At 55.2% G+C, this 60,948-nt stretch overlaps 2 protein-coding genes across 4 annotated transcripts in view; both read right to left on the bottom strand.

Annotated features, from left to right (window-relative positions):
• The window catches only part of ARFIP2 (ARF interacting protein 2), a 9,354-nt gene extending 121 nt beyond the window's left edge, over positions 1 to 9,233 (bottom strand). Inside the window, exons 1-8 of one of the 3 annotated variants that reach the window (XM_032956354.2) lie at positions 8,958 to 9,233; positions 8,296 to 8,420; positions 6,956 to 7,070; positions 4,007 to 4,131; positions 3,191 to 3,412; positions 2,233 to 2,390; positions 1,579 to 1,753; positions 1 to 1,102 (exon numbers count right to left, since the gene is read on the bottom strand). The exon at positions 1 to 1,102 is cut by the window's left edge and continues 121 nt beyond it. In XM_032956354.2, the coding sequence (XP_032812245.1) occupies positions 941 to 1,102; positions 1,579 to 1,753; positions 2,233 to 2,390; positions 3,191 to 3,412; positions 4,007 to 4,131; positions 6,956 to 7,070; positions 8,296 to 8,420; positions 8,958 to 9,012 (1,137 nt within the window). In that variant the 5' untranslated portion in view covers positions 9,013 to 9,233 and the 3' untranslated portion in view covers positions 1 to 940. Of the gene's footprint in view, positions 1,103 to 1,578; positions 1,754 to 2,232; positions 2,391 to 3,190; positions 3,413 to 4,006; positions 4,132 to 6,955; positions 7,071 to 8,295; positions 8,421 to 8,846; positions 8,866 to 8,957 lie in introns of those variants that run through there. The other 2 variants (XM_032956355.2, XM_032956356.1) reach the window with 2 other exon arrangements.
• A 4,021-nt stretch (positions 9,234 to 13,254) lies between these two features.
• On the bottom strand, positions 13,255 to 60,666 carry DCHS1 (dachsous cadherin-related 1). Its single transcript, XM_032956287.2, has 23 exons — positions 58,055 to 60,666; positions 41,016 to 41,198; positions 39,288 to 39,510; positions 38,480 to 38,713; positions 37,308 to 38,324; positions 36,753 to 36,928; positions 35,959 to 36,055; positions 35,063 to 35,217; positions 33,486 to 33,728; positions 33,260 to 33,381; positions 30,635 to 31,131; positions 29,949 to 30,188; positions 29,644 to 29,778; positions 29,168 to 29,383; positions 28,531 to 29,045; positions 27,972 to 28,314; positions 27,754 to 27,867; positions 27,184 to 27,410; positions 26,919 to 27,067; positions 26,126 to 26,256; positions 25,178 to 25,506; positions 24,933 to 25,074; positions 13,255 to 23,943 (listed from the first exon to the last, which is right to left on the bottom strand). The coding sequence occupies exons 1-23, from the start codon at positions 59,822 to 59,824 to the stop codon at positions 21,281 to 21,283; spliced, it is 9,921 nt and encodes a 3,306-aa protein (XP_032812178.1). The 5' UTR covers positions 59,825 to 60,666; the 3' UTR covers positions 13,255 to 21,280.
• Between the last annotated feature and the right edge of the window lie 282 nt (positions 60,667 to 60,948).

Consider the following 60,948-nt stretch of genomic DNA (forward strand, 5'->3'; position numbering starts at 1 on the left):
TTTGTCTAAAAAAAACCGTTGCAATATCTGGGCAAAGGCTCCCCCCAAAAAGACTAAGTGATGGCTACATGTGATGTACACTACCCACACCAACCCTTTTCACACCAATGTGTGGAATAAAATTGTAATTCTAAACAAGGCATTGACAAACACAACTCGGTTGTTCACCCAGCCCATGATTGGGTGGTGGAATACACGACCTGCTGACTATCCCAGAAAGAAGTTTGCGCGTCACCGCCTGCACAGTGGGCACCGTGTGTGATCCAGGTCGAGGTGCGTTTTGTTAATGTATCTACATATGCACGAGCTCACGGTCAGAAGCTTTGGAACATGGGAGATTGGGGTGTTGTGTGTGAACATGTCTTTGGGGTTGAAAACGAGTGTTTATGAGTGGGGTGTGCGGTGAGTGTAGGGAAGTTGGCAAAGGTGGTGCCAGGACACCCTTGTCTTGTCTCGTAACCTTCTGCCAGCGAGTCCCCCGCTCCTCCGATGAGCAGATGGCTACGTATGGTGCGAAAGAAGTTCAACAACATACATACTAGCGCTAGCCTGGCACAAGGGCTGTAGTAATGTCGCTTGGTGGTGAAAGGCAGTTTGGAAGTGTAAGTGGACATGCAAGTCGGGGTATATGTGTGGTGGGTTGTGTGACAGTGCAGAGGTTAGCGCATTGCACTACGAATCCAGTGGGCAGAATTCAGTTCATGTTCACACCTAACATTGGCAAATATCTGAACCGGTCCCAGTCCTTCCCTAGACCGTGTAAACATCACCAATGGGGAGGCAAAGGTGGTTGGGTGTGTTTCTGGCCATATCCCCCTCTCGTAAGCAATGCCAACTTTCATATCTGCTCACCATCTGCCCCAACAGCCTGTGTAGGCTTCATAGGATCTTTGTATGAGAGTAGTGGTGTTTACGTGTGTAAGGTTACGTGCGAGTTGGATCACTGCCCCTCGACCCACGTGGCAATGCCGGCTGTTGGGGCGGCAATGCTGCTGTTCACATTGAATTGCTTCAGGGTGAGCTCCAGCTGCTGCTGGTTTCCAGCGAAGTAGGCAGAGGTGGCATTGTGGAACAGAAGAAGCTGCTTCTGCATCACCTTCACCTGACGGCAGGGAAGACCGCACTTCAATGGTTAGTATGCGACAGGGTTGTTAAACAGCCGAATCGGTTACCGGGTCCAAAAGTCGGGGACTGGTAACCCATTCCAGTGAAATTTTACGAATCGACCAATTGGCACGCACGAACATACAAACGGCTCGGCGGCCTAAATCACAGCATGATTCATTTGCCCTCATTTCTCAGTTGAAAGTTGCTCAGTGCTGCTGGAGGAAGGACCTCCACTGGGGGGCGGGGGGGGTGGGCTCTAAAGGGTATTTGGTGTATTTATCCATGCTGAGCAGATACCTTTGTAAGAGGTTGGTGCGACCACAATTGACCCCACCACGTGCAACCCGCCAATCGACTGGTGAACCACATTGATACCGCTGAAAAAACTTTGCAGGACCCTCCTGAAAAAGCCCTGACACTCGGTGAGGCTTTCCCGGCTATATAAGCAGAATGATAAAAAAATTACTTCACCTTATTTTCATCCAGAAATTTGAGTTTGATGGCAACGTCTTCGCGGAGACGTTCGAATTTGTCCTTGTGCGAGAGGAAGTGTTTCTGGGCGACGTCGAGGCGTTGGGCAGAGGCCGGGTCTGTGGCCGAGTTCCTCAGAAGCTCCACGTCTGCCCGGTAAGCGTCAAACTGCAGCCTGCGGCCAGTGCCAGGCGGGACGCAGCAGCAACATCACTATCAACATTACACGGCAACATCGCAAACATCACAGGAGACAATCATTGAACACATGGGACACTAATTCCACAGGAGACGCAGCATCAGCAACACCATACACGACTGCCAATCGGCACAATCGCGACTATCGCCATCGGACGGCCACAATCGCAACCACAAATCAACATTACGACCACCAACGCCGCACTGACAACCACCTCATCAGCACAGGCCGGTACAAAGTGAGTTTAGCCGGAAGATGCAGACCAGTGGTGCCATTGTTTCTGTATGGATTCCTGGTGTCTTGCTGTCCCATTGCGCGCGCCTGTGTTGTCTATCAGGTGCTGCTCTCTTGTCGTGTGCTGCTCTATGTCGCCCCGCTGTTCTGCTATCTGTGTGACAATACTGTCTCTGTGGCGTCGCTGCTGCTGTGTCTGCGCTGCCACTTGTGGTTATCACCTGGCAGCCTCATAGTGGCGCACAGTCATCAGGGTGTCGGCCATGGTCTTGTTGGTGAGCGTGTTGATGCTGTTGACGAAGAAGGTGAGGGCCCGTAGCAGCGTCTCCCCGTTCTTGCACAGCAGCCGCTGCGTCTCTGCGTTGTAGCTGAACTCCTCCTGTTGCGGGACCACGCTAACCTCGTCACAATGATCCCGTCACCTCACACCGAGCCCCTCGCCTCGCCACAATGACAACCTCAAAGCACCTCAAGTTGGCCGTACACCTATTTACTGTGGCAAAAGCGGCGATTACATGGCCACCAGTATTTTTCCACGTAGTCAAAGAGAAACAAACTCGCCAGCATTTTAGGTTTTAAGTTCAGGGCTTATTCAAAATTAGTGCAACAGGTTGGTGCACGGTTACGAACACTGATTTACAACAGCAGGCTGTGGCCTTGACAGCGAGTGCTCCCCCCCCCCCCCATGCTGTGTCGCTCACAGCCAGATCCTCGCACTTCACACCCTCCATCCCCCCCCCCTCCCTCACGAGCACCCATGCCGATACACAGAGGAAGTGTGAGTTTCGCTTGCATGGACAAGAGGAAGATGGGCGAGTGGGTGGGGGAGGTGGGACAATAAGTTGGGAGCCCGGGGATGAGCGATCGAGTTACGTGCCAGTAAGTGAGTAAATGTGTGTGTGAGTGGGTGAACGTGTCACTGGGCAGGTGAGCGGATGGATGTGCCAGTGGGTGGGTTTGGAGTGTGTGAGGTGATGGATGCGTGATTGGATGAGTGAGTGAGTGCGAGTGGGTGGATGAGTGATTGTATGAGTGTACAGATGAATACGTGCACGCCTGTGTGGGTGGTATGTGAGTGTGTGAGTGATTGGGGAGGATTGTTTGGCACGTGCTGGTGGGGGGGGGGGGCGCCATGTGAGCCAGCATGGCTGGACCACTCGTAAGGAGCCAGGGAGGGACCTGCAGATCAGGAGACTTGTGGCCGAGCTCAGAGAAGCAGTCGGCCAGATTTCGCTGTGCCGTGACGACCAACTGGAAGTGCGCCAGCATAGAGCGCGCCACCCGCAGCAGCGCACGGTAGCGCCGCCTCGTCTCTGTGAGCGCCACCACGCGGGCAGACAGCTCTGGGTCCAAGGTGCGGGAGCCTCGGCCCAGCTGCTCCGTCACCATCTGTCGTGTGCACTAAACACAAATACAACGATCCCACATATAGGCAGGCCTAGCAGGCTCTTGGGGCGAGTGCTGCTTGTGAGAACCTATGAAGGCCGCTATGGTGCAAAAGGGGTTGAAGTCGGCACCGTGCCCAGCCGCCTTTCTCTCCCAGTGCCTGATATTTACACGCCACACCAGGTATTCATTTGAGACTGAGTCGACCTAGGGGAGGCCCAGGACCAGTTAAAATATTCATCACCGTTGGCCGTGAGTGGGAATCGAACTTGGGTCGCCAGGTTCTTCGTGCCGTACCGTGCCCTAACTGTTGCTCTACTGCACGCACACGCAGTGTGGCTGTACAACGGGCCGTCACGGAGGATGCATTTAACGCTTTTTTAATTTGTTTTGTAACCGTTATTTTTGGTCTCATTTTCCATTTGCTTCATTCAAGTATTTTTTTGGCGTCTGTCATTGTTTTGACCTTGGTCACTCTTGCAACTGAGACTCATCCTGGTCTCTTCAGTTCCCACCTGGTTCAATAAAATATCCTTGGAACTTGAAATACAGTGCAGAATAACGGCACGGACTATCGTAAAACACACGATTCACGCATGCCACCCTTACCTTGTAGGTGTTAAGGCTCCAGTTGCGTACCATCTCCAGGGTGCTAAAAGCGAGGCCCATGAAGCCTGCATCTCCAGCAACAGCCGGGCTGTTTAAAGACGCTTGCGTCTCCTCTCCTTGCGTTCCTGACGCACACACGCCACGTGTGGCCACAGAGAACGCAGCCAGGCATCGCGCAGCTACAACAATGACAGGGCTTCACGGCCTTGTGACTGAGCAAACGCCTACACCAAGCCGACTTGGGACTGACAGCACAAACGACACAGCATCTGCACTAGCAAATACCACAAACCAGGTCAGGTGCTCGTGCGTCTTGCTCTCTCGAGCTGCTGCCGTGCGCACGGGTGAAGTCTCCCATCACCCAGATATGGCCATTGCACCACCAGGTAGGAATGTGAGCTGGGGCTGACTGGGTAGAGCAACATGGGCCCCGCTGTGTCAACTCCGGTGGCATTTAGCGCCAGTGTTGGCCTCTGCCGCTTGTACTCGCTGAAGTTGAGGCAATCTTACAAAAGTGGGTTTATAGCTGACGCTGGCAGACAATGGCATGCTCCACTTTGATGCAGCACCAACTGCTGAGGCAGCAATAATTGAGACGTTGGTTCATAGCGGTTTACATAGAGTACATGCATACACTCATTGTTCACGAACAATGAATGCATACAAGCATGGGGCGGCATAGTGCTACTGCACACATGAACGCAACACTCGTGAAAATGTACAGAACACATGAACACAACCCACTTATCGCAAAGATGAATACCTACACCTCAACTGCGGTCTTAGGAAATTTGCTTACGAAATGGGATTGCATTGGTCCATATTATTTATCCAGCAACACTGATTCCAATAAATCTTTTTAAAGAGGGTACCTACATTTGGTTTGAATTTTAAGATATTTACAGCAAATTATTGAGTGTGTAAACATGTGGGAGGAAACCCATTCACTCGAGGGGGAAAAACTATCCCTGTACAGGTGTCGATTAGTCCACTTGCTAGACTGTCTTCTTCGGCCGAGCCATGGTACTGGTACCTCGACGCCCACGGGAAGGGAGTTTCACACCATTTGTGTGATCCACCAACCCCTGCCTCCACAGTACTGGATTACAGGCGTGTGCCACCACCATCTGAATAATGATGCCCAATGTATGTTATGCTCTGCACAGCATGAATGTATTAATTATTATTATTATTCCGCTTGGTTTCCCAGGAAAGCCCCACTGACTGTCAAAAATCATTTTCTGAGAAGTTCCGGTCAAGGTTTTGCAGTCGGGGGCAATCCTCGCTGCGTCTAATCCCAATTGAGTAATATGAATGGCGTGTTTCCGCATTGGAATGCTTGGCCAATACCAGTCACAATGTATGTAATTTTTTTTCAATCTGTGTTAGAAACCGAAAAATGCAGAGAAAATCCATGCAGAACAAGGGGAGACCATACTAACTCCACACAGAAAGGTGCCCGAGTCTGGAATCGAACCCAGGAGCTTCTTGCTGTGAGGTGTGAGTGCAGTATGGAAAGCACTACACTCGAGCCAATGCTGCATTGTGGATACTGAAATAGACCTGCAATGCCTAAAGAAATAAAGGCTATTAACGAAGCATACTCCGCCGTGTGCCTCACAAGCAAGAAGACACCCCCAAGCATCGACAGGCCACCGTGCCTGTCTCAGAAACATTTTACAGCATGAATGAACAGGAAAATCAGGAGGAAAACAATTTGATCCAAATAGCGAATGTTTGAAACGCGCCGAGGCACATCAGCACTTTCTTAATAAAAAAAAGAGCCTCACAACAAAGGGTTGCACATGCACAGAACTGGTCTACGACAGGGCAGCAAGGAAGCTTCTGCATTGATGCAGGGGACAAGCCGAGCAGCCTGCCGAAGGCCTGACGGCGATTCCGTGTTGCCTGGCATGGGCCACATCGCCCCACATAGGAGGGTCGCCACCAGTCTTGCGTTGAACTTTTATTACAGTAAAATGCACAGTTTATATGGACCTGAGCCGAGAAATACTTTGGGGGTTTGGTCTGTGGAAAATGTGGCGACCCTACCTCACGCTGGACGCCAATAGCGTAGGCTCTCAACACGAGGCACATGCGTTGCCGCCTCTGTTGCCTAGAAGGCATGAGGGCCCTTGAAAGACGTTTGCTATTTAAGCTTTGGATGCAAGTCATCACAGTTGGCAGGAATTGTGCTTCCCGTTGTTCTGAGGACTAAATGTCACAAGCAGGTGTGGTTGCCAGCGAGAGGCTGGGAAGCGGTAGAGGCCCTCACTACACAAGTCCCACCACCAGTGAGTAAACTAGAAGTAAGCATAGGAGGGCAAACCCTGGCCCAGAATCCTACTCGTTCCTCGCCCGCCTCCCACAAAGTAAGGGTTGTATTTGGCCGAAGGTCCTGTGTACACCACCCACATGCGCAAACAAAAGGAAAAATAATTAACTCGAACTGAGTGATTGCCTGGGGAGTACGCGATGGGAGGATAGCTGTGATTGTATAATGAGTTTGTGTGACATCAACAGCATGCGTGCACCACACTGGTACTGTAAGGATATTTTATAACAAAAAAATGAGCAAACAACATGCCTCCCCGTGTCTCTCAGAGTAAAACATTTTTTTTGCACATCTCACTGACCACACAGCCTTCTGTGAGTACATTATTTCAGCATCAACAGGTTCACTGGAAGCAAACACAGGACCGGTGTTGACACTGAGTGTCTCAACAGCAGGCAGGCATGCTTAAACCAATTCTGGAAAAATTGCCAGGTGTCACCCTGTTACATATGGGTCGTAAACATTTTTTCGCATTTGATAATAGGTTCCTTCTCCTGCAATCGATTGTGTCCTCAAATGTGACGAAGCAAGAGCCTTGAACCTGCAATCATGCTGCCAGCGCTGGCGATATGTCGTGGTGCACAGGCATGCCATGAAATGTGTGGTGTACGCACCTTGCATGTTCCCCGTGCGTATCGAGGGAGCAGGTGGCTCCATCCCATGGTACTCGGCAGCAGGCAACCCGTGGGGTCCCAGCTCTGCATTTGATGTCATCACATCCTCGAAATCCTGTGAGTGTATACGCACGGCGCATGGGTGGTATTCGCGCCATTCTTAAAGCGCAGGGCTGTTTTTCATAGACACAGTTTGCAGCAGTTCCACGGACGGGGGGCAATGCTGTCTTTAATAATCCCAATGTGGAGTATATGGAAAATGTTGACAATTACACCAGCACGCAATGGCCTTCTGTTTTTGAATATCGCAAGAGCTTTCGCGTCCAATGTGATGCAGACAACAATGATATTTTATGGTTAGTACACCCGCAGTATTAACCAGGGCGGTCTGCCGGACTCCGAACCTCGAACCTCTGCAATAAGTGGTGAGCGCGCTAACGGTGGGCCCGTGTCTGGGGGCCTTGCCCGCTGCTCCTCAGGATTTGATGCCACGTAAACCGTGCACGATGCGTCCCATATTCACATATTCGCATATGCCAACAAAAAGCACCTTGCTGAACAAAATGTCTTCGCAAATCGTCAAGGAAGGCGGGGCTAAACCACACCTCACTGTGCAAACCGTTTCTCGGTAAACACAAGCACCCACACGGACCCAGGACTTACTATGCACGGCTTACACGAACAGGACACACATTTCAACACACGTTTATCTAACTCAAGATAAAGGCACGCACTCCGTTTGAGTGCAAGTGAAGTGCTTGCTCAAGCACTGCAAATACATTCTGCACTGCCGTACACAAAAACCCCGTTGTCTGATACACATTACTTTACCCACAGGACCGTACCACCCACAAACGTTTGTCTTTTGCGAAAACATTACACAGGAGGCCCGAATAGGGCCCAACGTGTTATAATATCACCTTCACCAGCCCAGGTGGAGCACACGACCCTACACCCTCACCTGTACCAGACATTATTGGGCGCTTTCGCCGCTTTTTGAACGAGATTCACAGTTCGAATGCGGCGGCCGCCCTGGTTAATCCTCCTGGTGTATTAACCGTAATGACAATACGCGGCGCCTGCTTTAACAGCGGACGTTAAAAGATCCCCCTGGCATCATACGCAAGAGTTAGGCCACTGTGTGCCGGCCGTCAGAGTCCAAATTACAGCAGCAAATCGTCGACCACCAAACTATCAGACCAATGCCCCAGGTCACACCTGCAAAAGACGCTCGCGCTATCCACGGTCCCCCACCCTCCACCCCGAGGTGTCACCTGGATAAACCAAATCATCTTGGGCCCTTCGACCTCTCCACATCCGTCAGACAAGACGCGTCTCACCTGGCCGCAATGCGCTCCCGTCCCACCGTCTGAGAATCCGCCCGCCGGAGTCGCCTGCGCCATTGCGCTATCGGTCACCCACCCACCGACCCTCTCCCCTTCACCACTCGATTCCCTGGCAACTCCTGCAGGGAGAGAGCGAGAGCACAGAGGGAGGAGAGACGCTGTGAGCGGACATTGAGAGAGGCAGGTGGGGGAGGGAGTGGGGTACGGCTACGAGGAGATGGGACGCGGGGAGAGGCGACAACGGTGACTGACACGGGTTAGGTGAGTGGCGGAGGACGCACGGGGAGAGAGGCAGGGAGAGGGGGAGGCAGGGGGGGGAGGGAGAGGGGGAGGCAGGGGGGGAGGCAGGGAGGGGGAGGCAGAGGGAGAGAGGCAGGGGGAGGGGGAGGCAGGGAGAGAGGCAGGGGGAGGGAGAGGGGGGAGGCAGGGAGAGGCAGGGGGAGGGAGAGGCAGTGAGGGGGAGGCAGGGAGACAAGCAAGGGCAGATGTAGAGACACGGGTAGGGGTGGCGTGGCTCTGGCCACAGGTTATCGGGGGCGGGTTACAGGAGCCAGGTAGATGGCGCGCAGGCCGAGGGTGACATCGCCAAGTCGGCATCTCGGCTCGTGATGAATGCCTCCTCGCTCCGTGTGCCCCACCCCCGCCCTGGCGGTCACCGCTGATGACGACGGCAAACAGCAACGACCTCACGGGCAGACGCAGCGGCGGCATCAGCGGCACTCACGGCCTCGCTCCTCGTCTCCTGCTCCTCGTCTCCTGCTCCTCGTCGGCCTCGTCCGTCCCCTCCCTCTCTCTCTCTGTCTCGCCGCTCAGCGCGTATTCGACGCGGCCTCTCCCCCCCCCTGCCGTTGCCTCTCTCCCGAACCCTGGGTCCCCTCTCTCTCTCAGGCCTCGTCCTCACCACCACCCCCACCGTCTCCTCCTCTGCCCGTCGCGTCCAGCAGAGGGCGGCAGGGAGCGCGGTCCGCAGAGAGGAGGCGAGGGACCTCCCCCATCTGGGCCCTCTCACGGTCTTGACCGTGAGATTCGTCAAATGTACGCTTCCTTGGCCAACCCATTATGAATGTTGATTTGAAGCTTTCGTGACTGCAGGAATCCATAGGCTTTGGTTCTTTCGGTAAAGTCACGTGGGTAGTAAAAAAAAAATAGATCACGACGTTTCGATCGCGTCGCATGCGACCGTCTTCAGGTAAGAGAGAGAGAAATCTACTGAAAACAAGGTCTTATGTAGGTCTGAGATGTGTGCAGCCTCAGGGTAAGACGTCGGGGCTAGAGATGGGCTCCCTGAGGCTGTGCAAGTGGCTATTGTATTGTGAGAGATTAGTCCTTTGGATTTCACTCTCATACTAGGCAAGTCACCGATGCTGCGACATACTAAGCTCGTGCATTGACACGCTAATCTCTCACAATACAATAGCCACTTCCACAGCCTCAGGGAGACCGTCTCTAGCCCCGACCTCTTACCCTGAGGCTGCATCCATCTCAGACCTACATAAGACCTTTTTTCAGTAGCTTTCTGTCTTTTTTTACGATCAGAGGAAACAAGAAGATGCTCGGTGTAGTCGGCACTTTGCTCCGTTCATCATTTCGTTTTTTAGTTTTTTTATGCTTTGCTTTATGTAACCCCGCCCCCCCTTCCCTTTTAAATGAAAGACCCAACACATTTTTTTTCTTCTCTCCTTACCCCTTCCCTCTCTCTCTGCCCCCCTCTCTGCCTCTCCTCTCTCTCTACCCCCCTCTCCGCCCCCTCTCTTCCTACTCCATTTGGCTCTCTCCTTTCTCTCTCTCTCTCACCTGAAGACGGTCGCTTGTGTTGCCATCGAAACGTCGTGATCTATTATTTTTACAACCCATTATCAGTGCCTTACACTTATTACAGGCCAGTTCTTGACCTTATTGGTCACCCCGTGCCCCTTATAAATCTCAACGTTCATCCTACAAAGTCCCATCACAAGGGAGAAACACAAACAAATAGACACAATATTTATTTGCCCGTACTGAAACGACTGTACGCCGTATGGACCTGAAAACTCAATTTCCCTGTACAAGAATACGGGGTAAACCGAATGGGTTAACATGTGTGTCCGTGGTCGAGGAAATGAAATCAAAAGGCGTCCAACAACCCGCGTTGGCCAGAGTGGTGAAGTATGGTCAAGCGATCACCATCTGTCCAGGAATGATTGTCTTCTCTGGAATCCACCTCGCCGAGTCGTGAGCCATGTGTGTGTTTTTAATTTCTTTTGACGAAGAGGTCCGCTTGAGATTCCTGCCCAGTTACTTTGTCGCGTATTTTGCGAGGAAACCCGAGTGCCTGGAGAAAACCTCAGACACAACGAGGGGGAAAGAGCACTGGCGGAGCCAGTGGGTGGGGTAGCACGTGCCCCCCCCCCCCCAATGATCCGATCGAAATTCCTAATTTCGATCGGATCATTGGGGTTTATTGGTAATAAATCGGCATTTTGCGACCCCTACTGCCACTGTGTAGCATGTTATTACGTGCCAGGGACTCTATGAGATGATGAGTAACGGCAAAGCGGTTATAAGCGACTCACAGAATTGTGCGCAGTTGCGTATACAGAGTCCACGACTTCCCTGAAGGCATCAACACCTTCAGCGAGCGCGATGCCGATCACAACGCGGTTCGAATTCGACCCTCGATCGATGGCTGCTCCATCGCCCCACACGCGTTGAATAAAAATGAAGGGACAATTCCTTACTTACTAACAACTCCTTACTTACTAACAACTCCTCCATCATTTTTCACTGCTGGAGGGGTTGCTCCCCCTCCCCCCCTTACCTAAAAAATCCTGGCTCCGCCATTGGGAAAGAATCGTTTTTCCAAACCCGCTGATAACTCCACTCCACCATCAATCACCGTGCATGCAACAGCACGCCTGTTGTGTTTGACCTGCGCTGCCCCAACCACACTATCGTCCTTCGGCGATGTCGATGCCGCACCACTCTCGTGCTTGGCTTGCATTGAACTTGAGGCCCACCCCGGTGCCTTCTCTTCAATCGTTTCCCACGCTTCATTGCCATTTGCCCGTTATCACCGTGGCATCTGCAACTCGCGTGAGACGGTAGATATTTGATCACTTTATCTTGATGCCTGTATTTCGCCATGACAATTTATGGATTGTAGCATGCAATGTCGCTGCGAATTGCCTTGGTCACCCTCTGCTGATTGTATCGTGCTATGTTCTACATCCAATCTCAGTGTAGCTGTCCCATCTTTAAAAAATGGGTTTGGGGCCGTCCATAAATGACGTCACGCGATTTTGGACGATTTTTGACCCCCCCCCCCCTCGTCACACGGCGTCACAAAAAGTCAGACCCCCCCTCAAATATGACGTCACAAAGCTCTGCCCCCCCCCAAAACCATATTTCCATTTTGAAAATAAAAATGCTTCAAATCGCTTTAAACTATTGTCATTGTATTGCGTATTTAATGTGGCGCTGCACTCTGATGTTATAGGAGAAAACATTTATTAAAAAGTCTATTTAATTAAGTAGAACGTGTTGTCTATATTTATTTAAAGTTGTATATTTTGACGTGACGTCACATTTCTCACCACCCCCCCCTCCTCCTCGTCACACATCGTCACAAATGTCTGACGCCCTTTAGACTTGCTCTACCAATAGAATGGGGAATTTCTGCCCCTGTAAAAAAGACGAGCATGAATATCATGCAAGTCCTGGCATTGTTAGAGCCTAGATTACAGCATAAGTCTCCACAACACTTTTACAAAACCAATTTGATTGTGTTTGATGTTTGTCTTTTCTAGAATCTGATTGGAAGTATTTATATTGGCAATTGTATAAAGTCGGTGGGCCAACAAATTGTCCATGGGTTCTCTGCAGTCTTTGTGAACAAATTATATTTGTGAGAAAAGTCTGTAATAAAAACAATTAAATCAGTTTTCTCTGTCTTTTTACTGAGCAGAATGATTGATGAAATCGTCCATAATGTAGCACAGGGAATAGGCTAACTACATCTTCTTTGGTTTTTTCGGTAAAGTCACGCTGTCCTCCAGACAGTCTCGTCCCCTTCACCTGATGAAGGCCGCTTGTGTTCTGGCCGAAACGTCGTGATAATATTATTGTGTTATTTTATTTTATCAATGTATTATTTTATTCTCTTTCTACGTGACTTTACCGAAAGAACCAAAGAAGATGAATCCTTGCAGTCACGAAAGCTTTAAATCGAAGGCTAACTACAGTCAAGTAATTATGTTGGAACAGCTGGTCCTACTGTATTGATTGTCATAGTGAAGGTCAGTGGTCAACTCCTAAGTGTGACACCTGGACGACCCCCATCATCTTAAAAAAACAAATGTTTACTGAAGTTCATTATTTTTTTGCAGATATCTGCACAGAATTCCCCCAGATGTATGATTGTTTCTTTCACACGTTTGGTTCTATCTTTCTCTCAAGATCAGGATGCCATCATGCCCAAAACCGTTGATTTGCGCATGATCGCAGCAGATGCTCCACAGTAGACAATGTCCAAGATATGCCATGACAGTACCCTACCCATCTGGCCTCAGATGGTTTCTTCCCCTTGGTCGCCGAATTAATGGAGACCACTCCAATATGTCTCGGCAATCGGTCCTCCCCCATCCTGGACGCACGTCCCACTCACCGGTCAAGTTCTCTTCTGAGCATCTGCATTGCTTCAGTCTTGTCACGAAATTCCCCGCACTCCGTCTCACACACCTGTGCTGAAATTCCAGAAATATTTTTTCGAGCTGCTTATTGAGCTCTCTGATCCATGCGATAATATGGACAGCACTCCTGCTACCTCAAGCAGACCAATGGCAATCACACACGATGGGAGTGGCTGCAGATGGTGCATCTCTCCAGCCAACAATCACACTATGACATCTCATTCTCAAAGTGATAAAGTGTGTGATTTACAAATCATCAACTGCTTCTGTGCTGAAGACACTTCCGTGCTGTTCTGCTATTTATTTGATCATTTTATAAATAAGTTTAACATAATTGTATGCATTGTATCTTTTGTTTGGCATTTTAATGTCAAAGATCCCAGAGTCCTTTCATTTGCTTCAACGTGCACTGTGTTGACTTAAAAGCTTTCGTGACTGCAGGAATTCATATTCTTTGGGTCTTTCGGTAAAGCCACGAAGATAGAACAAATAATAAAAATAATAATATCACGACGTTTCGATCGCAACACAAGCTATCCCGCTATATTTTTCACCTGATGATTGCTTTTGTTGCGATCGAAACGTTATATTGTTATTGTTTTATTATTTGTTCTATCTACGTGGCTTTACCGAAAGACCCAAAGAATACACTGTGTCCATTACAATGCGAGTCGTGACGTCAGTCCATTCCAATGCGTGTCGTGAGAACGTCAGTCCATTACAATGCGTGTCGTGACAACGTCAGTCCATTACAATGCATGTCGTGACGTCAGTCCATTACAATGCGAGTTGTGACAACGTCAGTCCATTACAATGCGTGTCGTGACAATGTCAGTCCATTACAATGCGAGTCGTGACGTCAGTCCGTTACAATGCGAGTCGTGACGTCAGTCCATTACAATGCGAGTCATGACGTCAGTCCATTACAATGCGAGTAGTGACAACGTCAGTCCATTACAATGCGAGTTGTGACAATGTCAGTCCATTACAATGCGAGTAGTGACGTCAGTCCATTACAATGCGTGTCGTGACAATGTCAGTCCATTACAATGCGTGTCGTGACGTCAGTCCATTACAATGCGTGTCGTGACAACGTCAGTCCATTACAATGCGAGTCGTGACAATGTCAGTCCATTACAATGCGTGTCGTGACGTCAGTCCATTACAATGCATGTCGTGACAACGTCAGTCCATTACAATGCGAGTTGTGACAATGTCAGTCCATTACAATGCGTGTCGTGACGTCAGTCCATTACAATGCATGTCGTGACAACGTCAGTCCATTACAATGCGTGTCGTGACAATGTCAGTCCATTACAATGCGTGTCGTGACAATGTCAGTCCATTACAATGCGAGTCGTGACGTCAGTCCATTACAATGCGTGTTGTGACGTCAGTCCATTACAATGCGTGTCGTGAAAACGTCAGTCCATTACAATGTGAGTCGTGACAATGTCAGTCCATTACAATGTGAGTCGTGACAATGTCAGTCCATTACAATGCGAGTTGTGACGTCAGTCCATTACAATGTGAGTCGTGACAATGTCAGTCCATTACAATGCGAGTTGTGACGTCAGTCCATTACAATTGAGTCGTGACAATGTCAGTCCATTACAATGCGAGTTGTGACGTCAGTCCATTACAATGCGAGTTGTGACAATGTCAGTCCATTACAATGTGAGTCGTGACGTCAGTCCATTACAATGCGTGTCATGACAATGTCAGTCCATTACAATGCGTGTCGTGACGTCAGTCCATTACAATGCATGTCGTGACAACGTCAGTCCATTACAATGCGTGTCGTGACAATGTCAGTCCATTACAATGCGTGTCGTGACAATGTCAGTCCATTACAATGCGTGTCGTGACGTCAGTCCATTACAATGCGTGTCGTGACAACGTCAGTCCATTACAATGCGAGTCGTGACAATGTCAGTCCATTACAATGCGTGTCGTGACGTCAGTCCATTACAATGCATGTCGTGACAACGTCAGTCCATTACAATGCGAGTTGTGACAATGTCAGTCCATTACAATGCGTGTTGTGACGTCAGTCCATTACAATGCATGTCGTGACAACGTCAGTCCATTACAATGCGTGTCGTGACAATGTCAGTCCATTACAATGCGTGTCGTGACAATGTCAGTCCATTACAATGCGAGTCGTGACGTCAGTCCATTACAATGCGTGTTGTGACGTCAGTCCATTACAATGCGTGTCGTGAAAACGTCAGTCCATTACAATGTGAGTCGTGACAATGTCAGTCCATTACAATGTGAGTCGTGACAATGTCAGTCCATTACAATGCGTGTTGTGACAATGTCAGTCCATTACAATGTGAGTCGTGACAATGTCAGTCCATTACAATGCGAGTTGTGACGTCAGTCCATTACAATGCGAGTTGTGACAACGTCAGTCCATTACAATGTGAGTCGTGACGTCAGTCCATTACAATGCGTGTCGTGACGTCAGTCCATTACAATGCGTGTCGTGACAACGTCAGTCCATTACAATGCGAGTTGTGACAATGTCAGTCCATTACAATGTGAGTCGTGACGTCAGTCCATTACAATGCATGTCGTGACAACGTCAGTCCATTACAATGCGAGTTGTGACAATGTCAGTCCATTACAATGCGAGTCGTGACAACGTCAGTCCATTACAATGCGTGTCGTGACGTCAGTCCATTACAGTGCGAGTCGTGACGTCAGTCCATTACAATGCGTGTCGTGACAACGTCAGTCCATTACAATGCGAGTTGTGACGTCAGTCCATTACAATGCGTGTCGTGACGTCAGTCCATTACAATGCGAGTCGTGACAATGTCAGTCCATTACAATGCGAGTTGTGACAATGTCAGTCCATTACAATGCATGTCGTGACAATGTCAGTCCATTACAATGCGTGTCGTGACGTCAGTCCATTACAATGTGAGTTGTGACAATGTCAGTCGATTACAATGTGAGTCGTGACGTCAGTCCATTACAATGCGTGTCATGACAATGTCAGTCCATTACAATGCGTGTCGTGACGTCAGTCCATTACAATGCATGTCGTGACAACGTCAGTCCATTACAATGCGTGTCGTGACAATGTCAGTCCATTACAATGCGTGTCGTGACAATATCAGTCCATTACAATGCGTGTCGTGACGTCAGTCCATTACAATGCGTGTCGTGACAACGTCAGTCCATTACAATGCGAGTCGTGACAATGTCAGTCCATTACAATGCGTGTCGTGACGTCAGTCCATTACAATGCATGTCGTGACAACGTCAGTCCATTACAATGCGAGTTGTGACAATGTCAGTCCATTACAATGCGTGTCGTGACGTCAGTCCATTACAATGCATGTCGTGACAACGTCAGTCCATTACAATGCGTGTCGTGACAATGTCAGTCCATTACAATGCGTGTCGTGACAATGTCAGTCCATTACAATGCGAGTCGTGACGTCAGTCCATTACAATGCGTGTTGTGACGTCAGTCCATTACAATGCGTGTCGTGAAAACGTCAGTCCATTACAATGTGAGTCGTGACAATGTCAGTCCATTACAATGTGAGTCGTGACAATGTCAGTCCATTACAATGCGTGTTGTGACAATGTCAGTCCATTACAATGTGAGTCGTGACAATGTCAGTCCATTACAATGCGAGTTGTGACGTCAGTCCATTACAATGCGAGTTGTGACAACGTCAGTCCATTACAATGTGAGTCGTGACGTCAGTCCATTACAATGCGTGTCGTGACGTCAGTCCATTACAATGCGTGTCGTGACAACGTCAGTCCATTACAATGCGAGTTGTGACAATGTCAGTCCATTACAATGTGAGTCGTGACGTCAGTCCATTACAATGCATGTCGTGACAACGTCAGTCCATTACAATGCGAGTTGTGACAATGTCAGTCCATTACAATGCGAGTCGTGACAACGTCAGTCCATTACAATGCGTGTCGTGACGTCAGTCCATTACAGTGCGAGTCGTGACGTCAGTCCATTACAATGCGTGTCGTGACAACGTCAGTCCATTACAATGCGAGTTGTGACGTCAGTCCATTACAATGCGTGTCGTGACGTCAGTCCATTACAATGCGAGTCGTGACAATGTCAGTCCATTACAATGCGAGTTGTGACAATGTCAGTCCATTACAATGCATGTCGTGACAATGTCAGTCCATTACAATGCGTGTCGTGACGTCAGTCCATTACAATGCGAGTTGTGTCAACGTCAGTCTATTACAATGTGAGTTGTGACGTCAGTCCATTACAATGCGAGTTGAGACAATGTCAGTCCATTGAAATGCGAGTCGTTACAATGTCAGTCCATTACAATGCGAGTCGTGACGTCAGTCCATTACAATGTGAGTTGTGACAATGTCAGTCCATTACAATGCGAGTTGAGACAATGTCAGTCCATTACAATGCGAGTTGTGACAATGTCAGTCCATTACAATGCGAGTTGAGACAATGTCAGTCCATTACAATGCGAGTCGTGACAATGTCAGTCCATTACAATGCGTGTCGTGACAATGTCAGTCCATTTAAATGCGAGTCGTGACAATGTCAGTCCATTACAATGCGAGTCGTGACGTCAGTCCATTACAATGTGAGTTGTGATAATGTCAGTCCATTACAATGCGAGTTGTGACAACGTCAGTCCATTACAATGCGAGTTGTGACAACGTCAGTCCATTACAATGCGAGTCGTGACGTCAGACCATTACAATGTGAGTCGTGACGTCAGTCCATTACAATGCGAGTCGTGACGTCAGTCCATTACAATGCGTGTCGTGACAATGTCAGTCCATTACAATGCGTGTCGTGACAATGTCAGTCCATTACAATGCGTGTCGTGACAACGTCAGCCATTACAATGCGAGTCGTGACGTCAGTCCATTACAATGCGAGTCGTGACGTCAGTCCATTACAATGCGTGTCGTGACGTCAGTCCATTACAATGCGTGTCGTGACAATGTCAGTCCATTACAATGCGAGTCGTGACAATGTCAGTCCATTACAATGCGAGTCGTGACGTCAGTCCATTACAATACGAGTTGTGACAATGTCAGTCCATTACAATGCGAGTTGAGACAATGTCAGTCCATTACAATGCGAGTCGTGACAATGTCAGTCCATTACAATGCGTGTCGTGACAATGTCAGTCCATTACAATGCGAGTCGTGACAATGTCAGTCCATTACAATGCGAGTCGTGACGTCAGTCCATTACAATGTGAGTTGTGACAATGTCAGTCCATTACAATGCGAGTTGAGACAATGTCAGTCCATTACAATGCGAGTTGTGACGTCAGTCCATTACAATGCGAGTCGTGACGTCAGTCCATTACAATGCGAGTTGTGACAATGTCAGTCCATTACAATGCGAGTTGAGACAATGTCAGTCCATTACAATGCGAGTCGTGACAATGTCAGTCCATTACAATGCGTGTCGTGACAATGTCAGTCCATTGAAATGCGAGTCGTGACAATTTCAGTCCATTACAATGCGAGTCGTGACGTCAGTCCATTACAATGTGAGTTGTGACAATGTCAGTCCATTACAATGCGAGTTGAGACAATGTCAGTCCATTACAATGCGAGTTGTGACAATGTCAGTCCATTACAATGCGAGTTGAGACAATGTCAGTCCATTACAATGCGAGTCGTGACAATGTCAGTCCATTACAATGCGTGTCGTGACAATGTCAGTCCATTGAAATGCGAGTCGTGACAATGTCAGTCCATTACAATACGAGTCGTGACGTCAGTCCATTACAATGTGAGTTGTGACAATGTCAGTCCATTACAATGCGAGTTGTGACAACGTCAGTCCATTACAATGCGAGTCGTGACGTCAGTCCATTACAATGCGTGTCGTGACGTCAGTCGATTACAATGCGTGTCGTGACAATGTCAGTCCATTACAATGCGTGTCGTGACGTCAGTCCATTACAATGCGAGTTGTGACAATGTCAGTCCATTACAATGCGAGTCGTGACAATGTCAGTCCATTACAATGCGAGTTGTGACAATGTCAGTCCATTACAATGCGTGTCGTGACAATGTCAGTCCATTACAATGTGAGTCGTGACAATGTCAGTCCATTACAATGCGTGTCGTGACAATGTCAGTCCATTACAATGCGTGTCGTGACAATGTCAGTCCATTACAATGCGAGTTGTGACGTCAGTCCATTACAATGCGTGTCGTGACGTCAGTCCATTACAATGCGAGTCGTGACGTCAGTCCATTACAATGCGAGTTGTGACGTCAGTCCATTACAATGCGAGTTGTGTCAATGTCAGTCCATTACAATGTGAGTTGTGACAATGTCAGTCCATTACAATGCGTGTCGTGACAACGTCAGTCCATTACAATGCGAGTCGTGACAATGTCAGTCCATTACAATGCGAGTCGTGACAACGTCAGTCCATTACAATGTGAGTTGTGACGTCAGTCCATTACAATGTGAGTCGTGACAATGTCAGTCCATTACAATGCGAGTCGTGACAATGTCAGTCCATTACAATGTGAGTTGTGACAATGTCAGTCCATTACAATGTGAGTTGTGACAATGTCAGTCCATTACAATGCGTGTCGTGACAACGTCAGTCCATTACAATGCGAGTCGTGACAATGTCAGTCCATTACAATGCGAGTCGTGACAACGTCAGTCCATTACAATGTGAGTTGGGACGTCAGTCCATTACAATGTGAGTCGTGACAATGTCAGTCCATTACAATGCGAGTCGTGACAATGTCAGTCCATTACAATGTGAGTTGTGACGTCAGTCCATTACAATGCGAGTTGTGACGTCAGTCCATTACAATGCGAGTTGTGTCAACGTCAGTCCATTACAATGTGAGTTGTGACGTCAGTCCATTACAATGCGAGTCGTGACAATGTCAGTCCATTACAATGTGAGTTGTGACGTCAGTCCATTACAATGCGAGTCGTGACAACGTCAGTCCATTACAATGTGAGTTGTGACGTCAGTCCATTACAATGCGAGTCGTGACAATATCAGTCCATTACAATGTGAGTTGTGACGTCAGTCCATTACAATGCGAGTTGTGTCAACGTCAGTCTATTACAATGCAAGTCGTGACAATGTCAGTCCATTACAATGTGAGTCATGACAATGGAATTCCATCACAATGTGAGTCATTGACATGATTTAGAGTGGAGCCACGTGTGGAATTGTGTTTCTTGTTTTTGGATTTGAATACGCAGTATGACTTTTTAAACACTTTAAAACTAAACTTCAGGGCAACTTCCAAAAGTAAGAAAAAACAACTCTTGCATTTATAGAAAAAAAAACCCACATTTAATGGGTTTAGTTACAAATTACTAAACATGCAATATTCAAGCAAGCGTCAGTGGCGCATGATGTTGGGTCATCTGGGTAGTAGCTCAACACGTGCCATCTGCGGAGGAAGCAATGTCATAATACGTCAGGCTTGTCAAATGAGGCAAATACTGAATGTACCGTACACAACACAATGACTACGCTACTCACCGCTAAACAGCGACATGCCGTGTGCACAAGGCCGCACTGAACTAATCTGACACCGTTAATACACAGCAGCGCACAAAAAAATAGACACAATACTGTACACGATTACCAATACTCCTCGTGGACATCCCGACGTGACAAACTCTGCCCCGTGGCTCCGACACACACACACACCTGGACATATGTGTATATACACAGTAACCATGTACGGGCACGTCCTGTAGCTGTGTGCACAAAGTGCATTCATGCAGTGCACGTGTGTGTGTGTGTGTGCAAAAGTGATGCCGTCTGGTGCTGGACGCGTGCAGCCCGCAGTGAGCTCCACAGAGGCAGCCAGCCAGTGGTGGTGGTGCTGCTGCTGCTGCGTGCAAGGACTCCTTGTGTGGAGATGGTGGATTGAGGAGGTTGGGCAGGAGCTCTTGGGTTGGCACCGTGTCCGCCGTTACTTGTTCCTTGATGCTTTCGGGGACTCGGGCCCACGGTGGGACCGCCTCGGTGCATTATACGTTCGACTTCGTAATTCCAAGAAGTCGACTTCTCCATCATACTGCAAAAATGGAAGGCTCTGATACTGTGTTGTAATACTGTACTGTGGTTAAAACGGTGATCGCTGGGTCAGTGTTGGACTGAGAATCTTAAGAGCGGACGCTAGTTTATGGAAACCACCGACTCACGAATCAACCCTTTAGCGAGAGTTAATTCACTTAAGCAAAACCGTGTTCACAGCATGTCCAACAGCGTGGGTGGATCGCGTTGATCCGAATAGAAACAGACTTTTTAATCGCACGGTTGTCATATGTGCATCTCCGGGTCTTCGCCCGCCCCATCGGGAGACTGCCCGTTACCAAATATGACGGCAGTGGGGCCGTGGGTCTGGGACGTGACGAAAGGCGACACGACGGGCGAGCGAGTGGCGAGCGGCGACAGCGAGGGCGTGAGGCTGGGGGACATGGCGTGCGACGTGGAGAGGGGCTCATGCGTGATGGGCGAGCGCGGGATGGTAGTCCACGACATGACGGGACGCGGCGCCACGGCGCGGGTGCCCGGCGGCACCACGCTGGTGATGAGCGGCGGCGGAAGGACGTGCGGCTTGTGCTGGACGCGAGCTCGCAGCGCAGAAGACTTTTGCTGGCTGTGCAGCGACTCGTCCTTCAGGCGCCCGATTTCCGCAAACACCCCGGCCAGCGGCTGAAAGCGAGGGCTCCAATTCAACAGGTAGTCCCAGTCGTAGCTCCCTCGCAGCTCCTCCTCGGAGGCCACGATGGAAGTGAGCGCCCCCTCCACCGGAGGCCGGCCGTCTTCGCTGGAGCCTCTCGACACTCGGCTAGCCGCGCCGGCCTCTCGGTTGCCCCCGTGATTCGCAGCCCGCTCGGCCTGCTGCAGCGTCTGCAGAATGAAGTTGCGGATCGAGTCCGATCTGCGGCCCGAGTCGCACTCGTCCGCCACGCTGGCCAGCGGGGAGCGCAAACCGGACACCTCGTTCGCTCCCAGACCGCCGCCGCCGCGCATCTCGGAAGAGAGATGCGTGACGTGCGAAACGTCGGACAGGTGGTCGGTGTCGTGCTGGATACCGGAATCCGGGCCTCGTAGAGTCGAATGGGCCCCCGCCGGGCCGTGGTAGCCGTGCGGCCCACGAGCCGGGTTCTCCGTGATCATGCGGATCTCGTCGTCAGCCGCGGCGTCTCCCTCCGCGGAGCCGCGTCCGCTGGAGTGGGAGTGGGCCGAGTGGTCGGGGAAGTCGGGCCCCATGAGAGCGGGCCCCACGGCCGAGTAATGGGGCAGCACCGTGCGGTACATGTCTGCGGGCTCCACCAGCTGCATGTCCATCTGCGACGGGCGGCCGCTGCCACCGGCCTTGCCGCCGCCGCCTTTTCCAGACTGCCTCTTGCGTCGGATCAGAACGACGAGCAGCACAATGAGAACCACGGCAAAGGCTCCGAATCCCACGGCCAGGCCGACAGCCAGAACGATGCTTGAGCCTTCTCTTTCAATCCCGATGGCAGTGTGCGTCACGTCCATCACTGCGACAGCAATCGATATTCGCGACTCGGGTAGTGGGCTCTTTGCTAGAATTTTCAGAAAAACTTCCCTGGCATCACGTCTAAATCGACGTTGGTGCAGGCCAGTGCGACTGTTAACTTTCAAATAAATGTGTCCAGTTGTTTCATTTATCCCGAAATACACAGAGGGGTATTTTAGATAATAGAGTACGATTCCATCCAAGCCTCCATCTTTATCCGTAGCGCTGACCACGCCCACGCTCTCGCCTGCCTGCGCGTTCTCGAGGACGGTGAATTGGTACGTGGCCTCCGTGAACGTGGGGTCGAACTCATCGACGCCGGTTACGTGCACGATCACACCGACGGTGGCGGACAGCCCGCCCAGGTCCTGTGCTCGTACCCCGAGCGCGTAGCGTGAAACGCTCTCCCTGTCGAGAGCCACGCGCGTTCGCAGCTCGCCCGTGACGGGGTCCAGCGTGAACACTCCCGCCCCCTCGCTTGCCACGCTCTCCGCGGAGTGGTTGAGCGTGGAGTAGGAGAGCGTTCCGTAAGGGCCCGTGTCCCGGTCCACGGCCCGCAACACGGCCACCAGGCTGCCAGCGGGCTCGTTCTCCAGCACGCTGGCGTACAGCCGCTCCGCGGGGAAGAAGGGGGCGTTATCGTTGACATCCTCGACGTTGATCGAGACGACAGCGATGGCCGCGTGCGCGCCGTCCCAGGCCAGCACGGTGAGATTGTGCTGCTCCTGCTGCTCGCGGTCCAACGGTCGCAAAAGGGAGATGGCGCCTGAGGACTCGCCGATCCCAAACAGGCTGCGCTCGTTTCCAGAGCTGATGCCGTAGTGGATGCCCCCACTCAGCTGCGAGTCGGGGTCAGTGGCCGCCACTCGGACAACGCCGGTGCCCACCGCCAGATCCTCGTCGACGCTCGCGTGGTACTCTGGGGTGCTGAAGACGGGCGGGTTATCGTTCACGTCGGTGACGCGCACGATCGCATTGACGGTCGCGTTGCCGTGGGCACCCGTGCCGTCAAATGCCACGATCGTCAGGTTGTAAAATGCTTTGGTCTCAAAGTCAAGTGGTCCCAGCAGCAGGAGGCTTCCCGTCGCGTCGGGGGCTGCCGTGGACGACGTTCGCCGAGTGTCGACGGCAAAGATGCCTCCCTCGTCCCCGGCCACGATGCTGTACGCCACGCCCTCGCCGTCGCGCGGCGCCGTTTCTGCGGTGAGCGTGGTGAGCACCGTGCCGCTGGCGGCGTCCTCGCTCACCGACAGGCCGTGCGCCCGGGCCACGTGCACACGCAGCAGGGGAGGAGACACGGGGCCTCGCGAGAGCTCGACGAACACCGGAACGGAGGCGGTGAGCGGGGGACGCCCGCCATCTCGTGCCTCCACCACCAACCAGGCCAAGCCGTCGCTCGAGTTCACCTGCAGGGGATCCGTCACCACCACCGAGCCTGCACCACGTACACACGCGCACAAAGGTCCCTCTCGAGCCTCGCAGATTGTTGGGCAAGCTCAGTTAGCGACCGCCTACGAAGGCCAACACATCACTTGAGGGGGTGGGTGGCCAGCACCATGCCTTTCCTTCTTCGAAAACCCAGCGCTGATTTTTACACACCACACCAGTGACTCGTTTACGTCTGAGTCGACCTAGGGGAGGCCCTGGACTACTAGGTTCCTAGTACAGTACGCTAATCACGACACCACTCCCTGCCATAAAGACAAAGACATGCACCCGTGCACATAACAACAATAACCATCATTCATCACTAAGTCGCGATTGTGCCAGGTTAGGTGGACCTTGAGGCCACGTGAGGTGTCAAAGGCTTGTTGGCAGGAGGTCACAGGTCAGACCTAGCTGCTATCAGTTGACTGAGATGACTGCAGATGCACCATCTGTGCTGCCCACTGTGCTAAATTTCTGTGTTTGAGCCATCTGGCCAATATTAACACCGCCGGTACCAGTCATCGGCAAGTCCAATCAGCTCCACATCCTGTTTTACCGCATCAGTCCATCTCTTCGCTAGCCCGTGTAATGCACGTTTAGCTCCCTCTATCCAACCATACAGAAGCTGCTCGGGCATGCAGCGGCTGGGCATGTGGGTTACATGACCCAGCCAATGCAGCCTCACCTCACAAAATCCACTCTGGTTAAACTCAGGATGGATTGTAGGCAGGCCAAACTGAACAAAATGGTGCAGATTATTCCTTCATCGAGGTCCACGTTTTCCAAGCGTCGAGAAGGCAGCGCGTAACTGTGGCCGGGAAGTCCTGGAACTTCGTGTGGAGCGACAGGCTATTGAATCTAAATGTTTCGAGCCGGTACGACACGCTCTCATGGCGTGACGTGTTTTTTCCATCATTTGCACAAAGTGTGGCATTTGAGTGCTGCCCACGCCGGGTCCAGCCCGGAGCGGCGCTGGTTTTGGCCGGAGCTACGCACCGTTGAGCTGGTGGACGGAGAACCCGGCTGTGCTGGACGACGCCACGCGGTACGACACTCGGCCGTTTTCCTCCGCGTCCGGGTCGAGCGCCACCACCCTCGCGACGGCCGTGCCCTCGGGGCTGTCCGCCACCACGGAGGCCTGCACGGCGCAGGCGACGCACAGCACCGGGGTGAGCTCCGCCAGCGGAACGCGCGCGGCCGCGGCACGCCGCAAGCCCCCGATAAGTAACGCGGGCGCTCACCCGGTAGTGCGGTTGGTCGAACGCGGGCGCGTTGTCGTTGACGTCGGTAACGTGCAGGGTGAGGTTGCCCACGGTGGCGTGCCGCCCGTCCCACGCCAGCACCGACACCGTGTGCCGCGCCGCCCTCTCCCGGTCCAGCGCGCGCGACAGCAGCAGCTGGCCCTGCCAGCGCACCAATCCGAAGGGCCCGCCGGCCCCCCCGCCCTCCGCCACGTGGGGCCCGCTCGCCGGCGCGCCGCCGGCTCCCGCCGCCAAGCTGTACTCCAGGGCCGGGTACGAGTCGACGTCGTTGGCCGTCACCAGGGTGACCAGAGAGCCGGGCTCCACGTCTGCACGCGGCACAGGTGGTCAATCGGCGTGCCGCAACGTCGCCACTCCGGGAGGCCTCCTCGTTCCACCATCCGCGCGGTGGTGCCGCCGCCGATGGCAGAGCCAACGCTGCGGCCGTGACTGGGAGCCTCTTCGCTAATTTTTGGTAAGAATTTTCAGAATTAGTGGGGCAAGACCCCGGTTCTGCTGTGAAATTATTTTTATCTTCCAGATTTTGCCACGAGGCAGTTAAGATGACTTCCTGCTCAGATGAGCATTGAGTCAGTGCTCATCTCCTGTTTACATCCAGGGGCGAGTCTATCCATAGGACAACCATTGTTGACTTCCTCACAAAGTGGATACTAATTTTATCGACCCTAGGGGGATGATGGGCTGAGTCAACCCTAGACCTGGATTTGAACTCGCGACCTTCCGATTGCGAGCCGCTCGCTCTACCGCTGAGCAACCCTGGCCTGGAAAGGCACAACAGAAAATTATCTTCCAATCAGAGCGCTCCGTCACAAAGTAAATAAACACTTTTCGCGTGATTTTTTTTGCGCAGTAATTCATAACCAAAGTGTCTACCATCGTCTCGTGACCCCCAAAGGCTGCCAGGCCGGGGCACTCGGAGGCTCTGACCTTCACGCAGGCTGAGCTTGGGGGGCCGCGGGATGGTGGGCGTGTTGTCGTTGGTGTCCACCACGAACACGGAGAGCGTTGTGGAGCCCGTGAGGGGTGGGCTGCCCTGATCCACCGCCCACACCACCACCCTGAACCCGAGCGCACCAACACCAGCACACGCAGGAGCAACCAACAACCAACCAGCCGCGTTGGGGATTCGGTCTACCACACATTTAATCTCATCCAGACAGGTGACAACAACACACTCACTCTGCCACACTCGCCCCATTCACACACTCACTCCCCCAATCACCCACCCTATCGCTCGTATATCACTACCACTACGGCTGCTACCATGATGACTGTTCCCGTAAACTTCGCTCACTGATTCCTTCACCCATGTTGACAACTCTACCAGGCTGCTTTGTCTCATCCACCACACTGCAGGTCACCCCACTTCTCTTTCTGCTTCTTCCCTTGCACTGCTCCACCTTCAAGTTCCCTTCCACCACCGCCAGCGCTCTTGCCAAGCTTTTACAACAATAACCTTGCTCAATTTAGGAAACGCGTGAGCTCTTATCTATTACAACTTTGGTATATAGTGCTGTTTGTTGCTGGCCACTGTTCACTGATGCACAGCAATCAAACAGCAGCGACCGAGACAGCAGCCCAGAGACAATAACCACGAGGGGCACGGCTTCACTTCCCATACGCACGCCGCCGCCTCCTGCAAGCCATTACCCCAAGGCGTTCTGTTCGTCCGGACACACGTGCACCATCGGGCCCGTGGACACGTGGACACTACTCAGACCTGTAGAAATCGGTGATCTCGTGGTCCAGGATGGTGTTCGTGCTGATGTTCCCATGGCGATTGATCTGGAAGATGCTGGCGTGCTCGACGGATGGGATGGAGTAGACGAGTTCCCGGCTGGAGCCATCGTCTCGATCCTTCGCCAGCACCTGCCATCGCACACGGGGAGGCACCTCGCTCCGGCACTCAGACGCACGCACGCACCGTGCGAGCGAGCGTGCCCCCCCCCCCCCCCTAGCGCGCGACGCGAGCGCGACCGGCTCACCGTGGCGATGTCGGTGCCGTAGCCGCTCTGCTCGCGCACGAAGGCCACGTAGCGGTCGTGCTGGAACACCGGCTCGTGGTCGTTGACGTCGGTCAGCGTCACCTCCAGCACGGCGAACGCCTGGGGCCCTCGACCCCCTCCTGCCTCGGCCTTGGCCGACACCACCGCCCGGAGACGCGGGGAGGCCTCGTAGTCCAGCGCGGCCGCGTCCTGAACGCGCACCGCCCCTGCACAGGCACGCGTTAGCGGGAGCGCACCGCGCTCAGACCGGGACGAGACCCTTTGTGATGCTGCCGCAGCTGCTGCTGCTGCTGCAGCGCTCGCATGTGGCCCATCAGCACGGATAACAAAAAACTCAACGCATTCTTCAATGACACTCTGAGCCTCTGAGCAAAAGCGAGTAACGCAGTGAACTGAGGCCGGCAAACATAACGTTCACAAAAGTCAAATCTGCTACCACCCAACCAAAAGTCGCGCGGACTTTTAACAGGATAAAGTCAGGGCTCACGGCGGTTACCCCTTGACCATGGCTGGCTCGGAGCAGGCTCGGAGCCCTCGGCCTGCGCCCACCTGTGTTGCTGTCAATGTAGAAAATGTTTTGGTTGTTGATGGGGACGATGCTGTAGATGATGCGGCCACTGGATCCATCCTGATACGCAGCCTCCACTGTGGCGACGATGGTGCCTGTCACGCCACACCACTCGTGTTACAATCCCTGTCAGGCCACACCACGCGGCGAAGGCACCCAAGTGAGGATTGGCGCTCGGGTGCGTGGTGGGCACTTGCACCTCTGGGCGTGTGCTCCGGCAGCGTCGCCGCGTACAGCTGGCGAGAGAAGCGGAGCGCGGCGTGCGCCGCGTTTTGCCGCGTCAGCAGCAGCAACGCGGACGCGGAGTGGGGCGGGCTGCCCTGGTCCGTCGCCGTGACGACGATTGGGTCCCAGGAGGTCGGCGCGCCCCCCCAGGCCGGCCGGGCCCGCAGCTCGCCGGTGCGGCTGTCCACCGTGACGCGCGGGTCCTGGACGCGGTAGAGCACGGCCGCGTTGGGCCCGTAGTCCGCGTCCCGGGCCTGCAGCCGCCCCAGCACCTCCCCGTCCACCGAGGCCGCCGGCACGCCCACCTCCAGCAGCTCCTGCCGGGGTCACGCGGCGCACGATTCGCGTCAGCGCAACTCGAGCACGGCGTCACTGCGCCGTCGCTGTGCGTCTCGGCGCGGATTTGATCTCGAATGGTTTAATATTATATTGTATCAATCCCAGAGGCATGGTCAATCCCCGACCAGCATTGAGCTCGTGACATTCTAAACCGAGCCGAACGCCGCGCAGGCGGTGCTGCGGGACGCGCGCACCTGCAGGAATACGGGCGCGTTGTCGTTGACGTCCCGCACGGTCACGGTGACGGCCACAGAGGCGCTGCGCGGGTGGCTGGGGCTCGAGTCCGCCGCGACCACGAAGAAGCGGTACGAGTCCCTCGCCTCGCGGTCCAGCGGCGAGCGCGTGCGCACCGTCCCCGAGCGCTCGTCCACCCGGAAGGCCCCGCCGGCGGAGCCCTCCAGCCAGTACGCCAGCGCCGCGTTGGGGCCCTGGTCCGGGTCGACGGCCGCCGCCCGCAGCACGGAGGTGCCCGGGGGCGCGTCCTCCGGCAAGGAGGCCTGGTAAGCGGGCTGCGGGAAGGCGGGCGCGTGGTCGTTCTCGTCCGTCACCGACACGGAGACCGCGATGGCGTGCGAGCGCGCCGGCTCCCCCCGGTCCCGCGCCTCCAGCCGCAGCTCGTAGGAGGAGACGGCCTCGCGGTCCAGCGGCCGCGCGGTCGACAGCAGGCCCTCGTCCGCGTGCACGAGGAAGTCCCCGCGCGGGTCGCCACCTGGGGAGAGGCCGCGGGGAGGAGGGGAGGGCTCGACGCGGGCACCGCGAGGCGTGTGTGCGTGCGGCGTGGGCGGGCGCCCCCGCCGGTTTCCCCGGCGCGCGGCTCGCGCACGCGCGTACCCACGATGTGGAACGTGACTCGCCCGTTCTCCCCGGCGTCCGGGTCCCACGCCGACAGCGGAAGCAGCGGTCCCGGCTCGCGGTTCTCGGGAACCTGCAGCTGCATCCCGGCAAAGTGCGGGCCGAACCGCGGAGCGTGGTCGTTCTCGTCCACCACCGCGACACGCACCACCGTGACGGCCCAGCGTGCGGGCCGGCCCCCGTCCCGCACCAACACTGCCGAGAGATGACGCGCACGCCCCATGAAGCCAGTGGCCTCAAGACCCTGAATATTGGTATCTTAGTGATATTTTTCGACGGAAAAATACATTCTCTTGGGGTCTTTCGGTAAAGTCACGTCGATAGAAAAATATTTTTAAAAAAATTTAAATCACGACATATATATACATTGAATGTTATATTTTTTATTCACATGGGGCTCAGTTTAAAAAGCTCGCTGGCGACGCGCGGGGACTGGCACGAGGGCGAGCACGCACCGGGAACGTCGTACTCGCCCCGTTCCTCCCGGTCCAGGCTCCTCGTCGTGCTCATCTGCCCCGACGAGCGGTGGATGCGGAAGCAGCCGTCAGCCACCCCCTCCGGGATCTCAAACTCCAGCGCTCCGTTCGCCCCTGGACGGACACGTCGCTCGGGTGTCATCAAAAGCGTCACTCTTTGGCCTCTTCCACACGCGCCACGGTCTCACACGGACGACGGTGAACAGCAATCCGCGATGTCTTTCCGTAGGAACCATTCGTGAAGGACGCATCACGCGCTCCCGGCTTCTCCCCGGCACCCGTACCTGCGTCTGGGTCTGTGGCCTGCAGTCGAGTCACGGGGGTGTTGGGGGCCGCGTTTTCCCGCACGCTGGCCGCCTGCTCGTGCTGCGGGAAGCGCGGGGGTTCGTCGTTGACGTCGCGCAGGGCGACCGTGACGAGCAGGCTGCTGCTGCGCTGGGGCCGCCCCCCATCGCGAGCGTCGACCGTGATCGTGTATTCGGCTCTCCGCTCGCGATCCAGCGGCCGCGCCACGGAGAGCAGGCCTGCACGCGCGGGCAGGCGCACGGGGTAAGCGAAGGAAGTGGAGGGGCGCCCGACTGTCCACAAGACTCCCACGGTGTGGGTAAACCTTTCAGGGAGGGCTCAGGCTACAGCATGGATACAGTGCAGGAGGAATTTCAAGTGTGCACTACGGTGACGACACGTTGTTTGATGCGCAACGTGAAACCAATGCCTCACTAACACAAAACACAAGGATACCGTGCTCACCCGATTATAGCATTCGTGCTATGGCAAAGCGTCTTGGGGGTGGGGGGGGGGGTCAGGGGGTCACCATTCCAGAAGGGTTGAGAACCACTGCCCTCGCACAACCACAGCACGTGCGGCGCACCCCACGCGGGGTGCGCCGCACGACGTCACCTGTGACGGGGTGTGGCGCACGACGTCACAGGTGACGTCACCTGTGACGGGGTGCGCCGCACGACGTCACCTGTGACGGGGTGCAGGTCGAACGCCCCGTCCTTGTCGCCGTCGGCAATCGCGTAGCGCACGGTGCCGTTCTCGGCGAGGTCGGCGTCCCGCGCCACCACGTGCATTATGGGAAACCCGGGGGGGGCGTTCTCCGGCACGGCGCTGCGATTGGCCGACAGGAACACGGGGGCGTTGTCGTTGTCGTCGCCGACCGTCACGAGCGCCGTGACCTCGGAGGCCCGGCGCCGAGCGGGCTCGCGCGCTTGGTCCGTCGCCCTGACGACGAGCAGGAACGCCGGGACGGCCTCGCGGTCCAGGGCCGCGGCGGTGCTGAGCACGCCGCTCACGGGGTCGAGCGCAAACGCCGCGGGGGAGCCGGGCGTCTGCAGCGCGAGCTCGTAGCGGACGTCGCGGTTCGGGAGGCTTCCGTCGGCGTCCGTCGCCCGGAACGTGTGCACGGCACGGCCCACGGGGAGGCCCTCCTGCACAGAGATGCGCGGGGCCTCCTGCGCAAACCTGGACGCGCGACGGCGGAGAAGGATGGAGCGTTACACAGGCCCTGGGCCAACATTCTCATTTTAAAATACAATTAATACCACGGTTGCCGAGTACAGGCCCGAAGGCCCAAATGTCAAGTGGGCCGGGAACAAGCAGCACTCTCAATGTCAGGGATAAGAGTGCAGCACGTTTCTTTAATTGAGCCGGGTTTTATAAGAGCTTGGGGAAAGAGACGATTGGGAGGGAATTCCAAAGTGAGCCAGTGTGAGGGAAGAAGCAGTGTTGGTGAGTGGGCGAGTGAGCTGTTGTCACCTGCAGTGTTGGTGAGTGGGCGAGTGAGCTGTTGTCGCCTGCAGTGTTGATGAGTGGGCGAGTCAGTTGGTGTCGCCTGCAGTGTTGGTGAGTGGGCGAGTGAGCTGTTGTCGCCTGCAGTGTTGGTGAGTGGGCGAGTGAGTTGGTGTCGCCTGCAGTGTTGGTGAGTGGGCGAGTGAGCTGTTGTCACCTGCAGTGTTGGTGAGTGGGCGAGTGAGTTGGTGTCGCCTGCAGTGTTGGTGAGTGGGCGAGTGAGTTGGTGTCGCCTGCAGTGTTGGTGAGTGGGCGAGTGAGCTGTTGTCGCCTGCAGTGTTGGTGAGTGGGCGAGTGAGCTGTTGTCGCCTGCAGTGTTGGTGAGTGGGCGAGTGAGCTGTTGTCGCCTGCAGTGTTGGTGAGTGGGCGAGTGAGCTGTTGTCGCCTGCAGTGTTGGTGAGTGGGCGAGTGAGCTGTTGTCGCCTGCAGTGTTGGTGAGTGGGCGAGTGAGTTGTTGTCGCCTGCAGTGTTGGTGAGTGGGCGAGTGAGCTGTTGTCGCCTGCAGCGTTGGTGAGTGGGCGAGTGAGCTGTTGTCACCTGCAGTGTTGGTGAGTGGGCGAGTGAGTTGGTGTCGCCTGCAGTGTTGGTGAGTGGGCGAGTGAGCTGTTGTCGCCTGCAGTGTTGGTTAGTGGGCGAGTGAGCTGTTGTCGCCTGCAGTGTTGGTGAGTGGGCGAGTGAGTTGTTGTCGCCTGCAGTGTTGGTGAGTGGGCGAGTGAGCTGTTGTCGCCTGCAGTGTTGGTGAGTGGCCGAGTGAGCTGTTGTCGCCTGCAGTGTTGGTGAGTGGGCGAGTGAGTTGTTGTCGCCTGCAGTGTTGGTGAGTGGGCGAGTGAGCTGTTGTCGCCTGCAGTGTTGGTGAGTGGGCGAGTGAGCTGTTGTCGCCTGCAGTGTTGGTGAGTGTGCGAGTGAGCTGTTGTCGCCTGCAGTGTTGGTGAGTGGGCGAGTGAGCTGTTGTCGCCTGCAGTGTTGGTGAGTGTGCGAGTGAGCTGTTGTCGCCTGCAGTGTTGGTGAGTGGGCGAATGAGCTGTTGTCGCCTGCAGTGTTGGTGAGTGGGCGAATGAGCTGTTGTCGCCTGCAGTGTTGGTGAGTGGGCGAATGAGCTGTTGTCGCCTGCAGTGTTGGTGAGTGTGCGAGTGAGCTGTTGTCGCCTGCAGTGTTGGTGAGTGGGCGAATGAGCTGTTGTCGCTTGCAGTGTTGGTGAGTGGGCGAATGAGCTGTTGTCGCCTGCACTGTTGGTGAGTGGGCGAGTGAGCTGTTGTCGCCTGCAGTGTTGGTGGCCGAACGCAGCGTGGATGAGACTAAACCGACGGCTCGTTAACAAAATAAAGAGCACCTCCTTCTCACGTTTGTCTCTCCACGTAAAAAAATAAATATATTTTCTACGCAACCCATCAACTGCACGGCCTCCTGGGAGCGCATCTTGTCAGCAGCATTGGTTCAATTCAAGGAAACTCGGGAACACTTTGAAATGAAGTCTCTCATCGGCAGGGTCAGGCTTGCTTGAACCAATGCTGGTGAATGCCAGGTGTTTATAAGCAAGGGTCCTCTCTGTTAAATATGAGTCCGAGTTCTACGTAGACCACTGGTGGCTCCGCAAGGCCGTAGGAGCTGGTCTGCAGAACCCTTGCAGATCCGATTTTATTCACAAAACACCAAAAGTTCGCGACTGCATGGCAGTCACTGGAAATGTATTGGGGGTTAACGGTGCCCTGCAGGAGAGCTGGGAGCCGCTGTGCTAGCGTGCGGTCGTTTACTCCGTGTGAAACTAGGGCGACTGAGAGGGCACGGGGAGCGGTGTCGTGACCTTGGCGCGTGCTCGTTCACGTCCGTGACGCTCACGGACACGAGCAGCAGGGAGCGGCCGGGCGACGTGAACGCAGCCGTCACCGTCTCCACGGCAACCTGCAGCTGGTACGTGGGGGAGACCTGCAATAGCACGGACACATCTGAGCCTGCTGCTGCAGACAGACTCAAGCACACGCGCACACTCCCTGCACGTTAGAATGTCCTCCATGAGCATAGAAGTTCACCTCGTAGTCCAGCTCGCGTGCCAGGTAGACGTGTCCGGTCGTCGCATCCACTCCAAATGTCCCCCATCGATCGGTGCCCCCCACAATGCGGTACAAGACCTCCGCGTCGCTCTTACAGCCCACCCCGGAACTGGCATTGGCGCAAACCGAGCCGATCACGGTGCCCGGCCTGGTTCCCTCCACCGCCACGAGCTCGACCACCGAGGACTCGGGAGCCTCCACGAGGCCCTTCGTAGCCCGCACCTACCGCAGGATAAACAGAAGAGTCAAGGGTGCGGCCCCGCAAACGCTCGCTAACACGCCCCGCCGGCGGAACGGCCTTCACTCGAGCAAACTCGACAGCCATGCTTCTCGACATTTTTCTCTTCACGGCGCCCACGCTCGGGCTCCCTGCGTGTCTGTGTGTGTGTCTTTGTGTCTCGGAGTCTCGGTGTCTCCGTGTCCGCGACTGAGGGAGTTGAGAGGGCTGGGGGGTGGTGGAATGACGGCCGTTTTGGTGACGTTCTGCGCTACGTTGTTAAATTGTCGATACAGGGGCAGTTGCAACGGTAATTTTGATATTTGGGAAATGATGGCGCATGGCGAGAAGCCAGTAAAGAAGGAAGAGTTAGCCTGGGAACAAAAACGCATGTACACATCATATTTGTTCATGCAATGTGGGAATATCCAGATTTCAAAGACGTGATCAACTCGGATGCAGATGCTCGCAATGGGAGCTCCGGAGCTCTTATCGGAGGTTAATGGAGGCAGAGACGGTGCGACTGGAGAGACGCGCGGTGCGAGTGTGGCCTGGGGCCACGGGGTGCGAGTGTGGCCTGGGGTCACGCGGTGCGAGTGTGGCCTGGGGCCACGGGGTGCGAGTGTGGCCTGGGGTCAAGCGGTGCGAGTGTGGCCTCGGGCCACGCGGTGTGAGTGTGGCCTGGGGCCACTCGGTGCGAGTGTGGCCTGGGGCCACGCGGTGTGAGTGTGGCCTGGGGCCACTCGGTGCGAGTGTGGCCTGGGGCCACGCGGTGTGAGTGTGGCCTGGGGCCACGCGGTGCGAGTGTGTCCTGGGGCCACGCGGTGCGAGTGTGGCCTGGGGCCACTCGGTGCGAGTGTGGCCTGGGGCCACTCGGTGCGAGTGTGGCCTGGGGTCACGCGGTGCGAGTGTGGCCTGAGGCCACGCGGTGCGACTGTGGCCTGTGTGTCTCGCCTGCACGTGCAGCGGCATGGAGCTGTTGAGAGGAGGTTGGCCCCTGTCGGTGTGTGTGTCCTGGGGCCACGCGGTGCGAGTGTGGCCTGGGGCCACTCGGTGCGAGTGTGTCCTGGGGCCACGGGGTGTGAGTGTGGCCTGGGGCCACGGGGTGTGAGTGTGGCCTGGGGCCACGGGGTGCGAGTGTGGCCTGGGGCCACGGGGTGTGAGTGTGGCCTGGGGCCACTCGGTGAGAGTGTGGCCTGGGGCCACGCGGTGCGAGTGTGGCCTGGGGCCACTCGGTGAGAGTGTGTCCTGGGCCCACGGGGTGTGAGTGTGGCCTGGGGCCACTCGGTGCGAGTGTGTCCTGGGGCCACGCGGTGCGAGTGTGGCCTGTGTGTCTCGCCTGCACGTGCAGCGGCATGGAGCTGTTGAGAGGAGGTTGGCCCCTGTCGGCCGCCGTCACCACCAGGGAGTATCGAGTCCGCTCGGCGCCGAGCCAGCCGGCCGTGCTCACCACGCCGCTGTCGGCGTGTATCCGGAACCAAGGCGCGTCTGGACCTAAGCCGACACCGCACACCGAAACCCACAGGCACCGGCGCCACGAGTCAGGCATCGCCGCGGCGCACGCAACTCGCCGTGAGCCCCCGTCTGTTTGCTGGGGAGTCTTATCGAGAGAGGAAATAAATATCGGCAAAGGGGAAAAATATATAATGGGTGAGGGCCTGTTTAAGCCGCACGAGGCACGGCCATGTACACTCACAAAGATCCCTCGGGTAGCCCACACAGGCTGTTGGGGCAAGTGCTATTAGTGAGCACCTATGAAGGTCGGACGGCGAATGAGGGGGTAGTGTGGTCAGGACAAGGCCCGGCCACTTTTGTCTCCCCAGTGCTGATTTTGTACACACCGCACCGGGCACTCACTTGAGGCTGAGTCGACCTCGGGGAGCCCCAGGACCGGTTCAGATATTTATCACTGATGTATGGCCGTGAGCGGGAATCGAACACGGGTCACCAGGTTCAGCAGATTACATTACCGCTCTCCACACACTCAAACACACGCACACGCATGTTGGAGCAGTGGAAATCTCACAAGGTTTCGAGACGTCATCCAGTATTGACCAAATGGCACACGTCTGCGATTCGCGCACGGACTCTCTCGGGGCAACCGCGCAGCAGCACGCGTCTCTCCTGGGCCTTAACACAGTCATAGCACGCAGCGCCACAGCGCATAGGATCGTAGCAGTCAGCAGAAGAGTGGAAGGTCGCCACTTTGGGTTCACGTTGAGCCGGGGGGCATACCCGCCAAGGAGTAGACTACGGTGCCATTCTCCCCAGCGTCCGGGTCCAGGGCCGTGAGGCGGCCCAGCGTCCAGCCGGAATCAGCCCCGGGGTGAACCTGGAGGAGGGGGGGGGATGGGACAGATAATCCAGAATGGGTGTGAGTGGACAGCCCGCGTGTGAAGATCGTGGGGGGGCAGGTGGCCACTCGCACAGCACATATGAGCGAGGATCGTGCACGCACGCACAACAACAACAAGCGCAGTTCACCACTAAGTGGCGTTGATGCGCTGACTCGGATGAGTGGCTGATGCACCACCTGTGCTCCCCACTGTGCCAACTAGCTGCGTTTTAGCCACCCGGCACTCTGCTCGCTTGTTGTGAGCGTCGCTCCTCTGCCCTCCGTTGTTGTTGGAGGGCGACTGCCTCCAACTGCCCAGCAGCGTCCTTCACGAGCCTCCTCCACAGAGGGCAATCTTGACACCGCTGGTACCGGTCATCGGTAAGTCTCCTCAGCTGCACGTCCTCCTGTACAACTTTAGCTCACCTCTTCTCAAGCCCACGCCGTACCTGTTCAGCTCCCTCTATCCAGCGAAACAGAATCTGCTTGGGCAGGCGGTGGCTGGGCATGCGGGCTACATGACCCAGCCAAGGCAGCCTCGCCTGCCGGAGGAGCTCGCCGATGGGACTGTGTCCGGATCTTTCAAGGAGCTATGAGCTCCTCACACACTCCTACCTGGTTAAACCCAACACGGATCACAGGCAGGCCAGCCTAAATATTTCACACACGGACACACACTCACACACACACACACCTGGAGCTCCAGCGGGTTTGTTGCCATGGTGAGGAAGGTGGGAGTGTTGTCGTTGTCGTCGGTGACTGTCACGCACACCGTGACGCTCTCCTCCGCGCCGGCCCGAGTGACCACCACCTGGAGGCGATACTCGTCCTGTTCCTCCCTGTCCAGCGCCATCCGCGTGCTGAGCTCACCTGGACACAGCGCAGCAGGTGACCACGACGCGATGCTACGGATCATAGTCGTCGTGATTGCGTGGCACAGGGCAACAATTGTAATCGTCGTTACTTTTTTACCCAGGCATGCCGCACTGAGGGTTTTTTTCCCCTGGATAAAGGAGTGATTCGTGCGAGAAGACTTTGAATTCAGGAGGGTGCTGCCACACTGCGGTGTGTGGCCAACACCATCTACCCCCCCACGCGAGCGAGGCAGGAATCGAACTCGGGTGCTTTTTGCTGTGAGGAACGAGTCACCGCTGCACCGCCCTGCTGCCAAAAATCGTCGCGCGTGCGTGATGCGATTGCGCTTCACGGAACGTGGAGGCGTTTCCGCGTAACCGCCGGCGGACGGCACCTGTCACGGCGTCGATGTGGAAGTGGTCGTGGGCCGGCGAGAGGCGGTACTGGGCGCGCGCCAGTTGACCGCCGGCGGCCTGGGGCATCCCGCCGAGGCTCGTCCACGCCGGCCGGTTCTCCGGCACGTGCAGCCGGCGCGCGCCCACGCCCGGCGCGCAGGAGCCGCCGTCCCGCGCGGCCGTCACGGTGAGGCTCACCGTCGCCGTGGCCGTGCGCTCACTCGGCGCGGCCGGGTCCCAGGCGAGCGCGTGCAGCGTGCGCACGCCCGGCGCCTCCCTCTCCAGGGAGCGCCGCACGTACAGCCAGCCGTCCGACGGCGCCACCGACACGCCGCCGCCGCCGCCGGCGGCTCCCGCCGCCTGGCCGGCGTCCCGCAGGCCGTAGGCCACCCTGGAGTCCCCGCCGTCCCCCCTGGCGCTCAGCCGCAGCAGACGCGTGTTGGGCGCCGTGTTGACGCCCACCGCTAAGTGGTACGTCTCCTGTTCGAACGCCAACCCGCCCCGATCTCCCGGCATCAGCACGGACAGGGTGAGGGTGGCCGTGAGCGCCGGCGTTCCGGCGTCTTCGGCCAACACGACCACCTGGCGGGAGACGTCGCCCGGCTCCGTGCTCAGGGATGTCAGGAGGGTGACGCTTCCGGTGGACGAATTCACCCCGAATCGGCCTCCGGCACTCGCCCGCAGCCGGTATCGCACCTGGCCGTTCGGTCCCGAGTCGGCATCCGTCGCCCGCGCCGTGTAAACGGCCGAGCCGACCCGGGCGCCACGCGGCAGAGCGACGGCGTCATTCCGGCCGGCGGCAAAGGTGGGCGCGTTGTCGTTGACGTCGCCGACGAGGACGGTGACCGTGGCGGTGCTGTAGACGGGAGGTTCGCCCGAGGACGCCGTCACGGCGAGCGTCGCGACCGGCGCCGTCTCGTGGTCGAGCGGGGCCCGCGTTCGGATGGTGCCGCTCAGCGGCTCCACCGCAAAGCGGCCGTGGGGGTCGCCCCCCGACAGGGTGTGACGCACGCGCCCTGCGGGCAGCGGCGGGCACAGGCGGCGCAGAGTCGGCGTCAGACCGCAATTGCGCTTCGACGCGCCTTTCGAAAACGACGGGCGCCTATTTCGTGCAAGGCGTTCGGGCGCGGGCGCGGGCGCGGGCGCGGGCGCGGGCGCGGGCGGCACTGACCGGCGGTGCTGCTGGCGCGTGCGGTCCCCACGCTGGTCCCGACGCGCGCGTCCTCCGGCACGGACTCGGTGTGGCGCTCGCGCGAGAAGAGCGGTGCGGCACGGCCCGGGGACACGAAGCTGACGCTGACGTTCGCCGGGGCGTGGGAGAGGCCCCCGGCTCCGCGCGCCCGCACGGACAGCGCTCGCACCGTGGCGGGCACGTCCCCCGCGTGCCGAGCCAGCGAGATCACCCCTGAAGCACGCGCGGACAGATTTTATCGTGCCGCGTCAGGCGACGGTTGACGAACGGTGAGCGCTGACAGGCGTTTGCTTTTCCCTCATTCCAATTTTCATGATCGCACGTGTTTGCCCATCTTCCTCAAGAGGGATCTCCTGAGGTTTTGCAATTGCTGTATGTATGTGTGTACGTAAGTATGCATGGATGTTCAACTTCTGCCACACGGTGCGGAGCCAACCGCACTTATCGGAGTTGCGTAGCAGTCGTTAACTTTCAGACAATTTGGACTGTGACGCCAGCACGCAATGTGTTACTCTACTTCAAACTGCGTCAAAGTAGTCTTTGTATGGCTAATAAACATGGCAGTATTAACCAGGGCAGCTCCCGAACCCCGGAACGTCTGCAACAAGCGGCGAACGCGCTACCTGCTAAGCCACGTGAACCAGGAAAACTCGAAAAAATCTGGCAAAACCGCCCTCGGATCGAAGAGAACTTTTTATTTTTTTGCCAGGAAGCGACAACAACCCCGGCACCGGCACCGGCACCGGCACCGGCGCGTGCCGGCGGGGCGCGACGCTCGCGGACGCACCGCTGGACGGCTCCAGGCGGAACAGCGAGTCCTGGTTGCCGGAGCCGATGGAGTAAATCAGCGGGCCGGGAGAGCCGTCGGTGGCCACCACGGCGGTGACACGCGTGCCGGCCGCACTCCCCCGCAGCACGTGCACCGTGTACGTGGCCGGGTAGAACTCGGGGGGCCTCGGGGTCACGGAGCCCAGCGACACGCGCACCAAGCTCTGAGAGGTGTGCCCGGCCTAAGAACCAAACACACACACACTGTGTACTCACTGTCTCAACACACACACACACACACTGTGTACTCACTGTCTCAACACACACACACACTGTGTACTCACAGCCTCAACACACATACACACACACTGTGTACTCACTGTCTCAACACACACACACTATGTACTCACTGCCTCAACACACACATACACACTGTGTACTCACTGTCTCAACACACACACACACTGTGTACTCACTGTCTCAACACACAAACATTGTGTACTCACTGTCTCAACACGCACACACACTGTGTACTCACTGTCTCAACACACACACACACTGTGTACTCACTGTCTCAACACACACATACACACTGTGTACTCACTGTCTCAACACACACACACTGTGTACTCACTGTCTCAACACACACACATTGTGTACTCACTGTCTCAACACACACACACACTGTGTCCTCACTATCTCAACACACACACACACATTGTGTACTCACTGCCTCAACACACACACACACTGTGTACTCACTGTCTCAACACACACACACACACACTGTGTACTCACTGTCTCAACACACACACACATTGTGTACTCACTGTCTCAACACACACACACTCTGTGTACTTACTGTCTCAACACACACACACACACACACTGTGTACTCACTGTCTCAACACACACACACACACTGTGTACTCACTGTCTCAACACACACACACTGTGTACTCACAGCCTCAACACACACACACACACTGTGTACTCACTGTCTCAACACACACACACACTGTGTACTCACTGTCTCAACACACACACACACATTGTGTACTCACTGTCTCAACACACACACACTGTGTACTCACAGCCTCAACACACACACACACACTGTGTACTCACTGTCTCAACACACACACACATTGTGAACTCACAGCCTCAACACACACACACATTGTGTACTCACTGTCTCAACACACACACACAGTGTACTCACAGTCTCAACACACACGCACACACACTGTGTACTCACTGTCTCAACACACACACTGTGTACTCACAGCCTCAACACACACACACACATTGTGTACTCACTGTCTCAACACACACCACACCACACTCACTGCGTGTGTGCATCTGTGGTGGAGATAGCAGCCACAGTAGTTAGCGCACTGTGCTCTGAACCTGTCACTCAGGGTTTGCTACCAGGCCACTGCAAGTGTTCGTGATCGTCTGAACTGGTCCTCGCCCCCCCCCCCCCCCAAGTCGACTCGGCCTCAAGATGAGTAGCTGGTGCCGAGTGTCAACATCGCCACCAGGGAGACAAAGGCGGCCGGGCGTGATGCTGGCTTCACCAACCGCTCACGCGGCCGCGTTTGACCTTCATAGGCGCTCGCCAACAGCACTTTGCCCGAACAGCCTGTACAGGCTACACGGGGGATCTTTGTCTGTGCGCGTGTGGTCGGCTTGGCAGGGCCCACCACCACCACCACCGCCACCGCCACCGCCCTCCACCACTTACCCCGTCGTGTGCGCGTGCGGCGAGGAGGTACGGAGCCGCGTCGGGCCCCAGGGCCCCCGTGGTGCAGATCCACCCAGAGGGGGGGTCGATCCTGAACGGGACGGGCCCCCCGCGCGCGCCGTCCAGGGAGAAGCTCACGGGGCCGGTGCCACCGCCGCCTCCTCGGGGGAGGCTCGCGCGCACCTGAAGCCGCCGGGCAGCGGCGCCACGCACGCACGGGCCGGGGGGACACGGAGCGGGGAGACATGAGCGCCGGGGATTGGGAGCAGAACGAGCGGACCCGGACGCAGCGGACCCCGGCAGCGGCCCGGTGCGTTCGTGCACCGGGCCGCGTGCGACCGTCCAGAGAGGACCGGTGGAGCGGTGGGAGGGGGGGGGGGTCAGTGACGGATGAAGCTCGTGCGGGGCCTGTAAGCACATGTTACCAAAGGGCCCTAGAATGAAAACAGACACGTAAATATTAAAAGACATAAATGTTTAACTTGCACAGTAAAGTAATTGTGTTTTTTCATTTGCTATACACAGCCAGATAATACGACGAATCGCTAAGCTTAGACACCCAGTCGTTCATAAAAGTTGAAGGCGGTATAGTACTGTAGTAATAGAGCAAGTGTAGAATCACTGAACCAGAATTGATAGCTTGAAAGCATTTAGCACGGGGCCCTTGAAAGTGCGGGGCCCGTAGCATATGTAGCTACTACATGTGCAGCTACTACATGTGCAGCTACTACATGTGTAGTAGCTACACGTGTAGCTACTACACATCAAGTAGCTACTTGTGTAGCTACTACCTATGTAGCTACTTGTGCTACGAGGATAATCCAGCACTGGCGGTGGTGTGATCCAGCATAGGGGGGGGGGGGGGGTTGGTGGATCGCCATCTCCCCTGCTAGCCAAGGTATGGCAGTGCAAGCGAGTGTTCACGGATTGAGTGGTTACCCCCTCGCATCTTTGTGTGTTTCTCCGGGTGCTCCGGTTTCCTCCCACACGTATTCATAACTCTTTAATGCATTTAGCCAAACATCCCGATGTAGGACGGCAGAGCTCGGGCAATTGTTGACAGCACTGGTTCTGGCTGCCATTCCTGCTTGTCTGCGTCTAAAACCGTGGCGCACTACAAATTCCACCGAAATCTCTCGACGCAATTGGCACGGATGATGACGCTACAATAACTATCGAACACATTTCCTGCACTCACGACGCGTGATGCCTGGCATCACGCGTCGTGAGCGTCGAGTACTTGATGCCAAGGATACACCCGTGTTAGAATCAGGGTGGCACAAACGAACTTACAAACGAGACGGGACAAATCGTAGTGACGGGACGTCGACAGCGATACACAAGCACGGTCGATACGCGTGCCAATGCATTCGCTTGCCAGTTCGTGAGATGCATCCGTTACGTGGCCAAAGGGTTCCCTGAGCCGAGCATCTCATGGGTAACCCATTTGAATAAACGTCGCCGAAAGGTTCTGCCCCCTTGTGTTAACCTTGCTCATCTCACAGCCCCGGCAAACAACGCTCTGCTGATGAGACAGCGAATGTCAAAACCGGTCCAGAGTTTGCTGCTTGTAAGTATGAAACCAACGCTCCTGTTCAAAAAAAAAACAACGCACAGCACTCCCAGAAGGTCGCGTGGCAGATGTGATGTGTTAAACAACAAAAAAGAACACCCCCCCCCCCCCCCCACTTGTCTGTTTTTACAGAGACAGCTATGGGACGCGATGCGTTTCATCTGCTCATTCGGTGCACCACTTTCATTCCGTACAAGGACGCGGGCGGTGATTTGAGACGCGGACGATGATTTGAGAAACAGAGAGAGAGACCACGGCTGGTGCTGCGGTCCCCGTGGAAGCTGCCTGCGGCCCTTGCCTCTCCGTGCACCGCTTTGCGCAAATCCCAGGGCCGCCGGTCTTCAAAGCTCAAGGACCTCACGCCGCATCCGAGAGAGCACGTGCCCAATGGACTACAAAGACAAAGATCCCCCGTGTAGCCTTAACAGACTGTAGGGGCAAGTGCTGTTAGCGAGCACCCTATGAAGGCCGGAACGGCACGCGAGGGGGTGGGTGGCCAGCACCACGCCCGACCGCCTTTGTCTCCCCAGTGGCGATGTTTACACATCGCACCAGGTACTCATTTGAGGCTGAGTCGACCTAGGCTAGGCACCGGACCAGTTCAGATAATCGTCACCGGTGTTGGCCGTGAGCGGGAATCGAACCCGGGTGGCCGGATTTATAGCGCAGCGTAGCGCTAACCGCTCCACCACCGCTCCCCAAAGTGAACTACCCCCACCCCACCTCCCTCCCGCTCTCCTCTCTGGTCATTCAACCCACAGTGAGCAGCACAAAGGGGGATGCCGCCCCCAGTCGGGGGAATTGAGAGCACAGTGGAACTGCAGTCTCGAGGTCATGACGAAGACTGCCTCTGGTGTAGGCCAATGGGTTTCAAAGACAATGCGTGTACGCGATCAGAGCGCGTCTGTGTTTTTCGTGTTTAATGCGGATACTTGATTCCTTGCAAAAGGTATCCAATTGGCGTTTGAACATCTGAACACCCCCTGTTGTGTTTGCCAGAAAGGGCCAAACCAATTGTTCTTCCGCACACTTTGAGACTGGCGACAAAAAGGTCCCGTAGATAAAATCCCCGAGGTGCAGAGTTTGAGAATCTCGACCCCCACCCACCCCCCCCCCAGCTCTGTCCACCCAGGGGGGGGGGGGGTCACCACGGGCGAGTCGATCTGCAGGTCGCGACCGGTAAGGGTTTAGTGCGGGGGCTACGGCCTTTCTCTTCCAAGACGTCTGGTCGGCGTGGAAGAGTAGGCCAAGTACCAGCGCGAGCTCGTTCTCGTGGAGGAGGGCCCTTGCCCCATGCCACTGCGCAAAAGGTGGCCTCGTGGTGGCGGCCGAAGGCACGGCCACGCAGAGCAGGCACACGAATCGTCGTGCCGAAGCGCGCCTGCCATATTATGTTTCGCTTGATCACCTCTCGTCTATCCACTGCTGGCTGAAGGCCCCTCCACCGTGCGTGAGTGAACCCCTGGGAGCTGCGGGGCGCCTTAACCGCGGACCGCGTCGTCTCAAGATGTAAAAAGGGGACCGGGGGGGGGGAGAGAGGAGGTTCAATGACTGCGGCCGCAGCTGTTTGCAATCTGATACAGCGCGGCCCAGAACCGGGGGTGTTAGTGGGGGGGGTGTAGTGTGGGTTTGGGGGTAGCTCACGCACATTCCTGTCTGGCTCTGCTAAGTCCTGGTAAGGGGGAGAGGGGAGGCAGGGAATAACGGGCAGGGTGGGGTGGGGGGGGTGGCAATGGGAGAGAATTTCTCCGCATTCCTGCCTGGTTGCATGAAGGTTTAAACGGTGGGGGTGTGGGGGAGAGGTGAACGTTGTGGGAGAAACCTGGCGAACGGCAGCGCGTGTGTGCGTGCGTTTTCGTGTACGGAGCGGCAGTGGTCAGCACGCTGCGCCGCTACGAACCTGGCGGCCCGAGTTCCGATTCCCGCTCCTACGGCCAACACCAGTGACGAATATCTGAACCGGTCATGGGCCTCCCCTAGGTCGACTCGGCCTTAAATGAGTACCTGGTGTGATGTGTAAACGTCGCCCCAGGGGAGACAAAGGCGGCCGGGCGTGGCGATGGCCAACCACCACTTTATATGTGGTGCTGGCTTTCATAGATGTTTAGGCTATAGGGGGATCTTTGTATTTGTGGGGAGTGGTGGTAAAGTGGTCAGTATCCTGAAAGCCGGGAAAGTCCCAATTAGATTCCTGGACATTGATAACATCACCGGCACATCATATCTGACATTGACTTTGGTCTCTCGTGAAAGCCACTTCAGTCTTAAGTGAGTAAATGTGTGGCGCAGTTGAAAAATTATCAGCCCCCTGGGAGGAAAATACGACTGGCCATGTGTTTTGGCCACACCAGCCGATTGTGTGTCACGCTGTGGCCTTACTAAGTCCTCAGGAACAGCACTTGCGCTGACTCTCAACAAAAGGTTAATGCGGCGTATGTGTCCTCGTGTCTCTGTTTCAGTGCGTGTTTCGGCGTGTTTGTCTTTGTGTCTGTATCACAACGCACGCGCTTGCTGAAACAACGCACGTCTGCTCGAACGAGAGACCTGGATGAACACGGAGAGAATAAATAGGCACAGAACTCGGGCTAGCCACAAAGTGGGAACGACGTTGCTTTGAATTGTGCCAACCCTGGTGCACTCTGAATATCGCCGTACTTAATGGGTTCAAACCCCCCACGATTTTAAATTGTGAAACTGTAAATGAAACGTCGAACAACAATCAAAATGTATGCCTTAAGCACGATAAAGCAGCCTACACAAGAATAGTCTTACACAAATATCGACATTTACGGTGAAATAAAAGCAACCTGTAGCGAGATGTGTCCTGGACTAATTTAAGCTAAATCAACAAGACGAATTATATTATTGCGTATGGCGGCAATCTTTTCAGGAGCTAAACGGCAATGTCGAGGTCTGGCCATGTCGCGAGAGGGCTTCGGGAAAGAGAGAGTTGGTGTCGTTTTGCTGTTCCTCCTCCATCGAAGGAGGGCAGACCAAAGTGGTTCACTGTATGGTACATCGTTTTTGGTTGCATGTCCACAATTGCACCACTGTGGATTGTTTTACATGTTCCTAGGCGTCTAACTATCTCTGTGAACCTCAACAGTCTCCTTGAGTCTCTATGTATCTCTACGAGTCTCTAAGTATCGCTAGGTGCCTCTATGGGTTGACTATACGGTCCATAGTTTTGGTTGTGTAGCCAGTCCCCATTGCATATTCACCTGGCTGATACTGCACTGACACAGATGTGTCACTGCTGTGTCACTGCAGCTGTGACATGTCTGTGACACAGCAGCTGTGACACGTCTGTGACACCGCAGTGACACGCCTGTGACACTGCACTGAGACAGATGTGTCACTGCAGTGACTGCAGTGACACAGCAGCTGTGACACGTCTGTGACACCGCAGTGACACGCCTGTGACACTGCACTGAGACAGATGTGTCACTGCACTGGCACAGCTGTACCACAGCTGTGCTGCAGGTGCCTCACGGCATTATTTTTACACAATGGTACGGATTAATTATATTGCGCTGTGCATTGCACAGCGCTGCATCGAACTCGGAGGACCCGTGTCCAACAGAGAGGGCCCTCGCCTATGGCAGTTTACCAGCAACGGTCCGAGCGAGCCCTGACTGCCGATGAGACATTGAATGTCAAAACCCGTCCAGAGACTCCGCGCTGTGTTCCTAGCCCTCTGGAGAAGCGGGCGACTCCACAACGGATGAACACCAGCCGGGGGGGGTTATGATACGGCAAAACGTAATTTCAAAAGTCTTCTACAAAAGGGCAAATGTTCTGTATCTGCAGTCGCCATCAGAGAGTTAACACGACACCGCGGCTCCATCCCTCGGCACGAAATCCGCCCAAGGCTCAATGGGGGATGACGTCCCTCGTGCCTCGTGCCACGTGCCTCGTACCACGTGCCACGTGCCTCGTGCCTCGTGCCACGTGCCTCGTGCCACGTGCCTCGTGCCACGTGCCTCGTGCCTCGTGCCTCGTGCCACGTGCCTCGTGCCTCGTGCCACGTGCCACGTGCCTCGTGCCTCCACTGTGCACGTGGGGGGGGGGGGGGCGCTCGGGGTCCAATCCCTTGATCGCCATCGCATTCACTTCGAACAACAACAATACTAAAACGCACCTGGTTACCGGTATCGATTGCTAAATTATTTCTTCGGTTCCCATAAGCTACAGAGTGCACAATTACACACGGTGTGATTGATCAGAGGCGAGCTCACAACGGCCAACGTTGCATGCTCACAATCGCATTGCCGTGGCTTTGATTTTCCACGAATGGAGGAGATGTTGCGCATTGCCCTCTCGATGTTCCGCATTGCCCTCTCGATGTTCCGATGCGTTTGTTGATGGTTACACCGGTGTGTGTGTGTGCTTTTGAAGAGAAAGGGTGGCGTAGCGGTCAGCGCACTGCACTACGAACCCCGCGGCCCGAGTTCGATTCCCGCTCTCGGCCAACGCCAGTGACGATTATTTGAATCGGTCCAGGGCCTCCCCTAGGTCGACTCAGTCTCAAATGAGTACCTGGTGCGATGCGTAAACATCGCCACTGGGGAGACGAAGACGGCCGGACGTGGTGTTGGCCACCCACCCCCTCGTGTGCCGTGCCGGCCTTCGTAGGTGCTCGCTAACAGCACTTGCCCCTACAGTCTGCTTAGGCTACACGGGGGAATCTTTTTTTTTTAAGAGAAAGGGGTTCCTCGAATGAGGCGCTTGTGAGAATACAAAATGAGAGCGGCGCTCCACGGTCGACCTCTGCGTCAGCTTCTACGACACCCGGAGCCGCACTCAGCCACGTCTCGCTCCGTGACATCGCGTAGATCGCGGCCACGGGTACGAGCGACAAGCCCGGCAGTGGATTCACCGTGGGCTGATCGTGACGACGGTGAATCGCCCTCTGAAGCTGTCTGCACGAAGCCGGAATTGAAATGCTTTTAAGGCTGATCAGTGTCACGCGTCGACGTGTCCCGTGCAGTGATGGCTGGGTCGCCGCGTGATGCCGCGCGGGGCGTGCGCTGCTGACGACTCTGTGTACCAGTGGCGCTGCACGTGGCCGCGCGTTGTTGCAAATACAACGCCCCTTGCGTGCACTTGCTCGCGAGCGTGGCTGCGTGTCGCTGTGTGGGGTCGTGAGTCTGAGTGTGCGATGCGGTTAATTCCCAAAAATGCTGACAAGGCTGGTGAACCATAGCCAGGATTATGGTCGGGGGTCTCTCCCGTTGTAATCCCTGCGCGCGTGATCAACGACAATTACGCTACTCACCCTTTTCGCTCGGCGGTCCCAGAAGCCGAGTGCATCAGACGCTGCTGCGATATGAGAATAGGGTTTTCCCTTTTTTTTTGTTCTGGCAACAAAACAGGTGTTAAGATATTCATATTCTTGGTGCTTTCGGTAAAGTCACGTAAGATGTTAAAACAACAAAACTGAAACCTTTTTATTTACGAGGAATCATGTCTGCGTTAACCACAATACTTGTGGTCAGAATGCAAACAAAAAACATACTCTGATAATATGTGGCATTGTTCTTGAAAGTGATTGGTCCACACCAGAGACAGGTTTCTTTTGAGCCTCGTCTCAAGCGGTGTTCGACCAGAGGACGCCTTGTTGCTGCGCCTGAGGAGCCCCACAATTTCAGCCACGGCTCCATTTGTGCGAAACCGTCACCTTTTGATTGAGCAGTGAACGTAAAGATGCCCTGGCACAACCGGACCCCCCCCCCCCCCCCCCGTACCACCCTACCTTGGGTCGCCACCGTTTACACTGTAGACCAAACCCGGACACATTCCCCGGTCAGCATGGGGTCCATCCAAACCTGTGCAGGTTACCGTTGTGAAGCTCAGCACGGCAACAGCGGCAAACCAGACCTCGGTGCAAATCAATTCCTGCTGCCACCCCAACACTGACGCCGAGTCCCGGGCTGTCGGGAAGTCACCGACGCAATGCCCGGCGGTGACCCGAATCAGCGGTACAGCGAGCGGCTCACAACCACGGGGAGGTTGAGAGTACAAATCCTGGTTGAGGGTTCACTCGACCCATCATCTCTTAGTGGTTATTTAAAATGAGCGGCACTTTCCTCCGTGGGGAAGTCCACAGTCGTTGTTGTACGGATGGCGGTGAGCGGGAATCGAACCCGGGTCGCCAGGTTCGTAGGGCAGCGCGGACAAACGCAACGCCACCGCTCCCCACATTGTCCTCATTCACATGCGCCGTGTAGAGAGAGGGCAAACAAAGACAAAGATCCCCCGTATAGCCCTAACAGACTGTTGGGGCAAGTCCTGTTAGCGAGCACCTATGAAGGCCGGCACGGCACACGAAAGGGGTGGGTGGCCAGCACCACGCCCGGCCGCCTTTGTCTCCCCAGTGACGATGTTTACACACCGCACCAGGTACTCATTTGAAGCTGAGTCGACCTAGGGGAGCATCCAGGACCGGTTCAGATAATCGTCACTGGGTGTTGGCGGTGAGCAGGAATTGAACCCGGGTCGCCAGGTTAGTAGCGCAGCGTAGCGCTAACCGCTCCGCCACCGCTCCCCACAATTGCCCTCATTCGCATGCAGCGTGTGGAGAGAGGGCAGCCACACACGCGCACACGAACACACAAATCCACACAATGCAGGCGTGGGGCCCACGGGCAGGGAGTGGGTGCGGAGCTGCAGGGTGAAGCAGCGAGGTGAGGAGAGTGGAGGGAGCTGCGGTGGCGTGCCGATGGGAGAATGGGACCTGGGGGCTTTGGGGAGAGAGGGGTGGTGGTGGGGGTGGTGAAGAAGTCGTCGTTAATTAATCTCGTTAATGGGTAACCTCGGCTTGGCGCTATTCACCTCGTGGGCACAAACACTGCAGTGTCACTGCTGCAGTGTCACTGCTGCAGTGTCACAGCTGCAGTGTCACAGCTGCCGTGTCACAGCTGCAGTGTCACAGCTGCAGTGTCACAGCTGCAGTGACACTGCAGTGTCACAGTAGCAGTGTCACAGCTGCAGTGTCACAGCTGCAGTGTCACAGCTGCAGTGTCACAGCTGCAGTGTCACAGCTGCAGTGTCACAGCTGCAGTGTCACAGCTGCAGTGTCACAGTAGCAGCGTCACTGCAGTGTCACAGCTGCAGTGTCACAGCTGCAGTGTCACTGCTGCAGTGTCACAGCTGCAGTGTCACAGCTGCAGTGTCACAGCAGCAGTGTCACAGCTGCAGTGTCACTGCTGCAGTGTCACAGCTGCAGTGTCACTGAGCATAAGAGCTGTGAGCAGGAGCACTTTCGCTGGCCGTGAGGGCCTTCGAGCCGCCTCCTTGTCTGCCTCAATCGACTGCTCAGAGCCACTCGATGCGTTCTCAATCAAGACTTGCCGGACACTTCATTGCAGTGCTTAGTCGCTGCTTCATCTCGTCGACAGTTTTGACAAGATGGCATTAGGTCAGTGGTTTAGTTATTCCTTTATTAGAAACTCTCGATTATGGACGTATCCAAAATATCGCAGTGCGCGCTGTTTTACGAGCGGCATGCATGTGCGAATGTATTTTTAACTTCTTTCGCACCGCGCGTAGTCAACTAGGTGCAGGGGGAAGGACAACGAACGAAACACTAAAAGCAGTTCTGAAGAAATTCGTTTTCAATCTCGATTATTTAAAAGTGCACAGCTCCAGCGGCTTGTAAACATCGCGAGGGAGAACGTTCCAGACGGCCGCCGAAGCGCATCTGAAAGCAACAACGCAGTGATCGCCTGTGATCGATGGCCGCCCAGCGGTGGAACGGGTGCCTCGCCGTCGGAGGGTCGCGAGTTCAAATCCCGGTTGGGGGTCGGCTCAGCCCATCATCATCACCACATCTCTGGGGTCCATGATATCGGTACCACTTCGTGGGGAAGTCAACACAGGAATCTGGAATTCCCATCACTGGCTCGGCGCCGTCAATTGGAGGTGAGCATCACCTCAATGCTGATTTGAGGGTTTTGATTTAAAGCTTTCGTGATTGCAGGGATTCATATTCTTGGTTCTTTCAGTAAAGTCACCACCACGTAGATGGGCAACAATAAAATAATAAAATGTAAAACAATACAATTCTCACGACGTTTCGACCGCAACGCAAGCAATCGTCGTCAGGTGTGAAAACCACAGCAAGAACATTTGAAAAAAAGTGTTATTATTTTATTGTTTCCCTTCTACTTGACTTTACCGAAAGAACCAAGAATGCCGATTTGAGGGTTGTTAGAGTTTTACCGTGGTTAGGGTTAGGATTGGGCTCAGCGCTCTGCCTATGAATGCCACGAGGTCACTGAGATGCGCATCGTGAGACGAGTCGCACGGCAGGCGCCTCGACGCGTTGCTCCGCTGCTGTTGTCGCTTCCTCTGCTACATTCTGCACAACGCGGAGCCACGGGAAGGAAACACGGAACGCTGTCGGATGCGAAAGTCTCGTAAAGTGGAACTCGGCCACGAGACGGCTTAAACACCGCGTACTTGTATATGCAAGCACCTTCTTAATTAAATCCCATCGACCAAAAGCCCTAAATCCTCCATAACATGACTTGTAAATCCACAATGACGACAGTTGCGGCAACAATTCGGCAGAACTATGCAATTGTAAAATAATTGCAGCAATAAACGCGGTGCGCGACTTTTACATCGCCGCGTAAACTGTTGCTATCGGCACAGCGGCAGCGGCACAATACTCGGGAGCGAGGAGCGACGCCGTGAGACCCGGGAAATCACATTCACAATGGCAGGAAGGAAGTCTGCCACTTCCACAGAGCCTGGGCTGTGCGGAGTCACTTCTCGATGGGGCTGCACCTCGTAAAGAGCATCGCCCCGTTAAAATGGCAACACCTACAGACGATCGCTTCATTAAAGAGGCTCATAAAGAGGGCATTACTTTGCCAGAATTGGCAAAAAGCAGCAAACGCCCGCAGTTTGTTATTCGTGAGCGCCACAGCCCTTACTCAGGGGTGACATTCAACGTCCCGTGGCATCCCCACTCCTAATTTGCCGTTTGCCTCTGTGGTCCACGTAAGCCGGGTGGAAGGAGCGCGACTTGAGCCAACGACTGAAATGCGAGCAGGCAGTGAGCGCCTCGCGAGAACAGCGAACGCGTCCCGTCGCTTTCACGAGCCGCGCCGCCCTGGCAGGGGCACACGCGCGGCCACGTGCGGCAGAGCCCCGCGCAGCGCCCTAAGCGAGGCCGTGTGGCTCAGCGGAGCGGCTCTCAAGTCGGAACGTTGTGAGTTAAAATCCCGAGCAGGGGTATGCTCAGCCCATCGTCCACCTCGTGGGAAAGTCAACAGTGGTTGCCCTATTTCAGAGACTCGCCCCCGTCATAGGAATGTGGAATCTCCAGCACCGGCTCAGGGTGGTGGACAGGAGATGAGCACCGCCTGGAGGCTCGTCCGAGCAGGAATTCACTTTGACCTTTGAAGCGAGGTGACGTCGACCCAAGCGAGCTACTGTAGGCCCCACGTCTCCTCCTGCCTTGCTCCCTTCTCACTGGCGCGGGGCCAGCTCGCCGTCGAGTCGGGGCCGACTTCCACTCTTTGTGTTGAGCAGAGCAACGGGTGTCGGAATAATGAATTTAAATACGCCACTGTGGGCACTGTCTGGCGCCGCTGTGTGGAAGAGCCCTAATAAGGAGGCCTCATGCGCTCACTCGTACCACCACCACCACACAGGCAGCGATCCCGGGAGCCCGGGGGGCAGGGGACTTCCCAAACCTTTTTGGTATCAAAGCCACAGAGAGTTGTCCTGCTCAAATGAGACACTGAGGTGGTGCTCGCCTCTTGCTTACCGCCCTGAGCCAGTGGTGTAAATTACACATTCCTATGGCGGGGCTTGGATGTATCCCTATAGGACAACCACAAATGGATGATGATTTTGGGACTGGTGGCCCCCAAGATAAAGACCACCGATCCCCGCGCCTCCACCCCAGTCTCAAATATAACGACGAAGATTTCGAACGTCAGAGTAGAGGAAAATCGCGTGTCCCGCCTCTAGCAGCACGGTTAAAATAAGGCCATGTGTTTCATGTTGCGTACGAGTGTTTTGTCTTTGTAAGGCATGTGTTTCATTTGGAGTCCCACTGGGCCCTATCCTGGGACACTACTGTTCCACCCATTACATTAAACCATTGTGCACTCCAATAACAAGACCTTGGACTGCAACGTCACTTCTATGGAGAAGACATCAACCTTCTATTTATCACACCTGGATCCACTGATTACAATCATGTAATAACACTCAGCTGTGAATACTATCAAAAAGTGGCCTCGCAAATTCATCTTCTGAAACTAACCTCATAACGGGCACCAAACAACAGATTGACAAGGTAAACATCTCTCCTATAGCGCATCTCTTGTCGATACAATCAATATGGTAATGCATCTCTTGTCGATACAATCAATATGGTAATGCATCTTTTGTCGATACAATCAACACGGTGACGCATCTCTTGTCGATACAATCAATATGGTAATGCATATCTTGTCGATACAACCAATATGGTAATGCATCTCATGTCGAAACAACCAATATGGTAACGCATCCTTTGTCCCATAAGTACGGTTGGCTACGTACGGTTCAGGTAACAAGCCTCAGTATGACACGAGACACCGGGTTCAATTGCTCACATATCTCAAATCACAAAAATGCCACCCTACCGTGTTCACAATATCAAACAGCTAGCCAAATATATCTCAATTATATCATTAGACTTCCTTTTCCAGTACCAAAATATAATAATAGGGATTTTCCCCTTTTTTCTGGCAACAAAACTGAAACCTTTTTACAAGGAATCACGTGTGCATTCACCACAATACTTGTGGTCAAAATGCAAACAGAAAACACACTCTGATAATATGATGCATTGTCCTTGAAACTGATTGGTCCACACCAAGGGAGGGCTTTCTTTTGAGCCTCAACCCAATTGGTGCTCGACCAGATGACGCCAAAAGGCGTACAGCTCAAAGACAATGCACTATCAAAGTAATGAGGGCTCGGGGTGAGCATCTACATCATTAGACCTCCTTTGCCAGTACCAGAATATAATAATAGGGGTTTTCCCCTTTTTTCTGGCAACAAAACTGAAACCTTTTAACAAGGAATCATGTGTGCATTCACCACAATACTTGTGGTCAAAATGCAAACAAAAGACACACTCTGATAATATATGTATTGTCCTTGAAACTTGTAGAAAGGTTTAAGTTTTGTTGCCAGAAAAAAGGGGAAAACCCTATTATTATATCTCAATTAATGAGACATCATCCTTGATGCACACTTTCATAAAGTAACGTCTAAGTTACTGTAACTCTCTACTTTTTGGGTTTGCCACAAACACAGCTCGACTCATCGTCAAACTTCAGAGATCATCTCACATCACACAGACTTTAATAACAACCAACACTGGTTCACTATCAAGTACAGAATAGATGTCATACTCATCTTGCTAAAATATAAAGCTTCATAAAAACCAAGTTCCACGGTACATCATCACAGACCACTCCATCAGCCACCAACAACCAACCGTACAACCAGGGGAGATGTTACTTTATCAACGCATTTAAATTATTATTTTCTTCATTCGCAGCACTACACCTATAGAAAACCTCACCGAGACAATAATACGCTCAGCCACCTACATCACTGCATTCACATTAACAACTAAACATACAATCCCTAGACGCTCACCAACAACCATTAACGTACACCCACATCTCTCAATGCCAAGACAGTAGTGGCGTGGATGGTGGTGGGGAAATATTTTTAGAACTTAAGATGTGTTTTGTGCTTTTTAATTTGATTAAAAAACGGATTTTATACTTTCTCGTTATGTGTTTTCTGTAATCCATGTGTGTTGAATATAACGGTGCCTTGCATGGCAAATCTATGCCAGAAAAACAACGCAAAGTAATTTAACGTAAAATTGACTTTAACTATGTTGTTGTATGTATCACGGTGTGTTTTGTCACATACATGTGGCACTCACGTTGCCCGTGCACATTAGAAAGGTTCGACAAAAACAGAAAGCTGTCACAATTAGAAAGATGCCACAGAGAGAAAGGTGCCACAGTTAGAAAGGTGCCGCAAAGTAATTCAACGTAAAATTGACTTTGACCATGTTGTTGTTGTGTCACGGTGTGTTTGGTCACCTCAATGTGGCACTGGCGTTGCCCGTGCACATTAGAAATTTATCCTCCATGGTATTCATGCTGAAGAACTACAACCGCCCCCCATCCCCCCTCCCCATCCCCCCTCCCCTGCCCCCCACCCCGCCATATAGCCGGGGTGAAAATGCCCCCCCATGGATTGAGAATGCGGCTTTAGGGTATATTAAAGTTCATTGGCACAGAATGCCACGCAAAGTAGGAGGGCTGAAAACACGAGCTCTGGGGGCCCAGGGGAAAAGAAGCAAACACATTTTTAAAGAAGTTTGCAGTGAGAGGGATTAGACGTTAAGGTCGCAGCCAGGGTGGCCACAAGAGATGTCCGGCCATGCGTGACCAAACGAAACGGGAGCCCCTTCAATGGAAGTGGCCGAGTGGGTGGGATCGGAGACCCCCACGGCCCAGCGAGTGGAGGACCCTGCCCAGCCCTGACATCGAGCCCAATTCTCCTGCACAAACAATGCCCACGGCTCCTCTCCAGGAAATGAGCCACCCTCACGCCAGCGGTTCCCAACGATTCTGGACCCGTGGGCAGCTGTCCAACCCTCCAATGTATTCCTCGGACCACCTTGCACTCATAACATATTTACAAAATCCTAGTATCTGCAACAGTGGGCGGCAGGGTGGCTTCACAGTGGTGACACGTGTGCCTCGCTACAAGAAGAACGACGGTTCGATTCCCCACTCGGGCGCCTATCCGTGTGGAGTCTGTTCTCCCCCTGTTCTGCGTGGGTTTACGCCATGCGCTTCGGTTTCCTCCCATTTGCTAAACGAAACACACAACGTGACTGGTATTGGCCAAACGTCCCAATGCTGACCAAAAAAAAATGTCCTGCAAATCGCTCAACTGGGATCACACACAGCGGCAACATCGCCTGCCTCCTGAAAAGCTTGTGGCAGGACCCTCCTGCAAAATAATCCTGGCACTCTTTGAGGCTTTTATGGACAGAGCAAGCGTACGGTAATCATGACCAGCTCCGCGCAGCGCCTCTCGCTCCCTATTGATCACGGCCAACAAATTAAAAAAAAACCCCGCTGTTCATCGTTGGAACCCAAGGAAAACCGCAATCCGCCACCAGCGCGCACAATGAATCTCCACGCGAGCACGTGGCCGCAGAACCCCCGGACAGGGCGACACTGCAGCAGTGGAGTGAGTGCCCTGCCCATCGCGAGGCGCATTCAGAACTCCGTGCCGCGCGAAGAAAGAGCCACAGAGTTGGCGGTGCGCAGTGGAGGACTCAAGCGGCTTGTGGAGAGGAGGGGGTGGGATCAGGCCCGGGTGTTGCATTACCATAGGAACAGGCCTCTCAAGCCCCCCCCCCCCCCCGAGCAAGCTGAAGTACAGTGCATACCTGGAGGAAAGGCACGCACAGGCCTAGAGTGCTCTGCATCGTCGGTTGCACACATACAGTGGCTGCATTGTTTCCAGATATTACCTCCGCACTTGTGTGTAAGGATGTCCTTGAATCTGATGAGGATGCCATTGCCATGGTGTTTCACCCGCTCAAACGCGTTCCAAACATTGTGGTAATTCCCAATCGCACCGTTATTACGTTTCAGTTCCATTTATTTGGTATAGCCCTGTGAGCCATTCGGCTCTTGAATCGGGTGCAACCGCAACAAACAAACAAAAACAAAAAAACATGAACACGATTACAGCGTCATGAATACGATTAACGGGAGAGACTGTCAGTGGCGCGGTTCGCATTGCACTGGAAGGCAGACGCGGGCGCGCTTTTGTCCGGGTGGGCTGTGAGCTCGGGGTGAGATGAAGCCACGGGCCCTCTGCAGGAGCAGCGTCGCGGCATGCGCCCAGGGTGGTGCCCGCTCGGCACCACGGCACGCTCACAAAGACACTCACAGACACGGCACTGCTCGCAAGACACTCTCGTGTTGCACCGCAGCCTTGCTGGCTCAGTCGGGACGGAGTGGCGCGCCCTCCCTCGCGCGCAGTCACCGCACGCACCGCGCTGCATGCACGCCTCTCGTAATGAATCTCACGTGCGCGCATTTTGGGATATCTGCGGCCATCGCACTCCAATTTTGACTGTGCACACAGCCTCCCCGTGCCCGAGTGCTGGGGAGAAGCCCTTGCTGTGCATGGGGGTCCTATTGCCAATAGCCCCCTTTTGTGATGTTAATGCTCATGGGACAAAATGCCTTATTTTTTTGAAGCTGTAGATTTCAAATGTGTGCACTGTGCACGAGGCATTGTGTTTGCTATGCGTCACTCGACTCCGCGAAGACCCTGGCGATTGAGATTTTCCATCTCAAGGGAGCATCCAAGTGAAATGGATTAATAAATGACTAATATTAAAAAAAAATTCAATCTGAGATGAAACTACAACAGTCACTCCACACCGCTCCCTAGCTTTGTCTGCAAGGCTGAGACGTCCCGGGGACTCTGTGAACGCCTTCCCCTGATGTGGGGGTGCTTCCCCAGCGGGCGTGGGATTTCTGGCCCACGTCAGAACCTCAGCTGGCCATTGGCCAAACCAGCGGTCGATTTATGTTGACATTGTCTCCACGTTTATTCGTACAGCATACCCAGCCAGAGAAAGGCGCGGCAGCAGTGTGAAAACAATCATGCCCCTCTCGCTTTTGTTCTGCATTTGGAGAAATGGGAAGGGCAGTGCCTCGGACCAGATCGCCTTGGAATGGGCTTGGAGGCTAAGCGGAGTTCAGCCTGGTTACCACCCGCACGAAAAGCTGGCTGGAAATACTGGGCGTTGCAGGTGTGGTGTTGTGGGTGTGAGATTCAACATGGATCTATCTGTGCTGAGCTTTGAGTGGTATCACCGATATATGGGTTTGATTCTCCTACTGCAAAATATTCACGGAACGCAAGGCCCTTTTAAATTAGTCTTGAGACTCATTGAAGCTTTCTTAGCTAAATGGCAATGTTATAATAATTGTTGTGGCATGTCCACATGCAAAGATGTAAGCTGTAATGTTCCCTGTGTACTTTGGCAATGGCATCACGCAATGCAATTCACCTTAGTATTCCACCAGTAAAGTAGGAACCATTTCATGTTTTATAACCGGCCAAAAGAATGTGGAATTTCCACCGCTGGCTCAGGACTGTAATCAGGTGAGCACTGCCTCAATGCTCATTTTAGCACGAAATCACTTTTACTTTTGACTTTATGCATTGGTGACCTGCAAAATATTTCCACACCCTGCACACTACATCGAGTATATCTCTCGCTATGACTGTGTCTACCGTGTACGTGGCCACTACACCAGCCCACCAGCGACCCGGCCTATACTGCCCGCCTGGCACCACGCGCGTACCCCTCCCAGCGCGGCCTCACCTGCAGGAAGCAGGTGCCCGCGCGCGCGTTCACCGGCAGCGAGGTGTTGTACACGACCTGCGAGAACACGGGCGGCCCGGCGTCGAGGCCGTGGAGGCCGGCGGCATCCTCGATCGTGACGGTGACGGCCGCGGACGCGGACAGCGACGGCCGGCCGTCGTCCCTCGCCACGACCGTGAGGCGGGGCCTCGGATGGGCCGCGCGGTCGAGCGGCGCGGCGGTGCGCAACCAACCCGAGGAGGGGTCCACGCTGAACCACGCCGCCGGGTGGCCGCGCGCCGAGGCCTCCAGGGCGTAGCGCACGTCCGCGTTGACGCCGGAGTCGCGGTCCGCGGCGCTCACCTGCAGCACGGGCGTGCCTACCGGAGCGGAGTCTGGGACGGAAGCGAGGTACTCTGCCTGCTCGAACACGGGGGCGTTGTCGTTGACGTCTCGGATCTGCAGGGAGAAATTGGCCGTGGCCCGCAGTGGAGGTGACCCCGAGTCGGTGGCCACCACCGTGATGCTGTACGCGTCCTTCTCCTCCCGGTCCAACGATTGGTCCACGCAAATTAAGTAAACCACGGTGTCCTTGGTGGTCAACCCGAATTTTCCGTCGCCCCCGGCCATGGACACGTTCACTTGCGCGCGGTCTGCGGCGTCGGGGTCCGACGCCGAGATCCGAGCGACGAAATCTCCGGGCGACGCGCCCTCGGAGATCTCCGCCTCGCCGCTCTCGCTCAGGAAGATGATGCTAATGCTGGGCTGGTTGTCGTTGTAGTCCTCCACGTTGATCGTCACAAAGGCGACGTCGTATTCCGGCTGGGTGGCGTTGTCCCGCGCCTGGATGACCAATTCGTGCACGGTCTTCGTCTCGAAGTCCAGCGGCTGGCTCAGCGTAATCACCCCGGCGTGCGCGTCGATCACAAAGATCTCGTCCGGGTCGCTCTGCCTGCGGTTGATGGAGTAAATGACCACCCCGTTGGGACCGTCATCCTTGTCCGTCGCAAACACGCGCAGGATGGCGGTCCCCGGGGCCGTGTTCTCGGACACGGCGACGTCGTAGCGCGTCTGGTTGAACACGGGCGAGTTGTCGTTCACGTCGAGCACGGCCACGTGCACGCGCAGGGCCCCGCGTCGAGGTGGGATGCCTCCGTCGAACGCCTCGAGGAGCAGCTCGTAGCGAGCGACGCTCTCGCGGTCCAGCGGGCCGTCCACCACCAGCTCCACGTTGCCCGCGGCCGCCCGGCTCGCGTCCAGGCGGAACGCGCCTCCCGCGTTGCCGTCCCTGATCTCGTAGCCCTGGACGTCGAACTCGCCCACGTCGGCGTCCACCGCGGCGTCCAGCGGCAGCCGCGTGCCCCGGGGGGTCCGCTCCGACACGTTGAAGCCGACGTCGGCGCGCGGGAACCGCGGCGCGTGGTCGTTCACGTCCGCCACGTGAATGAGCACCGAGATGGTGACCCCGCTGAGCGTCACGGCCACGAAGGAGTAGCGGTCCCGAGCCTCGCGGTCCAGCGGACGCGCCGTCACGATGGCGCCCGTGAGCTGCGCGATGTGGAAGGCGTCGTTCACGCCCGAGTCGCCCGAGTCCGAGATGAAGAAGCCGTGGGCCACCGTGCCGCTCGGCAGCGCCGCGCTAAGGTCCCCGACCGGGGCCCCCGCGGGCTGCTCCTCTAGGATGCGGAGCTCCAGCTGGACCCCCGAGGCACCCGGAGGAGAGAGGGACGCGAGGAACGTCAACCAGCAGCACAGCGAGCCGACGGCAGCAGCGCCGCCTCGGCTCGCCATGTCCCCTCCTGCTGGTCGCCTTCGAGGAGGTGGACGAGCGGGCAGCGAGAGGAGCGAGGGCTGGTGGACGAGAGGACGGGCGAGACGAGCCGAAGGGGGCAGGGGGATGGGCGGCGGCGGTCCAGGGAGCCGTGAGAGCCTTCGGCGAATTCACGATTCTCCGACTCGCGCTGTCCACGGAGACGCGGCACCTCACCTCGCCCTCACCGCCCGCGACACCACCCGAGAGAGCCCCGGTCGCTGCTCGTCCCCGGCACGCGGAGGTAACGGGGCGCGGGGTGGCGGCCGAGGAGGGACGGTCGAGGCGATGACGAAGGAGGGGAGTCGGCATCGAGCATCACCGCCGCTGCCGCGACAACGCGAGAGGGAGGGAGGGAGGGCGGCGCGTGGGGTGGCAGGAGGCGGTGTGCGGCGTGGGGGGGGGTCACAGGGTTTAGGAGAAACCGGAGTTTAAGAGAAACGGGGCGGGGGGGGGGGGCTTTAGATTTTTTTGTTTAAATTTCGACACAAAAGCCACGGAGCCCCGCGCACCGCCCGCTCCTCCTCCTCCTCTTGGCGCACAACGCGCGGGCCCAGACACCACCGATGCATCCCCTCGTCTCATCTGCCTGCGAACGCCGTCACCCCAGGGCATCGCACGCCTCCAGGCGCGGCACGCATCTTTAAACGATCTCGGGGATAAGACGAAGGAGGAGGCAGCAGGGAGGGGGGAGGAGGAGAAAGAGTCGGGCGTGAGAAGCGTTCAGCGGCGGCTGCACTGACAGTGTGACAGCGCCGCACCGAGTCGATGCATTGGTACTGGACATGGAGACCCTGACAGACCCCGAGACGGCAGAGGGTTCCCCCATCCCCCTCCACCTATCCCCTGAATCAAAAGGGGGGCCCCCACCCCGCAAGGGGGATTGTTAAACGAAATCACCGCCATAAACTCTCTCTCTCTCGAGTAAACATTCCGAGCTCCAATGCAGATGTGGAAATTGTCGACGAATTCGCACAGTTCCCAAGGATATCGCGAGCACGTAATCTCGAAAGCTAAGCAGGCATGGGCCTGGATAGTTGAATGGATGGGGTCGGCCAAGATGCGTATCAAAGCGTTGTACACGACGCAGCTGTGGCTTTGAGCG

Source organism: Petromyzon marinus, chromosome 18 (assembly GCF_048934315.1).
Source record: "Petromyzon marinus isolate PM22_M1 ecotype Great Lakes invasive population chromosome 18, UKy_Petmar_22M1.pri1.0, whole genome shotgun sequence".
NCBI lineage: Eukaryota > Metazoa > Chordata > Hyperoartia > Petromyzontiformes > Petromyzontidae > Petromyzon > Petromyzon marinus.

Bases quoted from the DNA above. Each gene is read 5' to 3' on its own strand.
- DCHS1 (XM_032956287.2), bottom strand. From the start codon at position 59,824: ATGGCGAGCCGAGGCGGCGCTGCTGCCGTCGGCTCGCTGTGCTGCTGG. The intron at 29,384-29,643 runs GTGCGTGCTCGC...ATCTCTCGGCAG, and splicing joins GGGCGAGTACGACGTTCCCG to TGTTGGTGCGGGACGGGGGC. The intron at 28,315-28,530 runs GTGCGCGCGTCC...TGACCCCGGCAG, and splicing joins ACGCGCCCGTATTCCTGCAG to GAGCTGCTGGAGGTGGGCGT.